General features: G+C 41.2%; 1 protein-coding gene across 2 annotated transcripts; it reads left to right on the forward strand.

Annotated features, from left to right (window-relative positions):
* Window positions 1-6,820: 6,820 nt before the first annotated feature.
* Window positions 6,821-35,497, forward strand: HDAC11 (histone deacetylase 11). Of its 2 annotated transcripts, none has more exons than XM_030458720.1 (10): window positions 6,821-6,905; window positions 8,536-8,684; window positions 11,725-11,825; window positions 17,919-18,035; window positions 21,924-21,966; window positions 23,214-23,290; window positions 25,069-25,131; window positions 27,270-27,366; window positions 30,326-30,504; window positions 33,532-35,497. In XM_030458720.1, coding segments are annotated over exons 1-10 (1,071 nt in total). In that variant the 5' UTR covers window positions 6,821-6,903; the 3' UTR covers window positions 33,775-35,497. The 2 variants fall into 2 exon arrangements, with proteins under 2 accessions (XP_030314580.1, XP_030314581.1); XM_030458721.1 differs by having other exon boundaries at window positions 6,839-6,905; window positions 11,728-11,825.
* Window positions 35,498-71,844: the final 36,347 nt, after the last annotated feature.

Genomic DNA, 71,844 nt, shown 5'->3' on the forward strand with positions numbered 1-71,844 from the left:
CCTCATTCAAGCGCGTTTTACCACGTCTGTCTTCTTGTGGTCATTACATCATTGGCATTCAGCAACTGAAAGGGCCATCTGGTAACACCTGACATAAGGAGCTGCCTGTTTGCTGAAACAAGTGGTTCAAAATGTTGATATTAATTCATAATGCTTAATGCAATCTGAGTGCCAGTTATCCGATAATTTGCCTCGAAGTTGGGCCGTGATATTTGAGAACAAATAAAACATCAGGTCTGGTCCTTACATTACACCCCTATCTAAATGTGTAAACATCTCAGGGGGCCAGTGAGGAATTTCAGCTGAAGGCCTTTGACTCAAGGAGAGTTTCTGAGAATTTTGGAGCTTCTCAAGCCTACCAGCCTGGAATGAAGATGGGCTGGTCAGTGATGGTTCATACTGCTGTAGTTCCTTTGCTTTTCTTGTCTGTGCTCAGGTGGTTACTGACAGTGCAGTGCCTTCAGGATATCTGGAGGCATTGTTACATTACAATTCATGACTCTAAAACAAGTACAGAAACATGAAAATATCGTAAAGGGATAATGGATTTGGAAGCATTTCAATCTGTTTTGTGTCATGATAATTTTCCCACAAGCCACACCTCACTTCTTTCGCTGAACCCCTGACTTCCCTTGGGGCAGTAGAAGTGTTCCTCAGCCTGGCAAATGCTAATTATGCTGCTGGTAGCAGAAAATTTATGCTCCTTGTTATGCTTCATGGAATTGGCTGCAACCTGTACCAAAGCAATAGTCAAATATAAATGTCTTGTATATTTAAACCAGATTTCTATATTAACTTCTTTTTTAAGAGAAGATTTTTTTCAGGGGAGCTTGAACTTTCTGATTTGTTTGTTTTCCAGCACAAGCTTGAATGTCTTTACCTCCTGTACAGTACCTTTTTCTAATGAATAGTATAATGCCAAGAAATGTGTATTGTGTACATAAAGGACAGATCAATGATTCTGAGTAGTCTTTTCTCATAAGAATGTTGGACTGGACATTTTAGTCCCTTCCTAGAGCTTATTCCAGTGAGAATTCTCTTTAATACTTATTGATATCTTTAGAAATATTCTGTAAAATTGTGTTTCTTTTCCCACTCTTCCACCTTCAGTTTGATTAAGTACCAATTAAGTACTCAGAAATTATTACAATTTTTACATTGAAAATTATAGCTTGTTGTTTCTTTCTTAATGGGAAAGGTGCCACCACCTGAGTACCAGATTTCTGAATGTATTTCTATTGAATTCACTTGAATAGTGCAGGACAGGAATTTGTGCTTTTTTTGCTGTTTTGTTGCACGCTATAAACAGACTAAATATCACTTCTATTATCAAAAATCAAACAAATATCAACTAAACGTGGTTTGTCGACTATTAATATTAGAACAATTAGAATCATCTGGGTTGGAAGGGACCTCAGAGATCATGAAGTCCTTGATCCACTACCGCTGCAGTTCCCAGCCCATGGCACTCAGTGCCACATCCAGTCTCTTTTGAAATATCTCCAGACACGGAGAATCCACTACTTCCCTGGGCAGCCCATTCCAATGTCTGATCACCCTCTCCGTAAAGAAATTCTTTCTAATATCTAACCTAAACCTCCCCTGGCACAACTTGAGACCCTGCCCTCTTGTCTTGCTGAGAGTTGCCTGGGAAAAGAGCCCAACCCCCCCCTGGCTCCAACCTCCTTTCAGGGAGTTGTAGAGAGTGATGAGGTCTCCCCTGAGCCTCCTCTTCTCCAGACTGAACACCCCCACCTCCCTCAGCCCTTCCTCACAGGACTTATGCTGAATCCCTTCACAGCCTCCTTGCTCTGCTCTGGACCTGCTCCAGCACCTCAATCTCCTTCCTAAGCTGAGGGGCCCAGAACTGGACACAGGACTCAAGGTGAAGTTGTCTGTGTAATTGGCAATGAAATTACAAAATTATATACCATATATTTATACATATATTTATAAATATGCTCTGGGAGAATAGATTGATAGCTATAGAATAGATAATAGAAATTAATTTGGAGACAAATCTGAGGCAATAGAGGAGTTATTAATTAACTTAATTGTGTTTCTCTCTTGTGCTCATGTTCATCCAGTTAAGTAACTAGCTGAGCTTCTGAAGGGACCTGCAGATAAGATACTTGTTTGAGAACTTTTCTTTCTTTGGAAATCATCTCATTGTACTAAACAAGATTTTTTCCATTTTGGTACTGACTCGTAGATGCTTACTCTGTCTGAGAGTAAATCAAGTCTTACAGCTTCCTCCACTGGTTGTTGGCTCAAGGCATTACACTGAGTCCCTCTAGTGAATCTGAAGAGGTTATTTGAAGTCTGTTTTGGATAAACCCCTGCTAGGATTTGTATAATCTCAATTCTGTTGCAATATCCTGCATCTCTTGTTTTGAGAACCACATGGCACTGAAGGCACAAAGTGGTGGTGAGTGGTATCATGCTCTTGTTTTAGAAACTGAGGGTTTCAGTTAGATGTTATTCAGCAAGGGAGAAGGACGTAGGCTAATAAGAGTGAAGATAGGACTGTGAAGAGAATAGTGATATCTTTAAGGAGTATTCAGGCCTTGTATTCCCATCTGCTCTGAGTAACACACAGGAAAGGAAGAATACTGTATCAGTTTCTGAGCTAGAAAAAGCACAGACTTTTTTCTGCTCTGCTGGATTAGAGAAATCAATCATTTCATATTTTCTAAACACCATGGAAGCAAATGTCTGATCTCAGTCGTGTCACCACATGGCAGATCAGACCTCTTAGGATCAAAGAGATGAATGTAGCACATGCTTTCAAAATATTATTTTCTGATTGAAAAGCAATAATTAAAAATTTCTGTAGAAATTCATATGAGTTACTATTATAATTTTTATACATGAAAAGTCAGTCCTGATATAAGTTAAAAATCTCTTTCTATATGTTCCTTTAAAAGTGTTTCATCCCTGATTTTATTTGTAGCTCATTTCTTCTCATTTCTTCACGCTACCTGCTTCAAAACCTTCAACTCAGACTTGTTTGACAGCAAACTATTTGTGATGTGGCTCTTATTTCAGTCCTGAGGGTCTTTTGCCCTTTGAGAAATAATACTTTGCATCCCACAACTGAAACAAAATGAAGTGACTTGCACATTGCTGTTTTTTTCTGCAGAGGACAGGCTGTGGTGACAAGAGCTGGGGTTGAGACATAGGAGGTAGCTCAGGTGTCCTGGTATAGAGGAGGGGGGTGACTGCAGAGCTCAGGCCTCATAAAATCTACTCAGATTATTTCAGTTCTTGGATTATTTCAGCTCCAGGCAGTAACTGCAAAGTTTCTGGGAGGTTAAAACAATACTGTAAGTTGCATCAACTCTTCATTTGGCATCATGCTGCTTCACTTGTAAGACAGGTGACCCAAAGGTTACACCACTAATGACTTTGCTACCACTGACTTTCATTTTTAACTTCACTGTTTCTTGATATGGAAAAACCCTTATCATGTTTCACCATCATGTTTAAAGAATTTCACTATCATGCAACATCAGATCTAAGAAGTCATTTGCATCTTTTTTATGTGGGACATTTGTTTTTCTGCTTGCTGAAAGCACCTGTTTTTTCTAGCAATTCAGGCTCTGGGACCCATAATCAAACATATCCACACAAGTGGATCCCTGAGCTTTAAAGAGACCAATCCCATGAATATCCTGAAAAGAGTTCTCCAGAAGGACAAAGCCATTTCCTGAATCAATTCCAAACTGGAGCCACGTTATAAACAAGTATTTCTTTTAGAAGGCAGCCTGTCCTCCCAGAGGTGCTTTCTATGATTCTCATCTTGAAGGATGACAAAGATCACACCAAACAAGCCAGACCTTGAGAGTTAACAGGCTGCTGGTTATTTATTATAAGTCATATGCCTGTGCTCTCAGGGATGCAGTAATTAATAAACTCCCTTACCACAAGACCCTGGTGTTATCCATAATGCTGTCAAAGCCATTCGAGTTTGTCTCACGAGAAGCAAAATGGTATAAGGAGAAAACATTTCCATTGCCTTGGGAAAACAGAGCTATCATCTGAGAAACAGCATCCACACACTGCAGAAGATGGGTTGTAATTGATATATTTTGTCACTTCTGTGTTGTACTTGGGGCCTAATTTCGAAGGATTCCAAGAACTTTAGAGACTCATAGCTTGTTATGAGTATGTGGTTTTATTCTAAGAGACATAGGTCATCTTCTTGTCTTTGCTGCTGACTTTTTCTTCTTGCCTGGCTTTTCTAATTTCAAAGAGAAGACTATTCCACAGAGAATTCCACAGAACTTTTAAAAGAAATCTCTTCCATCCAAAAGTATGAATGAGCTATTGCAGTACATTTTGTGAATGTGTATTAATTTAAGTGTATTGTTTGGTTTTTATTTTTTTAAATTAAAATATTTCACTTATATGTATTTAAAATACAAATTCATGACAGAATATTTTTTTGGAAAGGTCACTTTGTTTTAAATCCTACAATGCTGTAAAAAGATAATGTGAACCCCAACTTTTCTTCAGAAAGTTTCTCTTAAGAGTGACTAGTGAATGAAAAATGTCATTATTTGCTCAGCTCTGTTTCTCTCACTGTGCTGTAAGGTTTCCTAATCTATTTGCCTTGACAAGTGTGCTGGCAGAAAACTGGAGCTTGGAGAACGTCCAGAATCCAACACAAGTCATTCTCTTGCATATCTTGGGCCTAATTTATGAGGAAGTAGTTACCTTCTACCCAAAAAAAAAAAAAAGAAAAGAAAAAAAAATACTAGACAACAATATTATGCCCTATATGGTTTGTTTAAAAAACTGTTAAAACCTCATTATGATGATGAAACTAACTTCTGATGTTTCCTCAGCAGGGCTGTACCTCCTCTGGGGTGAGAACTGATGGATTGTTGGGTCTTCAGTGTACAGCTCCTTGGAACCACAGCAGCATCAAGAACAGTCACAGAGTGCCCAAATGGTAAATAATAAACTATATTTCCTGATTTATAGTCTTTAAAATGATGCATGCTGCATGGAAAGAACTCCATGTCTTGGTTGTCTCTCTTTTACTGGAGACAAAAAGAGTGACCAGACCTTAGCCTAAATCTGTGCAGCACTTCCTCAGGGTGCCTCCGAGGGAACATGTCCCTGCTGCTGGCACAGAAAGTAGAAGGCATTATTAGGTGGCCTGGTGGGAATCAGCATGCAGGTAAGAGCATGACTTACTGTGGCATCAAATGAGGAGAATGAAAGCAGAAGATGTCATGGGTAGCCCAACACAAGTAGTGGGCACATCCCAACACCACAAGGAGACAGAGCTGTTGGAGCCAGTCCAGAGGGGGGCCTGCATATGATCTGAAAGCTGGAGCAGCTCTGCTCTGGAGACAGGCTGAGAAAGCTGGGGTTGTTCAGCCTGGAGAAAGTTCCAGGGAGATATTAGAGCACCTTCCAGTACTCTGGAAGAGGTATCCAGAGGGATTCTGGAAATCTGGGGAGCTGGGATTCTATGATGTTTGATTTTTGGGGGTGAGAAAAGGAATGACTAACCACGTTTTCCAGTGGAAGAAGTGTTGGTGTCATAGTTTAGATGTGAATGATTATTGGGAAAGGGCAGACAAAAAACAACTTACAAGATTCAACAAATAGTTTATCTTTAATTTCAGTTTAATAGTAAACAAATTAAAATTAAATAACGTGCTCTATTTGTGTCTAGTTAACCAAACAATCCAACACCAAATTGTAATTAAGCACCAAGCTTTAAGCAGTCCATTACAAGGAATAAAAGGCAGATATGCTGAATACTGAGGCAAGTGCACAAAAGGCCAGAACAACAAGAAATGTTAATTAAAAGATAATGTCAAAGGGATAGAATGTTTTCTTGGGATAACAGTCTCATGCTGCTAAATAAATACCAAGGTGAAGTCCAGGCATCCATCAAAACTGAATGCCAAGTCAAAGCCAGCATAATTTATGAAGAAAGACATTTATCTGGAACTCTCATAAAGAGATATTAGTCCTCATGAGAAAAGAGTGATTGTGTGCATTTATCCTTGGTTTGATAGATATTGCTTGTATTGATGGACCATTTTTCATGGTGGCATTATTGATTTAGCTGTACAACTGTGGAAGAAATACTTTTTGTATATATTCAAGCAGGGTAGCAAAGCACACTTGAAGCTAACTTCTTTTTCTTGTGTGCCTGAATGTAGAGATGGTGTTCCTGAGGTGAGTCTTGACCTGATAACATCAGTGGGAGTTCTGCTGCTTGGTTAGATGATATTCCTACTTCACTTTTGTTCTCTTCATTATCCTGCTAAGCTGCTATGTCTCTTCGTCTACTGGTATCTTGTAAATTTTACTTTATACTGATAACCATATTTTCCTTTCCAAAGATATCATTTCTGTGGAATCACTTTGAGGCCCTTGATATAAAATCGCGGCAGCAGCTGAGGTAAAATATAAATATTGGGGTGAGTTTTTCTAAGTCTCACAGCACACCACCTGCTTTTCCTGGGACCTGGCGTTTCCCTTTACCCGATTCCTTCTGCATCTCATCCCGCACCACCCCGTCCGCCTCGCAGATCCCCCAGACACCCCCATTAAACGTTAAAGACGTTTTCCCCGGAGCCGTGGTTCCTCTACGCGTGACCGCTGTCCCTCCAAAGCTTTGCAGGAGTCCTCTCCTTCTCTGCCCCCTGCTCGGACCCTCCTTACGCTGCTACCGGTCACCCCACGGGGATCCGCGCTGAGCCACCCCCGTTCCCGTCCGGCCCGCTCCGGCCTCTGCCCGTCCCGCTGCTCCCCGATCCCGCCCGGCCCCGCCGTGTCTCCGCCCGCCGAGAGGCGGGGCCGTGGGGCTGCCGGTGCCGGTGCCGCTCCCGCGTACCCTGCGCCGCCTGCCCAGCGCCCGCGGACGGCGGGGGGATGTGAGTACCGCGGGGAGCCGGACCAGGGGCCGTTGCGGAGCTGCTGGGCCGGGTGGGAGGCGGCCTCCCGGGGCGGCAGGAAGGCCCGGGCCCAGCGGAGGAGGGAGAGTAGGAGGGGGAGGAGGAGACGGAGGCCTGCCCGGCCTGGGGGCCCGTCCTTCCCGGCCTGGGGACTCGCCCTGCCCGGGGGCAGGCCCGCCAGGTGCGCCCGGGAAGCTGCCCGGAGCAGTGCTGCTTCTGCCCCCCGAGACTGGCCGCCCCTGCCCGCCTCACTCCACCCCGGCCGCCTGAAACCCGCCCCGGAGCCACCTGCACCGGTCCCGGCCCGGCCAGGTGGGGCCTGAGGTGTCCTGGGGTAAGGGAGGGAGCGCCCAGGGAAGCATCTCCTGGGCTCAGCCCTCCCGGTGGCACAAGGCGCTGTGCTGCACCCCCTTTTACTGCCGGGGGGGGCGAGGGAAGGCTCCGGGGAGCCCTGGCGCCTTGTGTGGGTGATGTGTGGGCTGCAGGCGCTGGTGAAAAACCTTCATTGTCTTCCTGTTTGGGTTTGTTTTGTTTTATGGGAGACTTTTGAATTTAGGGGGACTTCAAGGGGCTTTTTCTGTGCGTTATTTAGGCTGGAAATAAGAGGTTTTCTGTTCGTATTGTTCACCTGACAAAGGACCCTTCTGTCTTGCTCAGCGACTTGTGAAGCACTTTGCAAACCCGAATTAAATTTCGGGGCCCAAAAGCAGTCTCAAAATAACTCAATACTACCGGGCTTGGGGTAGAGGAGGAAGGCCAGAGCTGGTGGAACAGGCTGGGTATTAACGCAGCCCCACTCTGGGGTTTGGCTGGCCTGGTGACCCCTGTGTGCAAACTGGTGTCACCCAAATCCTCCAGCTGAACACTGCAGTGCTTGGCTGGGCTGGGAAGGAGGGCTCCGAGCTGACTGTTCTGTTGAGTTGAGGAGAACACAGGTATTTGGAAGAGGGCTAAAGGAAAAGTGTTGGTTGAGGGTTATAGGCATGAGATCTGGTTGTATGTATACAAAACCACACCTGTTTTGCTGAGCTGCTCGCAAAATAATCTGCTGCTCCTTTGGAAAGGATCCCAGAAATCTTTCTAACCTTGTGCTGTTAGAAGAATCATGTAAAGGAGCAGTGTGGTTTGTTTCTTTCAGTTATCTTTACATACAGACTTTAAAATGTGAGTCTAGTCATGTATTTGTTGAAGGTTGCAGTGTCTGTAAAACCGGGTGCAACTTCTTAAGCTAGAGGCAATGCTTGATAAGCTTGGAAAGATGAGGGGAGTGAAGCAAACATTTCCATTAATTAATGTCTGCAATGAGCTACCTCTGCCTAATTCATTAATATGCATTCTTCAGTTATTTTTTTTGCCCACCCCTGGTTAGCTCAAGAGTTTAGCTGTACAGGTTGAAGTGAGGGATGTTGCTGTACCTGACCCTACTGCTGAAAAGCCATTAAATAAAAGTTTTCCCTTTTAGTGACAGTGGGAAATAGCACCTCCAGGAATCATTCTTAATGTGAAGTTAGTGTTTAAAAGGACTATTAAATTGTAGTTTTTGTGAAAAACATTCAACATTGTAAATAGTTGCTAAAAATGGTGACAGGGCTGTTTTTTGCTTTTCAAGGCCTCACAGAACTGAGCTGTATGAGGATCCTCCATCAACATGCTGGCCTATCGTTTATTCTCCAGACTACAACATCACATTTGTGGGACTTGAGAAACTGCATCCATTTGATGCAGGGAAATGGGGAAAAGTAATCAATTTTTTGAAAGGTAAATTAACAGAAGGTGCCTCTTAGACCAACGTTTACACAAGAGCTAAGAGAAATTATGTGGTTAGTGCAGACTTATGTTAATAATTGCCAGTATAATAGTGACTGTACATCTTCATTGCTCATTGTGTGGATATAAGCTATACTAATCAGTCATATTTGGAGCACTTAAATATTTTTTTTCTTTTTCTGGATTTAAATCAGGATTTAATTTAAATCTGGATTTAAATTAATTTAACTTAAATGAATTGTGAGATTTCTGAGGTGTTGGATGTCATATATTGTTTAAGATGTTGCTTATAAAATATTTAAAAGATGAAACTGTAGTGTTAGAACAAACATCTTGCACGAGGGCATGAGGTTAAAATACTTTTTAACCTAAAAAGGTGTGTTGCACAGTCCTTTGAAAATATATGTATCTGCTCACTCCACTAAGTCAGTCATGGTGTCTGTGCAGTGTGAAACTCATGAAATGGGATTGAAAATTCAAGCTCATGAAATGCTTTGCTCTCTGCAGAGGTGTGAATAATGCTGGTCAGAGTAGCTACTTTGGTTCATTTTGTTGTAGCCCAGAGCATTACAAGACTGAGTGAAAAGGAGTGAGGAGGAACATGAGCTTAGCAATGCCTTAGACCATATCAAGTATTTCTGGTCTTTGCAATTTGAATGAATGCATGAAGTGAGCAGAATTTCATTGCATGGCCTTTATGAGAAATGTTCTTGTGGGATGTTTGAGAACTGTTTCCACATCTGAAGCAGGCACCAGATTCTTGACTTTCCAAGTTAGGTGCAGACTGCTGAAGCCTTGTGGATGTCACTCAGCATGCCACGTTTGGATGCTCAACAGGGTGTCAAAGATTTGAACACTTTCAGTTCTAGATGAGTGCTGGAGAGAGCAGTGTTTCCTCTTGAGGACAGCTCCTGTTGGCAGTTCTGGTTTCTTCATTCTTTTAAGGACCAAGATGCACCTAAACCAGAATACAGACTTCAGTTTTATAGCACTGAATGGAAATCCTTCTTGTGTTAGCTGCAAGATTACAAAGTTTGGCTTGCAAAACCTGAGTTGTAGTTTGGGAGTACTGTGTCTGCTTACCTATAGCTTTGTGCTTCTCTTGCTTTACACCAGGTGTAACAGGAACTGGGGCATTCCTTGTGGCTTGTGAAACTACAGGTGTTAATGACCAGCTTGCTGGGAGGTATAATTTACTCTTCTTAGATTGCAGGCAGTCTACTGGCAAATGGTGCTTCTCAGGCTGAGAGATCAGTGCATCTTGTATGAATCTGTTCTTTATCAACCTCATGATATTCTAATAATGTTTAGGAAGAGCTTTGAGGTGACAGGCAGGACTTGTGATGGTGCTCATTATTGCTGTTTGAACAAAACTGGAAGATACAGGCAGAAATACATCAAGGAAATATAAATGTAAGAACCAAGCTTAGGCTCAGGACCTAGAAAATCTTTATAATCTTTATTGAAAAAAGCAACCTTTTTCTTTTGCCAAGACAAAGGTTACTGGAGAGCCAGGCTGCCTCCATTTTTGTGATCTCAATGACCCCTTCAATTAATGGAGACAACTCTTTTCCAGTTGACTATTGCCATTCCAACTTTAGGCTGCCTTGTATTTGTATTTAATTGAGCTTAAATTCTACAACTCCATTTAGTAGCTGAGTTCTGGATCTTCCCTCAAACAACCTTTCCATAACTATTTTCTGAATTCATTCAAAACCTCTGCCTTTCTGCTCCTTCTCTATATGAAGTCTTTTCATCTAGCTCTTTTTTGAGTGAAATATCTGCTCTAGTCTCAAATAGTCTCAAATTTTCACAGAAAATCAGTTTTCCCTGATCAATTTATTCACCTTGCTTTGTAAAGGAGAAAGAAGCCACAGGATACCTTCTGGTTGTCTGTGGCTCTGTAGCAATTCCTGGCAACATCTGATCTTCCTCTTTATTTCAGAAAATCACCAGTGAAAATCTCTCTGTGCTTACCTTCTTCTTCCTCAGAATGAAAGTTTTAGCAGTTTGTCTTTCTGTTTGATACCAGTGTGTGAATGAAATGTTCCCCAAGCCAGGAGAGACATAAGCTTGCCAGAACAAATATTGTTGCAGGTGCTGTTCTTGTGTAACAACAAAATCTCACATTTGTGAGTTAAACTCCTCCAAGTATAAATTGGAAAGATACACTGTTAGAATACTGTAGCCACCCAGCAATTAAATAAAAATATTTCTCTGGGAATATCGGCATGGTGCCTTGCATTTGTTGTTTGTAGTGATCATCTGCAAAGCAACATTATTTTTCTGCACTGCTTGGGTTTTTTAGTTGACTGGAACTTGTACTTTCTGGCAAGTTTATCCAGATGCATGCATTCAAAGGTATTATCTTTGATCACATTCGGAAATCTTGCAGGGGCATTTTGTAACTTGCTCTAGTAAAACTAGATTTTAAAATAAACTATTGGTCTCTAGGGGGAAGAATTAATAGTTGGTCAAAGGTGTTTCTTGAAATGAATTGCAGGTAGGGATGTGACAGACATATCCTAATAATGTGTAAGCATTTGCTTCATGAACATCCAAGCAATTATTTTGTATTGCATGTTGGTATTTTTTTTATTTCCATCATATTGAGGGAATTAAATACTAGTATCAAATATGCATTTTTTTTAAAGTGTGTTAAAGAATGGTGGAGACTTGATGGTACAAGCACTAAGGTTTTCCCAGTGGATTAAGCCCTAGACTGTAAGGATTCTTTTGTGTCTGTCCATCCTCTGCTGTCTGTCTTGTCTTTTAGTTTAAACAAGAAGTTACTGTGGTTGCACTCTGAAAACTTCAGGTAAACAATACTTATCATTTACACAATAAGTAGCTTACTTATATAACAGGTATGGATTTGAAAGGTTTGTAAACACTGAGTAAGCAAATGTTATTTTGATGATTTATAGGTGAAGTTTCTTCATCAAGGTTAGAGTTGGTTCTTTGGCAGGGTGGAATATGGGAAGTTAAGTGATGGTGTACAATGCCAACTGTTATTTCTCTTCTATTTCAGAAGAAAAACTAATTTCAGATGACTTGATAGTGCAGGCACGGGAAGCTACTGATGAAGATCTCTTGGTGGTTCACACAAGGCGCTACCTTAATAAATTAAAGGTGCTGTACTTATTTATGTTTTTCAATCAAGTTGCCTGGAATTAGTGTCAAGGCCAACAGATATGCTACTGCTTTCATTATAGAATCAACTTTTACAGATTATGGAATTGTGTGTTTTTAATTAAACATTGTAATCGAGAATGCTGAAAGAAAAACATAAAAATAGCACGGAATTCACATTATAGAGGGGTGGAAGAGAAAGAGGATCTATTGTGCTAAATAGGAGACCTGAAATGATATTTCAAAATTAAAGCACCTAAGTATAAATTAAATGTTTGAGATGCAAATAATATTGTCTTTAGCACTGGGATTTTAGTCTTCAAAAGTGTAAGTTTTGATTTAGTTATTAAAATACAGTCTGAAATTGAAAATATGTTGAAGAGCTCCAAAATGGATTACTTTTCTGAATGTTTTTTTTACTCAAGGTTTGAATTATGGCTTTGAGGTTTATGTAGTTTCAAAAGAGTATCCATATAGGGATTCTGTTGGCAGTCAGTTGTAGTGGGAAATGCTGGTTTCTTACTTAGACACTCCCTGTAACAGCGGAATATGGAAGGAGTTGAAAGACCATTGCAGGGGCCTAACTTGAATGTTATCTGTGGGTGAAGGTTTCCAGTACCAGCTCATACAGGACTACAGATTCACAGGGGTTAAAGAGCATTTATTGGGTATTTATAAATGAAACATCCATTTATTAAACTTCTCTGTAACTTTAAAATGTGAACACGAGTTTTATTTCTGAATATATTCAGTAATCTGTAGATGGAACATGAGCACAGGTGGTACTGCTTTTATTTTACAACTCTCTACTTGGAGAGCAGAGAAGAGATTTGCATTAGAAATCATCTTCTATTTCATAATTTGAAAAGTCATTTTGAGTCATCTTTGCCCTTCCACAGTGAAAGAGTCCTTGTATTGCTATTTCTGGAATATTTTATTTTTCTGGGTAAGAGGTCTGTTATTTGTTTGAACTTTTCAGTCTTACTTCTTTTGTTAGTTCTCTTACGCTGCTTCATTTTGTGCTGTAAAGTTACATGCAATGTCATACATCATTAGTTTTGGTCTTATTGCAGCTATTCTTGATACCAATCTCTGAATTCCATGGAACCACCTACCTCTTTTTACTGAATCACTTTTTTGAAGCTGGTTGTAATGTGCATAGCTCTGTTTGGAATAGCATAATAATATTAGTACCTTCAGGATGGCTTCACAGGGAACTGCCTGTACAGCTTGGTGTTCAAAACCAGTACTGTTGTTTGCATTCAGATGTGATTAACTCTGTATCTCTTGTGCCTCTTTTCTTGAGAGAATATTTCCTACAGTTGTAGAAACTGGAAGACATTGTACTGGTCATACCAGTAAATTCCTGCCAAGCAGTGAACATAGAACTGCTTAGTTGCAAATTCAGAATAACATAGGGCCTAGGGTATCCTGTGTATTGCCTTAACCATAGTCTGCTGTTCTATTTTATTTATTTTTTTTTAGCCCAGACAAATACAGATCTACCAATAAATGACATAATTTTATGTTAGATCAGCTATGAAGTCCACAAAGGTCTTGTGTTTCTGAGGATGCCCAGGTGTCTTACAGTAACAGATCATTTGCATGTTTGTTTAAAATTTGGGCATGAATTTAGCAGGAAATTCCATAGACTTGTGAGAAGAGATGGTGGCTGGTATCTTAGCAGTAGCTGAAGAAGCTGGCTGGAGGTTGGTTGAAGAGAAATAAAGTATGGTGTGGACAAAGAAAATTAAACAGTACTCAACAGAAATCAGTTCTGGGTTGGAAGGAAGGCTCTCCCTGTTTCCCTGCATGACTGGTCCTTACAACAGAATTTGGCATTTTGAACTGAGCTGATTCCCCCTCAGTAATTCCTTTGAAGAATTCAATTCTCTAAGGTAACAACTGGACTTTGGATCCTTTGCTTGCAGTACTTTCCTGCTTACTGCCTTTTTCTAGTGTTACGTAAAGTATTAATTTCCTATATATCAGCATTTTGAAATGTAGCAAGGAGATGTAGGTTAAAGCCAGTTTCAGACCAAGTCTTGCCCTTGAACCATTTTTACCTCTGAGAGGTTCTATGGTAACGTGAGTGAACTCTGAAATGCAAGTGATTTAAAAATGAAAAGTTGATCTCTTTATTAGAGAAGTAAATTTTTACATTTAGTGAAAACTGGATTGAGAGTGTCCCACAGTGCTGTGGGCAGTGTGCCTGAGGAAGGCAGCAAGACCTGTGGGAATGAAGGCAGCAGGAGCAGGCTCAGAAATAATCAGTTCAGCCTGTGATAGTTGTTGATATTTTAGGTGTCCAGCTAAACCAGCACAGAGCACATCCTGGGCATGCATGGCATTAGTGACCAAAAGAGATGTGGCAGCTGAAAACCTGTGGGTTTGGTTTGGGAAAATCAGGTCCCTTCAGAAGTATATAAAGTTCTCCTGTCCAGTTCCTCAGCTCATGCAGTCCTTGGGCTGTCCATCATGTTTTTGCCTTGCTCAGTTTTTTCAGTCTTCATTGGTGAAAAGTTTGTGAAGGTGAGTGGTGGTTTGCTGTGCTATGTTGATTTAGAAGTCGTGAGGATCAGCTTCATTTACCTGCTCTTTTCATCTAACTTTTCATATAATGTGTTAGGTAAAGGTCTGTAGAAATGCAAAATACAAAAATGTTTTTTTAAAGGTAATGAGATTTGAGTATGCTTGGAGAGTAATGAAAAATACAAAAGTGTCTTCACAGGGGATAAGGTCTGACAGGTTTCAGTTTTCATACCACTGTTTGTATGCATTCTTGGCAGCAAAACCAACTACTAAGCCTCTTGAGGATGAAGTAACATTTGGTTAACAGTGATTTATTTTTCCTTCAATATTTCCAAGTCTTCAGTTGAGAAACTGATGCACCAGACTGTTTTACTGGCTGGTTGGTTTCCTTGGTTGTATCACCTGGCTGTCATTGGTTTCTATCAGCTCAGTGTCTTCTTCCTAATGAAAATAGTGCATTGGTACCTTGACCTAGGAATTTTTGTGAAAATTGCAAGCTTCCTGTTCTCCTTTATGATTTTATCTTACATTAATTCAAGTTAAGACATACTTTCTGTATCTATTGAGGGTACACCCAAATAGCTTTGTCCCTAGCAAGCTTCTAAATATAAAACCATGGTAGTTGCTTGGTGTTGGATTTGCAAGTCTGTGAATTTTTCCTTGAAGCTAGGACTAACTCCAAAAACTTATCAAGGATTTAAATGCAATTTAAATTTAGATATTAAAGAACAAAATTGCCCATTTTCTAAAATTTTATGTGTAGTTGGCTATTTTAAAATGCTGGAATACCATGAATGCACAACATAAAAGGCACTACATCAGAGACTGGTTTTTGATCACTAAAGTGCAGTTTGTATTAATCCAGGATGTATCAGCATGAAAGTGACTACTTTAGCTTCCTAGTGTTACCTTTTCACCATTAGTCCTTGAAAACTACTGATTTGAATTATTGCATATTGAACCTTACTAAGAGTGGAGTTTTTATAACTAGAGGATTCTAGGTTAATAGTAATTATACTGTATAAGTGCTCAAGTGCTTTATAAGTTGCTTGTCTCAAGCAATGAAAATTAGGAACTCAAAGGTTTTTTTTTTTTCTTTTGTTTTGTTTTTAATATCTTGATACAGTGCTCTTAAACAAATTTGATGATACTGCCTACCAGTTAATTTGGTTGAAGGCATGTAGTAAAGTAAAATATACCTGGTTACAGGTTAACCTGACATTTTTATTCTCTTTAAGAAAACAGGGAGTGACTTATTTATTTTTAATTTAGACTTAAAATCATAAATTGAATTATTTACCTGAAACACAGGGAGGTAAATAATCTTAAATCTTATACTAGCAATAGAAATGAAAAGATAAATGGAGTCTCTAACTAAAAAGAAAAGAATAAGGTATGTTACTGAGTACTGTTTATTTATAATTGTTACCCTTGAATCCAGACCAGGTTTTAATTTCTACTTTGTAACATGTCTACAGAACTTTATTAGAGAATCAGTAATTTGATGATGGCTGAGTGAGGTAAAGTAACTACCAGAAGAAACACTAACTGATATACTGATACTCTTCTGTGATACAGGCAATTTGAATGAAAAGTAAGGATTAAAAAAAAAATAATAAAAATTGAAGTGCTTGTTGTGTGTCAAAGGGAACTAAAAAGTGTATATCTAGTGTTATGGCAGCCAGATCACAGCCTGGAGAACATAATTAATGTGATCCCTTTCTAATAAAAATAATTTTTTATTTTTACAATACAAAAAGTATTGTAAATATAAACTTGTAAGTATACAAGTATACAAGTATATGAAACCAATTCCTTCTGATTACTTTTCCAAGTATGTATGTAGATGTTCTGAGCATTTATTGCAGGAAATGTTGGATGACAAAATTAAAACATTGAGGAAAAGAAGTGCATGGAGCTGTCCACAGTTGGAGGTGTTACTACAGTGGGGTTTCTTTTAAGAAGCATTTTCATTAGGCTATAGTTGTATTCTTAATATTTAAGATTTTCCTCTCAGGAACTGCTTAAGCACAGCAAAGGGCTAAGGCTGAAGCAGTGGATGTCTGTGGCTTTGGCACTGTTCTGGGGGTGTCCTCAGCTGGAAAGGAGTTTTGCTCACTCTTTACTCATACCACAGTTGCATTTCTTGAATTTATTTAAGAACCTGCAGCAGCATCCTGTTGATTTGAGTCTTCATTGCTCCCATTGCTTGCTCTTGAGATTAATTTTGTTTTTTAAACTGTGTAAAAACTTTCTCAAGTGTTGTGATCATTGTTCACAATGAAAGTTTATTTTATCCATATGTGCACTCTTCAGTTTTAGAACAACATGACTGAACCTTACATCATGCTTGTTTAAAAGCTAAAATAATCTTGCAGAAGGACTTTATCATGATTGGCTGTGTTACAAAATAATTAAACCATTTTGATACAGGGTTGGTAGTATGGTAACAATAATATCTTACAAAAATAAAAGCAGTAAGAGCTTAAAATCAACTTGGCAAAATATTGTTAGTACTTGACTTTATAAATAATGCCACCCTCCCACCCCACCCAAGAGTACTTTGTAGTTGAATCACTGGTACATGTGAAGCCAAAGTTGGTTTTTCTTCAAGTACCAGAGCACCCTGAGGTTGGTTTGTGGTTGGTTTTGGTTAAAACTGACCACTTGGATGTCCTGTCAGTTGTAAATAAACAACCAACAGTAATCAGGCAGCCAAGTACTGAATTTTGTTCAATTCTCTGTTCAGAATCTTTCTACAGGGTGTCAAATCCCTAATTCTTGGTACCTGGACATTTTAGTATTGCAGGTAGAGGTATATTCTTGCTTGTGACTTAGGCTTTGAAATATATTTGGGGTTGTTATCGCTGGTAGCAACATTAGCAGAAGTTCTTTGAAGTAACCTATATGTGTTTGCAAAAAAAAAGCATTTACATATTGCATATATTTTGTGTTCTAACCTTCAAGTCGTGTACTTGGTGATAGGACTTCTTAACAAAATGCTTCCTTGAAGCATTTTCCAAAAGTGTTTAATATGCTATGTAAAATTTAATCAGTTTTCCATGGTGAAATTTGCAATGTATTCATTTAAGTATTTGAACTTCTGAGTTGAGTTGTTTGTTTGTTTTTTTTCCTTTCTCCTTGGTGTATCCTTTTGATTTGAATAGGAAAAGTTATTTTAGGTTTGAACAATATGTCAAGCATAGCTTGCTGCTAATGCTACTGAAGGACATCCTAGAATTCTTCCTCCTAATCCCAGGGATATTAGATTTTCTGAAATACTAGCTTGCTGAAAAGTTGCTGATGTATTACAATTTGATACTAGAACCTGAAAAGCCTAGTGCTGGTGGTTGAAAATGATGATTCTCATTGTTAATCACTTGAGGATAAACCTTGAGGAGGTTACTAATAAGGACTGTTAAGGTCATCTCCATCTAAAAATATTCAGAATCTTGCTAAGAACTTATGAGCTCCATTTTTGTTAAATAGCTACGCATGAGAGCTCTAAATGCTGCCATTAAGACAGGATATTAATTGAAACTTATTTTCCTCTCTTTGTAGTGGTCATTTGTGGTGGCTGCAATCACAGAAATCCCACCAGTTGCCTTTCTTCCCAATTTCCTTGTTCAGAGAAAAGTTCTGAAACCTCTGCGAACCCAGACAGGAGGGACCATAATGGTAAGGTGCTCTTGGGTCATTTTTACCATATTCAGAATTGTGTATATAAATGCTATAAACCTGGGAGTTGTAATATTTTGTAGAACTCGAAGGCTTGAGCCCTGATGTCCTGCAGAGAGCAGTGAGTTAGTGGTACAGCCCAAACCATGAGCAAAGTTTGCTTGTTAGAGACTGCCAAGGTGAAGGACACACCAGATTTTATTCTCCCTAATTTGCAGAAGTAAAGGGAGTTGGTACAGGACAGCCTGAGCAAGCAGTGATAGGGCAGGATTTATGACACATACAGGAACTGATTTAGTTTTGAACAAGGTTCAAATACAGGTGAATTGTAGGAAGGAGAGGTTTCAAAACTGATAATATAAAAAGTATTTTTAGAGCACATATTTTCTGAATGGCTCTGGTACTGCAAGGGAAGAGGTGCATGGTTTGGTTGCTCTTGAGACTAGGTAAGTGTTTAAATTTAAAAATGGTATTGCCTAGCTCATTTTAATAATAAAAGTTGGTTTATCTGCTCCTGCTGTAAATACTGTCTGAGCAGCTCAGCTGAACTCGAGCAAGAGGTAGCTGCTTTTGCTTTAGCAGAATTGTTTTCTAATCAGTTAAATGAGTGCTGTGGTCAGGAGAGCTGTGTGTTGCCAGACATTGAATTTTGCCTGAGAACTGCCAGTTGAGGTGTTGAGGAAGTAGGAGGAAAGACAACAGTGAAGAGCTGGAGCCAGGAATGGGCTACTTAAACCATGCATTGAGAGAAAGATGCCTTCTTAATTGTATATCAGTAACTCATGGAACCTTTTTTGCCCTTTTTATTATTCCTTGTCATACTAGAGCCAGATGTTTATACACTGTACAGCATGGTGCTGGGAGAAGATGGTAGCAATCCTGAACTCTCTTTGCAGGCACTGAGCTGTAGCAGTTTTATAAATAGAAGATAAATAATCCTCTCTGAAGTCATTAATATTATGGTATAAATGGATCTTTGCATTTTAGCTGCTGTTCCTGAAGGCAGCTGTTACAGTGGGTGCATGTGAAAAGCAAAGAAACCCATATTGCTTTTTTTTTCTATGTGAAGCCAGTTACTGAAGAACATTATTCTGTGGGTTAGCAAACCTTCCAGGGCACATTTGTGCCAAATATGAGAATATTGCAGCCACTAGATACTGAGTGAGGGAGACTGGAAAGCCAAAAATGAATGATAAATTAAGGACATTATTTCAAGAAATAAGCTAAGAGGTAGTTTTCCATTTCTGTGAACAGGAATGTAGGTACTTAGTAATCTGTGCACTGAAATCAAGGTTTCTTCTTTTTGGAGATCATAGAGGGAAGGATCAAAACTTCCCCTCCCTGATAATGAAATTGTCTGTGTGAAGCAAGTTAATACTGCTTATTGCTCTGAGCTGTTAAATAAAAATGGACAGTTGTTTCTTTCTAAATCATTAGGTTAATAGCAAGTCCTGTGACATTTATCATGTGTAAGTATGCTTTCAGGCTGCTCAGTCTGGTTTTAATTCAGGTTTGTGTGTGATAAATGTCACTTTATTTCAAAATAAAAGCTGTATGTATCTTGCCTGCCTTGGCCTCTGTTTCTACAACTATTGTTCTCACCTCTGAAATCCCATTTCCTAACTCTAGTCTAATTTTCTTGTGTTGTCCTGTCCCCTGGATGTACATGTTATTCAAAATCAAAGAACAGTGAGGTAAGGAAACAGGTGAAAGTGTTTGTACAGTGCGATGTCTGATGATTTTGTTGAAGCCTGAAATTCTGACAAAACATGAGAAAACCAGATAAACTATTGAAAGCCTTTAAGGACAACTTAAGAGTATGAGCTGGGAAAGAACATGGGTAGGTTCTGCCAAATCATTAGGCTTGTTGGATTATGGTAATAAGGTGTCTACCAAAAGTGCTGTCTCCTACAGAAAGTGCTAACTGGCAAAGGTGGAGATAATAGTGAAACACCCTGCACCTCCCTAATGCAAACAGGCATAAACTACTGGGAATATTTGCTTCTGGCAGATTACCAGCAGGAGCTGGAAGTAACACTAAACTGGTTTTCATGATAACTGCATTCTCATCTTGCTTTTAGTGGACTGCTGGGAAGGTTGGGGGTACTTCCACTTTTTTCTGGTTTTGTGGTGGTTCATATAGCTCAAGGGGCTTAAAAATGTTTTGCTTGTTGCTCACAAAGTAGCAGCTCCATTCTGCTGCTTCTGAGTCCTTCAGCATCACTTCAGACTCCTGCTCAGTTCTCACTTCTGCCATGTTTCTGCCTGCACTCACTTGGTTGTTTTGGTCTGCAAAGTTCTCTCTGAACAGGAGAGGCAGGGTCTTCTCCTGCTGTAGCTGTGCTGCCCTTCTGTACAGTAGTAATGAGGGATGAAGGAAGTGGCAGAAAGGAAAAATAACTAGGAGGAGTCTAAAGGCTCCTAATATTCTACCTTAGGTATTTCTTAAGGGTTTTGACAGTTCACATATGTAAAATCTGCTTCAAGTTGTTTCTAACTAGTTGGTACTTTTATGTGATTTGTGATGATTTTCACTGATGCTTGTGTTATCTTTATTTCATAAGTGTGCTTTCACTAGTTATAACCAGGGTGATGGAAAAGAGAGAGCCACTAGCTGTCAGTTCTGTCTTGGTATCATGTGTCCTGAAATACAAATGACATCACTGGTCACTCTTGGGTTGATCTTGATGCCACATGTGATTATTTTCACCTTTTAAAATCTTTCATTATGGGCAAATAGGTATATCCTTTGAAAGTAGTTTTGATTCATCAGACAATAACATTTGTAGTGTACAAGTCAGAAGTACAATCTTCTATTCCTGATGGTCCTCTTTGTTGTAAAAATTCCAGTTGAGTTTCTGTACTTTTAAATTTTTTTTAAAGCAACATAGGAAGATTGTGCCTTGGTGAGGAATCCCTGGAAGGTATGCTGAAGCACACATAATGTGCTTTCCCTATGACTTAATGGGTTTTATACTTCAGAAACTGCAGTCCTTTCTCAAGATGTAATTTGTATAAGTTAGTGTGTTCATAACAAGATGATGTTTTCTTAATAGTAAATTATGCCTTTTCAAATATAAACATTGGTGCTGAAAGATTCTCAACTGCCCAAACTTCCTTTTGTGTATGGTGTACACTGTGTTCTTTTCATGATTATGGAAAGGAATAATGAGGTTTTACTTTTTTATTTTTTATTTATAGCTAGTAATATCTTCTATTTTGACCATGACATTTAATATTAACTAAAATTTTATCATTTAAACCCTGTGTATCCCCTGTCTATCAGGATTCCCTTCCCTGAGTACTATTTGCATTTGAAGTAGAGATACAGGCACAGTTTTCTCTGTATTGGAAGGAAAAAGTTTAGAAGTATTCTATACTATGCATGTTTCATAATTTTAAAAACAAAAGAAGTGCCAGGACTTTTCTTTTGCATTTTTCTGTCCCCACCCCTAGATGAAACTAATCTCTATTAATCTCTATTTTCAGAATTTTGAGCTTGCTTGTCTCCTGTTTTTACATAAAGAGGAAGTGTATTAGGAGGCTCTTGCTCATTTTTTTGCTGTTACCAACAGTGGTACATTCCCTATTTCATTTGCTTGGAGAGGGTCAGTATTCATCTCCGTAAAGGACATTTTAGTTTTAGATCTGTTGGACTGCCAGGGAATGAAATACAGATGAGAGAGCAAATGTTTTAAATCAGGTAATTATGCTGAGGATAGTTTTGTGTGGGCTGTATTCAGAGGTATGATTCAGAATGACCTGCAGTACTAAAGCATCTGATGATAATTCAGTGGATGTGTCTGAACACCAAGGGTTTCATTTGGGGGTGGAATGCTGAACAGTTGCCTTGTTCATTCATGAAGTTCTCATTGTAATTTTCTTAAGGCAGGAAAACTTGCTGTTGATAGAGGCTGGGCAATCAATGTGGGTAAGTACAGATGGAGTGCATTTAATGATACAAAATGCAAAGCAGTACTAGATTTGTTTTCTCATCTACTTTTACCCTTATTGTACTATTATAATTAAATAATATTTTTTTGGAAAAAAAAAACCAAAACAAATAGCCATATATGATATATGTAATGAAAGGTGTTTGGATTGAAAAAAAAAAGAATATTTGGAGTAAATGATTTAAAAATCTTTGATTCCATTAAATTATAAAATAATTTCATAGGTGCTCTCATCAGCTGATTTATGTATTTTGCGAGCCAAAGGGTCTGGTTGTTGTGCTGCAGGGCAGGGCTGTGCCAGTTAGTGTCTATTTTTGACTGTGCAGTTTTTGAGAAGAATGTAGTGAGTATAGAGCTGCTCTCCTCATAGCAAATAGCAATGTCAAACCAGTAAACTATTGAAACACTATTTTGTGTCATGTAAGATGTAGCTTGTTTTCATAAAGCTTGTCAATTCTGAGACTTTTCTGTTATTTCTTGTACACATCTTCTGCAAAGTGAATATCCAATATTAAAAATTAATGTCTGCTTAAAAACAAACCCCTGTCATATTTACTGATACATAAAGTGAGCCTGTTCAGTTTCTTTCTTGTATATTTGTAGTGGGTTTTACAGTAAATTGTTGTGGTTTATTATACAAAAAATAAGTTTGGGGAGGGGCGAGATGTCCAAGTTCTTTTTTCATGTAAGGAGTGAATCTGTTTGTGTGTTAAAGAGGAGTTCTTAAAGTGTCTCCTGGTCTGGGTGTTTGCAGAAGGCAATGTCATGTGCAAATAATAACATCATAGTTCTCAGTGTGGTGTTTTTCTGACCCTGTAGATCTTTCCACATGTCCTTTCCACCTTGACCTGCAGTGTTAACAATGCAGCTCCAACCTGCATGGGGGAGCTGAACTTCCCAAGCCCTGTGCTCTACCATGGAGGCACTGTGTGTGACAATGTTCATTACTCAGTTCAGAGGGTGGCTGCTAGATGACAGGGACACTCCCCTTTAATTTGGGCACCTGCAGAGGTCCTTTGCCTAATGGTCTAGTAGGCCACACATAAGGTATGTGCAGAAGCCCTGTGAGATACTTTCTGTTGCCAGCTTGGGGTTTAACAGCTCTAGGCACAGTATTCTTAAAGAAAAAAAGTTCTTGACATGTAAGTGACCTCTGTCTCTTTGCAAAATCCACCCTTGTTCCTTAGTATCTGGCTTTTCACCTTTTCAACATCTTTATGTTTAGGAGGTGGTTTCCATCACTGTTCCAGTGATAAAGGTGGAGGATTTTGTGCATACGCTGATATCACACTGGCTATAAAGGTAAGAAGTGCCCTAAAGCCAGGATTTTCTACAATTTTCCAAATGGAAAAAAAAAATTTACAAATTCATAAGGACTAATTTGCATCTCAATAGGAGAAAATAAAGCCATCTGTACATGGGTAGGAATGGGGAAATGGTGTGGCACTTGATGCTGTAAAACATCATGTGTATACAGTTTTGTTAAGTAGAAGGGAAGAGTTGCAGGAGTCAGAATGATGAATATAAATATGCACCACTGGAGTGCATTAATAATGTCTTCCTTCAAAAAAAATCCTCAAAATCACACCAGATTGTCTTTTAATACCCTCAGTGGCAATTATCCTAGCCTTGCAGTTAAACCTGAAAATTCCACATGTGTTTCAGTGGTTACAATCAGGACTGATACAGAGACAGAAATGCTCTCTCTGAATCAAGCTGCACTATACAGTGCTCAGAGTGGTTCAAATTCATGAATAAAAACGTGAATGTCTCAAAAATAATCACTGAATGTGAATGAATACATTTGGTATTTAGCTGCTGAGAGGCTGAAGTAAGAGCTTTCTGCAATTAGGGCTTATTTTTATCAAATGTACTATGGTATATTTGTACACTAGAGTATTTATAAAGTATCAGCAATCAAACAGAAAAGAGCTCTAATGATTGCAGCACACTGTATGACATAACATCATAATTTATGTACATGGTAATTTACAGAAAAGTAATCTACAGTGGTGTATTTTCCCTGTCATTAAAATACAGATCGAGATATTAGAGTGGGTTACAGTTAGTACACAACCTTTGGGTTTTACCATGTCTGTGTTGCAGATGGTAACTCAAAGAATTAGAAGATAGTTATTTTTTACAGACATGGAATAAAAAATTAATTCTGATACTAGAAGGGACTTTAATGCATACATTCCCTACTGCAGCTTTTCCTAAATGGTGGGTTTGATGCTCGTACAGTGGGATGCTCTCACAGGGGAGTGTTTCTCCCTTCCTGCTTATAAACCTCACTTGTGCTACTGCTTGTCTCTCCTCAGTGATGGCTGGGGAGCACCTTTTGCTTCACCCTGTCCCAGCCCACAGTTTCTGGGCTGTCCTTGGTCCCACTCCAGCCTCTGACAGCACCAGTGCCTCCAAGAGCTTTACAGTCCCTCACTGGGCCTGTCCCTTGGCTGCTGCAGGATGCAGAGATGTGCCAGCTCACCTGAAAGAGCTGGCGTCACTACCACAGGGTTTATTACCTTGGACTCCAGTACATTATTCAGTGCCACTCCTGGGGCCTGCTGGGCAAGTTAGTGTGGGATGCTTTAACCATGGGTTGTGTCTGGTACTTTGGGGGAGAATGAGGAGATGAGTAGAAATTCTTCCTTCTTCACCAACTCTCTCTACTGGTAGGTACAGATGACTCTGGAAAGCACATCTCATGCATGTCATCTGATGGGATTGTGTAAGTTTTTTACTGGATGATCACAAGCATATTTTGTATGAAATAACTAGAGCTTTTGTCATTAAGTTCATTGGTGAATGAAATGAACAGACACATGCTACACTGAGATCAGAACAGTAATGTACTGTGCAAGGGTCAAGCCTTCAGATTATTGTTAACTTCATCTAGCTTGAATGAGGCCTTGAACAACCTTGAGGGCTGTCCCTGCCTATGGCATGTCCCCTCCCTCCATGGCAGGGAGGTTGGAGTAGATGATCTCTAAGGTCCCTACTTACCTAGACCACTCTATGATTAATTTGCCACCTAACTTGGTAATTTTCACCATCTTTTTCTTTGTTTGTATGTCCAGTTCTTATTTGAAAGAGTACAAGGGGTGTCTAAAGCCACAATTATTGATCTGGATGCTCATCAGGTGAGTAGCTTACCCATATTCAGTGCTGCAGATACTTTTCTTGAAATACAAATGCCTGGTAAATCCTCCTTTTTCTAGCTGTCAACTTTCTCTAAACCACCAAATAACAGAATACAAAGTTCATCAAAATGATGGAAACTGGGAACAGTTTAGTTGCTTAATTATTTTACAGTCCAAAGTGCTGTTAACAGCAGTTAAATAAAATTAAACTGAACTGTAGCCCCATCATGTGGTTAGATTTAAAATAAGTTTGTTACACACTGATTCAAGGCAGAAGTGTCCAGAGCAGATCAGTATCTCAGAAGAAACAAGACTCTTAAAACAGAATTACAGTTAGTTCGGCATGTGTGATCATTGTAGCAGCCTTTGCAGGGGAAGAATTTGTCCTTCAGTGTTTTAATGGCAGCCTGACTTCAGGCTAATGAAGTGAAGAATCCATTAGTTTTTACCTGGTGAAGTGATTTACTGTGGGCACTGAGAACAAATCTCATCTCTAGTGGGATTTCCACAAGAATTCCTGAAAGAAGGGAAATGGATTTTTAGAGAAGCAGTTAATGCAAAAAAATAATGTCCAGTCTGAAGCATTGAAGAGAATTCATTATGTGTAAATAGACCCTTTTTAAGTAGCCTCATGGCAACGAGGAAGCCTAATGGCTGCCAGTCTTCCATCTTCTATAATTTTTCTTATCTGCAAGTTAGACATCAAAAAATTACCATGAAATAAGGATACAGATTATGCAATGGAAAAATGTTTTGTTTTCATGATTCTCTTGAACCGTCTCTGTTAGGGCGTGGGGGTTTTGTGTGTGTGCTTTTTAGGGGTGTTTTTTGTTTTGATTGCCAAAAACTTCTTGGAATGTATTTTTATTTTCAGGTATCATGCTGGTAATCTCACTCTGCACACTAAGTCACGCTTTTGTTTCCTTTCTTTGGGGAATGAGAGTGGTCTGAAGTAGTAGCTCAGTAGATCCTTTTTAAGTCAGCAGATAGTCTCATCTTGTAAGAGTTCCAGTTCTTGGTGCATTGGGGAGTTTCACCTCAAAGTAGCTCACCCAGAGGCTCAGATTCTTATATTTCTGATCAGGAACTGTTTATCTATGGATGAAAAGTTCTGAAAAAGTAGGAATTGCTGTAGTTTAGCATAAAGAAATGCAAGTCTCATGATTCCCATTCCCTTTTTCACCCACACTGACTAGCTTTAGCCCAGTGATTCTTTTTTGGTTTTTCTATTTGTTTGTTTCTAGTAGAAATTGGAGAAGAAACAGCTTAGCTGTCCAGGGATGTAAATTACATCTTCTGTAATTAAGTTACCCATCTTAACTTAACATCTTAATTAAGTTACCCATCCCCAACAGGGAAAGCCTGTTTCTGTAGTTGAAATTAAATTCTGGGAAAATATGGTCAGGGTTCTTGAATGATACACTGATTTCAACAGGATAATCTTAGTGATTGATATGAAAAGATAATTCTTATACTAGTAGAACAGAGTCTAAATGAGAGTGAAAAGGAAACCATTAAATTCAGAGATGGAGGAGAGTAAAATATTCAGAATCTGAGTTTTCTCTTGATCATCAGTTTTTACACCCAATATTGGGTTGAATATATAAATATATAAATTTTTTGTAAGAAATCTCTGGTGTTAAATTTTTGGGTCTTTAGTCTTTGTGAACTTTCCAGGGATTACTTAATTCACCGAGATTTGAATTATTAGAGGAGCTATAATCTGCTGTATATTTATTAATCCTTGTGTAAAACCATGAGTATTCCTGCAGCAGTTGAAAGTGACTTTTTTTACACAAATGGAAGATGAGATATTTGGTCCTGATGGTCGCTCTTTGTCATTAAACAATTAGCTTCTAGTTTTCATTTATTTTTCTTAGATGGACAATGAGAAGTGTGATAATTACCTTCCCAGAGATATAAAGATGTTGATTTTGATAATACCTGCAGTCTTCAGACTGGTCCTGTCAAAGCCCTCAAAGCTCTACACCTCAAAAATAACCTTCAGGACTATAAATAAGAGAACGACACAGGAATTTTAAATATTGGGTCTTTTTAGTCTTAACTGTTTTAGATCTTGCAGATTGTTTAGTTCTATGTCAGTGTGCTAGGAGTAGCTAACTGTAAATTTCTTTCAGGGAAATGGCCATGAGAGGGACTTTATGGATGACCAGCGGGTGTATATTATGGATGCATACAACAGATACATTTACCCAGGGGATGGGTTTGCTAAACGTATGTATCATTGAAATTCATATTCCAAAATATAAAAGACCTACTATGTTGCTGAATAACTTCATTTACTACTAACTTTCCTTGCAACAATGTTAACTAGCTATTTTTTTTTAATTTCACACTGAACATACAAGTTTCAATGATCACAGTAATATGTTATAATAATGCTAATACTGTAGTGTTTTCCCTCACTTTTGGAATGAATCTGGAATGCAGGGTGTGGTATTAGGTGGCCTTTGTCAGCAGCCCATTCAGAAGCTCATGCCATTCTTAGAGCAGTGAGTTAAATAACCCTTTTAATTTGAAGTTAACTGTTAGAATTTAATCTTTCCCTTATACTAAATTTATAAAATAATTGACTAAGACAATACCATGTAGAAAAACATGCTATTTTGAAAGTTATACTTTATAACATACCTACGTGTTATCTTTCCAATAAAACTTGTTTGGTAAGCCTCTGGAAAACAAGATGTGTAACAAGTCATACAAATGTCTGGTGGCTGGGTTTTTTGTTCTTGTTGTTTGTTTTTCCCTGCTGTGCCTATTGTCTGGTGACCTGTCACAATTAATTAATGGGCTTTTGAAAATGGTTGAATTGGAATGCAAAAGCCCAAAGCTTATTTGATCTTTGATTCTGTTACACTGTCATTTATTATGGGCTTAATTTATTAACTGAATGATGGGGAAGATGTTTTGCTGTTGAATTCCTTCACTGGTGCTGTCATTTTGAAAAGCCTACTTATTTTGGATTCTTGGCAAGAATTAGGTTCTTTGTACTTCTGTTTATGTAGGAAAGATTTTGAAAGTCATAGTGTATGTATGTCATAGTATTAAGCTAGAAAATGGAGCATTTAAAGCAGGGTATGTCTGAAAGCAGAAGAATTGTAAGAAAATGAAGGAGTTTATTTTTTTTCCTAAGATAAATATCCCTTTATTTGTATATCAAATAACTTTTTGAACAGATGAATTAAGACCAAAGCAGAGTAAGCCCTTTTTAGCAAATATGAAATAGTGACCTCTCCCCTCTCCTGGGAAGCTGGGAGTACTGCTCTTCCCTTGCTACAGGTGAAGCAGAAGGTGCAGAAAGCCATGACCAAAGGCATGTGAAGATGTAATTTTCCTAAGGGTGTCTAAGCAGGACTTCAGTGACTAAATTCTTTCTACTTTGTAGTGCTAGGGGACCAGACAAAGAGGAGATCAGAGGGGACATCTTTTTGAAGGGAGGTAAAAGCTTGAACCTGATAGTTTGAATCTTTAGAGTAAATTCTAACTGATCACTGTTTCCCTGGACGTCTTACTCATTTTGTCCATGCTTCATTACAGGAGTCTCTTCTGTACATTTTTTTGCCCTTCATCAGGAAAAAAAAAAAAAAAGACAGACTTTGCTAACTTTAGCTAGTACTTAGCCACAAGCACATTGAGTTCCTGGGGGGAAGCAGTTTGGAATTACACAGAAGCTTAGGAAGGGAAAGTACAAGATGGATGGGTAAAAGAACTAGTTCCTGAAGGGTAAGCATGAGAAGCTGACAGCTGAAACTCAAAGTTCAGGCCTTATAAAAATATGTTTTGCTGTTGGTCTGAGTGTCATCTTGTCTGTTTTAAAAGCTGGAGAGGTATGTTCACTCATTAGCAAGAGACAGACAAAAGGCCATCATCAGGTGTGTCCCTGCACCGTTACTACCAGCTGCAACTCTGTTTTTTTTAGAGTTGAAGACAAAAGACCTGCAGAGGCATGGAGTTTTATTCATGATCATCTTGACTTTTTTTATGGCTTCATCAGAAGAATACTTATTTGTTCCCCATGCTGTTGTGTTTACCTCCCTCCCTAAAGTTCTCTCCAGCTAGCAGATTCTTTACCCTGAAGGGGCTCTGAGTGGTGTTCAGAAGACCACAGCTGTGCAGACCTACATGAACATTTATATAACGATAAAAGAATTCCAGAAAGATATAATAAGCAGATATCTTTGCAAGTATTCATGCAATAAAATGGGGGAAAGAAAAAGAACACTAATGTTGAGCAAGGATGAAGGCAGAAAAAAAGTGTCCATCTAAGTATTGTCTTGTGTTGAATGCACTCATGCACACGTGGTGGGTGCTGAATCCACACTTGAGATTTAAGCCTCCAAGTCATTGAAGACCTAGGGTATGGTGAGGTAGAAGTCATACCTAGCAACAACCTCTGACACTGATTTTAATAATTCAGGTTTAGAGTTAGACATACCTGTGCAAAAGCACCCAAAGCTAAGCTGCATAACCTTGGCTTTCTTCCCTCTGTCTTCTCAATCTTCCTTTTCTACTTCTAATGCTTTATTACAAGCATTAGAAATAATTTGATTTAAATTAAGAATAGATATTTGTTCTTCTGGTTGGATTACAGGGTAAGAACATTACATTGAAAATGCTTGGGGCAAAGCTGAATCTTGTTATACATTCATAAAGCAGTTCACATAAATTCATGATCCCTTGCTGTTAAGTTTGGAGCACAGTGATAAAAATAAAACATCTTAATAGTCTGTCTCAATGATATTTATCTTGGTTTTTTGTTTTTTTTCCCCAAAGTGTTTCTCTGCAATAGAAATTCAGTGTTTTCTTCTCCTTATGCTTTATTAAGTTACTTTAAAGTTAATAATTTTCTTTGATTTCTTCAGTTGATAAATAGATATGTATGTAGATCAGCTGCTTTTCAGTAACATTTTCTGCTCATTTTATTCCCCCACTTCCCAGCCCTGCATCCAGTTTTCTCTCTTTGATGGAATTTTTTCCAAGGTCATTTTGCTTATGTTTGCTGAGAAAGCAAGTAGTTGAATAATTTTCTTTAATTCAAGGATCTGTGAAAATGTAGCACATTTACAACATTTTCAGAAATGTTATCTCTTTCTCTTGCTTACCTAAGTCCTGCATTTTCTTTTAAAGCAATGCTTTCTTTATTCAGTACCATTGAAACATTTTCTCTTTTTAGGTGCCATAAAACGCAAGGTGGAATTAGAGTGGGGTACAGAGGACACAGAATATCTTCAGAAGGTTCATACTCAGGTGGAAGGAGCATTAAATGAGTTAAAACCTGACATCATTGTTTATAATGCTGGGACAGATATTCTGGATGGTGATCCATTGGGAGGACTTGCTATTTCTCCTCAGGTTTGTATGATACCAAAATACCTACAGACTTGCACTGCTCAATGTGGCAGTTTGTTAGGTGAATAGAAGGTGAATGCTTTCCACTGAAGCAGAGCACTTTCCTATTACATGCAGCTCCCTTTCTCTCTCACCATCTATTTTTTTTAATTTTTTCTCTTCTTGACTCTATAAATATTTTTGGGTTTTGGGTGCCTGTTCCAGTATCATTCATCTTCTTGTGAAATGACACAGATTTTGAGCATCCAAACAGAGGTGACACAGAGGTGTGTATTTTCACACTTCACCTGACTCCTATTTTCCCTGTTTGGTTCATTCTTTCTTTGCTTCTTTTACCCTCACAACCTATTTGGTTATATATTTCTTTTGTCACCTGCTCCCAGTATGTATCTTATACTTAATTTCCTCTGTAGCACTCCCAGCTGTTTAAAACTGATCTTCTCTTCCAGTTCTAGCAATTTTGTGCAGTCTGGCTCTGTATTCTTAGCAAATGAATGGATTTTCCCTTTACATTCTCTTCTCTGCAAATACCATTACCCTTTTTCAGTTCAGGTTATCTTCTCTCCCTAGTTTAGCGCCAGCTTTAAATTTTGATATAGCTGTATAGCTTCATGGAAGTCTTCACCTCCCACTTTCTCAAAATAAGGAAAAATTTACAGATCTGGTTTTTCCTCTGGTAATGGTTCCTTCTCTAATAGTTCCTTGGTTCTGTCTCTCCTGTTTTCACATTTGGTTCTCTCTGAGTGTCCACCAGTTCAATTAGAAAAAATACTTTCTTGATTTGTAAGCTCTTGGTTTCCCTTCTAGATGACCCATCACTCAGTCTGTTCAGGTTTAATTCTGTGTAGTGGTATTTTAGATCACAGATGCCTCCTCTTACACAGCGCTGTAGTTCCTTGCTGGGTTTTGTTGGCTCTCTTATGTATTTCCTCATTCTTACTGTCTCTGAGTCCCCTTTTTGCTGCTGACTGTCTGAAAATTCCCTGACAGACTCAAGGTGTCATGGCTCAGGAGCTCCTTTGAATCTCCAGATTTTGTTTCCTTGGCTGTGGAAAAGCCTCTGTGGAGACAGGAAGAGCTGAAGGGCTTGGACTAGTTTGGATTTGGCTTTGGAGAGGATATGCTCTGAAGTGTGAGATCTCATTTAGGGAAAAGCAGCCACCACCAAGAGAAATAGAAGCTAGTGGCAGATGCGGAATACTTTAAGATGTCTCCTTTCAAAATGTTTTCTGCCGTTAGAGAAGCAGTGTTAACTGGCAAGGAAAATTAGTTGCAATACCCTGTTGGGTGCTGTATAGGCAAAGAGACACAAAGTGGGGGAAAGAGAGGTAAAATAGAGAGGTGAAATGATTCTTCTGCTCACAGGTAGAGATGAAAAGCAGAGAGTGCCATTTCTCTGTGCAACCAGTGCTCAGGTGCCTGATGGAGAACAGGTTTCTGGAGCTCCTGCATTTTTTTTCTGCAGCATTTCTTGTCTCTCTGATCTGAATGGCGTGTTTAACCAAGCATAAAATCCCAGGCTACTGAGCAGACTGAAACTGAAGGCACTGAGCCTGGATAATTAACCTCTTCAAGGTTCATTAATCCAATCTTCAATCCTTCATTCATGTTTTAAAATCTTTAAAATTCTACTCAAAGTTAGGCCTTCTCTGAGTGCCCTAAGTGATGGTTTCTTAGTGCTTGAGGGTACAGCCAGAATACTCAGGATGTAGCAGAGAAGTCCCTCTCACCTGTGTGTGTAGGTGGGGACTGTTGTATCAGGCTGTTATTTTCATCTGAGTTTTCTTCCTTGGTAACACACAAATGCTGGCACAAGCCCTTGGTTTTTCCTCTTTAGTTCTTCCAGGCTGAACCACTAGAGGTGCTGGAGCAGGGATGAGGCAGTTGGGCTGCTATGAGCATGGGGACTGCTTCCAGTTCTTGGGTGGTAGAATGTTTGCTGCATCCAACTGGGAACTGTGGTTCCCAAGGGATGTACAGCTCATTCTGTGATCCTGTTATTTCCACTAAGGGTCTGTTCCTAATATAATTCTTAAGTTTCCCTTGCCTTATTTTTCAGTTATTGTTCCTTATTCCCATTGTTCTTTTAGAGAGCTGTGTCAAACTATACATTAGCTATTTACTGTTGCATTATTTTACAAAATATTTATTCAGCTGCATTTAGATTTTGTTCTTTCCCTTTACCATTTATTTGTGGTCTGACTTTTCTGATGGCATGGTATTATTTTTGTATTTAGTCTCCCTCTAACCAATCTGAGTAGTGCATATTTGTTTTGTTGTGATGGTTTTGCTGCTGCTTAATAAATTTTTGTACTTGGTTGCATTTTAATCCCTTTTCCCTTCTCCAGCTCTTGCAGTTACTTAAATTGTGAGCTGTCTTTTGTAAGCTGTTAACTATTATGTTGTTAGTGTTGGGGTTTTTTATTGGATTTTATTTTTTGAGGACTCATAATGGATTATTTATGCCTCCTACATACCTCTGGAACTCTGCTTTTGCTTTTCCCACAAAAGTAGATTTTAATTCTATTCTCATTTATTTCTGCATTATCTCCTTTCTCCCACATGTACTTATTTGAAAATAGAGACTTGAATTCTTCTGTTGTCCAACTTCTGCTGTCACTCAGTGACAGTGTTCAGTGACAGTACTGCACCTCTTGGTCAGCACTATCATTTTTTTACTTTCATATCCTTGTTCTATTAGTAAGAAATTATTTATAATTTATTTTCCTTTTTATAGATTTGCCATTACTTATTTTCTGCAGCTTCCCCTTCAGCCATACATCATTTTAGTTTGATTGCAGACTTTTACGCTGTGTCCTCTAAAATCAAGTCAAGGATTTTTTGCTATTTTTCTTTTTCTTTTTTTTAACAATAATGCTAGCAGGACTTTTAAGTTCTTTTTTTTTATTCCTGTTGTAAAATGAAAAGCCTGATTCCCGATAAAGCATCCAACACTTCAAACACATTAACCATAGGCTAGAACTAAGCTATATTAATACCACTTTTGGGGTAACTGTTGTAAACCTGCAGGGAATTGTGAAGAGGGATGAAGTTGTGTTCAAGGCTGCCAGAAGCCGCAGAATCCCAATCCTGATGGTGACATCTGGAGGCTACCAGAAGAGGACAGCACGGATTATTGCTGACTCCATCCTCAATTTGCACAGCCTGGGGCTCATTGACAAGGAGCAGGCAACCTGTGGAGCTGGAAATCCCAAGGTAGAACAGATGATTAGAGACTCTGCTAAAGACTTATGCAACTTGTCACTGCAATGACAAGTTACTGACTTGAGGAAACAGCTTCCTGGTTTGGGAGCAGGAAGATCTCCGTGTTACCAGGGTTAATACAGAATATTTTAAAAAAGACTCATCTGTAAAGTAACACAGTAGAGATTATATGTTGTTACAGAATAACTGTGTCTACTGAAACTATCTTGAGCAAAGGCAACAAATCCTTTTAAGCTAATTGAGACGTGCTCAAGGGTACTGCCTTTCAGTTTATATTACTGTAGAAAGCTATAATTGCTTCTCTTATTGTCATGGGTGGTGTATTATGTGTAATGAACTATGCAGTTGGTATCCAAAGACCATCCCAGGCCTATTTCAGATGATGCAGTTTGGACAGTGGTGGGAGAAATGTGCACTAAATCTATTGTAGGCTTTTCCTTTTTTAGATCCTGTGTTTTATTTATTGCTTTTTTATTGAAATTTTATTAAAAACAAGTTCTGCACAGGCTTCACCTGTCAGCTTAATACTAAAGTTATGTGCAATACTATTAAAAACAGTTCAGTTGGTAGGCTTTTAAGCCATAGTCTGTTAGAATGAAGACTCATTAACTATTATTCCTGTGGTTGATGGTGACTAAAATCCTACTTATAAACACCTTGAGAAATAGAATATGAAATGCCTTTGACTTCACATGCAAACAAACCATAAGAGATGAGGATTAACAGTCTGATTTTCCTCTCAAAATGAGGCCTGCACATAAAAGGCTGTAGTTACTGTGCCTCATAAGTCAGAGTACAGAAACTACAATAACATTAAAACCAATTTTAGAGTTCTGAGAATTTTTGCAGAAAATATTACATAAAAACAAAAGGTATCTTTCATTATTGCCAGGTTGTCATGTATAAAGCAGTAAAGAGTAGATTTTGATTTTTAAATTTTTTAAAAATTTTATTTCCAATTAGTGCTGTGTGTTTCACTTGCTTGAAGGGTAACTGTACAGTCAGAGTCTGTAACCTAATTGTTCATACAGTTAAAAACAGAGTAAAATTTCTACATTAAGTTAATGTGTAAAACTTATATGGGAGCTTCCAGGAAAATTTGGGAATGAAAACGTGTATTCAAAAGCAAATTTGGTGCACTAACTGTGAAGTTTGGTTTTGTTTAAGTTGGTGTCTTTTGCAATAGGTACTGCTTATAGTAGTAGGGGGTCACAGATGTATTACACTGTATGTTTTGCATGAGCTTTTTTAACTTTGATGTTTTCACTGATAGTACAAGTTTCATGCCATGGTTAAGTCTGAGCCTTTCTGTGAAGGAACACTGGTGTGTTCCATGTAGTAGAACTGGTGTGTAAGCTATTTAAGGAATGTTTAATTCCAGTCAGAATACTTACCTCACTTAGTGTTAATATTTAGATTGATGGGATTTGCTAATTGTAAGAACTTGCACATTTGCGATAAATATCTGCTTCCAACCAGATTTGACACATTGCACTAATCTTGAGTTGCAACACTGTTACTAAAAAGCACTTTTAAATTTCTTACTAGAAGGACCATCAGAGTACAACTAATGTTGAGATTTATTTTTTCTATGCTGTCTGATGTTACTGAGATGTTATTCTTTCATGTAATTTTTATAAAACTATAAATGATATTTCTATAAACTCAACCCCTGTCATAGTACCATATGGTCTCTTCCAAAACATTTTCTGTTTGTGTTAACATGTTTGTTATTTTCCCTCAGTGAAGATTAAAATTATGTTGAACAATGCTGACTGGCTTTTCACTTCACATGTATCTTGACAGTCAATGTTTTTGAACAGAAGGTTTTACTGAAAGGACAAGATGTGTTTTTCATACTTAAAATTTAACTGGAACTGCAGTGAGTCATATGGTTTGTCAACAGTGGGTGAATTCTCTGAGACTGAATGTGTGCACTTGAACTGATCTGGGAAGTTTTGTAGCCAAATGGTTTCAAAGATGTCATTGTAAGGGGGTGAAAGTCACTTTTTAATTTCAAGTTGCATTCTACTACCTATATTGTATCTCCCATTTTAAGTATTTTATCATTACAGTTATCAAGCTGTAAACTAATCTAATTCTAACTAATAAGTTAGAATTAGCAGAACAGCTCCTGCTTCATACTAATTTTTGTATAGTATTTGCCTTGGTTCTTAGAACCAGTGAATTTGTTCTGTTTTTTCAAGAGGTGGAAGTAAAACTAGTGCCATCATTAAGAAAGGTTTGATGAAAATTTCATCATGGAAACTTCCCCTTCACCTACCACTAACTTAATTTTTAGCTGTGACTAGAAATTTTGCAGCATACAAACACCTGTGTAAGTTTGCTAGGAGGATGCCAAGTAGTCATAAATTTTAGGGGGAAAAAATGTGGGGCTTTTGGCTATTTTTAATTGCAGTTGCAGCTATAAAGCCGTCCCCTAATAGGAAGAAATGTGTCAGGACTGGTGCCCTAACTTACAACCTAAAAAAATGTCTTAAAGATTAAGACCAAGCAGGTCTTTTGTTATGAAAGACATTATTTTTCCCTCATATTACTCAAGTAAAACAATAGTGAGGCATGTTCAGTAGCTTATTGTTAGTGTACATGTGTGTCTTGTTAGTCATCCATATGTGAAATACATTTTAAAGCTGAAAACACTAACTCTTCAGTTTTTCTGTTTGATTTGACAGTTGGACCAGTCAACTCCAGCCCCTCTTGCCTCTGGCAGTTGATACACAGTACAGAACTCAGCACTGAAAACACTGAGTGTTGTGGTCATGGTCTTACACTAAATTTTAGCTTTACATGGTAACATCAGTCTCTTTCAAACTCAAGGTATGGTGGGGTTTTTGTTTGACTTTGATGGTTTTTTTTTTAAACACCCTACATTGTCTCATGAATACCAGGAAGAATTTGAGAAATGCTGTAGACAGCTTATTGGGGGGGGACCAGGTAGTGCTTGTTTGGTGAACAATAAATGTTTGTGCTCTCAGTTTCTCTACTCCATGCTGCTCCTCACACCTTTAGGAACCCAATGACCCTTAAAGCATTCCCTGGTACCTTCTGGTCCTGCTGCCAGAGTGCAGCTGTTCAGCAGTGTTTCTGCCTCCTCTTGCACATAGAACAAGGCACATAATTCTCTTCAGTGCTGGCCACGCGTGGTTTTTGTGGTCTGTGAAGTGACACTCAGGTATTTCTTGTACTTTACAGATTATACTATTGTATCCTGCATTCAACAGAGCCACTTTTTGGAGAACACTGACAAATCCAGGTTATGAAGTCAGGAATCTTGGATCTGGACTTTGCTCACACTGTGCTGCCAGGAGCTAAAGGAGCTTGTGGAGTTCAGAAAGCTGCAGGCTTGAGGATCTTGGTGCTGTGTACTATGCCAGTTTTTGAACTGAATAACTGAAAACATTCTTCTTTCAAGAAAATTGCAATCCCTTGGTGAAAAAGCTCACTTGCTATCTTTGATGGAAGATGATCTTGCTTATATCCCCTGGCTGACTCAGAAATACAGAGCCATATCCAAAGCATTAAAAAAGGGTCTAAATGCCAAGTGATGCTCTGTCCTGAACTTGCCTTGAATTTGGCTTGTGTTGTGTATTCCCCAGCCATTCTAGAGGCAAGCTTGCAAATTGTCCAGTATGTGCCATCCCTTAGCTTACACTTTAAATAAGTGTGAGTTTCAGGTTTTTAGTGTTTCCTTGATCCTGACACTTTAAGTAATTTTTGATTAGAGCTCATTTAATTTTGCCTTCCTTATATTAGCCTTTTTGCAGGTCATTTTGCTACATCCAGACACTTTTTACTAGAGGTCAATAGAATTAATGCTTTCTAAAAAAAGGTGGTGTTTTAACAAATTGCAGGAAGAAATAGTTTCTCTTACTGGATTTGATTTTTCTCCTGGGCCTGCCATAGCGGTGAGAGCAGGAGGTTTGTGCTGTTCAGGGCCTGACTCTATGCCAGGACAGTACCAACCTGTAGATGATCCTGAGGACAAAGCAAATAACTCCTACTCTGCTTTCCTACAGCATTTTGAGTGTGCAAGAATGCTGCACACAGCACTGACTTCCTGCAACTATATTCAGAATATTGGGGTAAGGCAAAAATGTCCATTTTGTTTGAAGAGGTTGAATAGGTATAGGAAAGCATTGTGGTGGGGCTGTGGTTCTGACTTACCAGCCTGATGGATTCTGATCTCCCTCATTACAGCTTACATGGTGTTATCTCTGGTTGGAGGTGAATTAAGTACAAAAATTGTGAATAGACTGTTAATGAAATTACCAGTCTTGCAATATTGTAGTTATAGTGCAGTGGTCTGTGGAGCCATGCCACACTTCTAGAAATCATTTCAACTGCTTCTCAACTTTGAAAGAAGAACTATATTTCTTTTCAGATATAAGGCTAGGAGTACATTTCACTGGTAAGATCCAAAATCATGTTATTTTGCAGTTTAGAGCAGACATCCTTTGAGCTTTCCTGTAAGTGGTTATCTTTATTCTAGAAATGCATGTTTTCAAGGCCAAGCTGAAGTAGTGCATCTTTTCTTTAGAGAATCTTATATTTAGTAGATTTAAATTAAGTAAATTAAATAAATTTTAAAAACTAATTTAAAAATAATAACTAAATTTAAAAGCTAAATTTAATTAAATTTAGTAAATTAAGTCCTTAATAGAGTTATAGTAGATTCTCATAGTTTGTAAGACCAAAGAGATGTTTCCTTTTTTTCTCTCATGACACCTAAGAAAGATTGTAATTAATCTTGCTAGCCAAAAGCTTCTCATTTGTTCTGGGTTTGTTTTGATTTTTTTTTTTTTTTTTTGCCTTAGTATTTGCTAAAGGTACTAAAGAGAGAAAGTAAACTTAAGGTCCATATAGGTCTGTAGCACAGATGACACAAGGAAAGTGAAAATTTTCTAAACAAGAAGCTGCACCCTGCTCTCTGCTTTCCCTGCGTGTGACATGGGAGGTGCAGCCAGCAAGAACCTCTCTGCTCTTTGTAAGGACCACGTAGAATCTTTCCTGGCGTATGCAGGTATCAGCATATTTATTTGTTTCTTTCACATATTGTACTACCTTCTATCTCTTTTCATTCTTTGTTCATTTTCCCCGTGACAACCACCCACCAGAAGTGTCACATAGATCATGGGCTTTTTTGTGCTGGTGACCAGGAACTGCTCTGTGTGGGAATTGTTCTCTAGCTGCAGTAGAGCTTCACTCTGGCTTATTTTCACTTTATAGAGGCCTCCAGCTACTGAAAAACTTCTCAGCATAAGGGTTTAGAGGAATTTGGACTTAATTTGCTTTGGTCTGCAGCTATGGGAGCCTGGCTCTTGTTTGGAGTAAAGTTTTTGGAAATGGATGTGTCAAGGCAGGACCTGAGGATCTGAGTATGTGGCAGGTATACCCAGTAACCTCTGTTGATGGCAATTGTTTGTGTTTTAGGGTAAACAGCTCAGTAGGGTCCCAGATCAGGAAGAGAGGTTTGATTGCTGCCTGAGTAGAAGTAATTCATAATAGCTTGTTCAGGAATGAAAAGAGAATCAGATTTTAATTCCAGTCCTTTACAAATCACAACAAGTTGACAAATATCAGAAGGAGATGGGGGTCAGGAGGGGGAATTGTGTGGGATATCCAAAGACTGGTTTGTCTTATATTCATAATGTCAAGATACTGTGATTGTCTTGGAGTACTATTGCAAATTAGATGAGTTAGTCTTTGCCAAGACTGCATCCTGTGATAATCATGGAAGTGCAGACTAATGGAAAGCAGAAGGGAAAAGGCATAACTGCAGGGGACAGGATGCAAGTACTGTAATCATTCTGTTTCATGATAGCACTCTTCTGGCTTAGCAGGGCAAGTAATGGCACCATTAGATGCAGCCCTGCTTCTTTCTCTGTAGTGTTAACAAGAGGGTGAAGTTCTGAAGCAGGTAAGTGCTTCAAAAGATTCTAATTCCTATTTGTTTAGTTTTCCAGAACAGGTAAAATGTAATTGTTTGAACATGGTGACATTTTTTTTTAAAAAAGTGTTGATTCATACAGATTCTATAAGAAGAGTTTTTAAATTGGCCATAACCAATGGTTACAGCTCAGCTCCAGTCCAACAGAGAGCTGGAGCACAGGCTATGGCTCAGGGGGACCAAGGTGGGAACTCTGCTAGGCTGCAAAAGGCTGCTTAGTAACCTCTCTGAACACCAGGCACCCAGTTCTGATCTCAGGAATATCTTGTGCCTGTTCTCTGTACCCCTGTGAGATTGTACAATGTGCCATCCATACCTTTTCATTGAGTTTATTAGAGTTTCCTAAAATACCAGTAAAAGAAGTGCTTAGACTATTGCAGGTTGCAAAAAGAAATATTTATGAAATCAGTCATGGTATGCTGTCTCTGAAATTTATTCTGAGATAAATTATCATTACCTTGGCTACTGTTTCTCGAAGTGACCTTTTGTTAATTAAATAAGAACAAAACAAAACAACAACAACAAAAAAATCCCCCAAACTTCTGGGCAGCAGGATCTAAGAGAAAACACTTCAAGGATTTTTCACTTATGTATGCAGTTAGATAGTACACTTAAAGCTATTGGTACCATGCTCAGATCAGAGAACAAAATTCTACAAAAAGAAATAAGATACACTCACAGCTTGAAGAAATATCCTGTGATGAAATTATAAGACCAGACTTTCTCCTTCTTTCTTTTTCTTTTTCTTTCTCTTTCTTTCATTTCTTTTCCTTTCCCCTTTTTCCCCCTTTTTCCCCCTTTTTCCCCCTTTTTCCCCCTTTTTCCCCCTTTTTCCCCCTTTTTCCCCCTTTTTCCCCCTTTTTCCCCCTTTTTCCCCCTTTTTCCCCCTTTTTCCCCCAAATCACCCTGGAGTTTCTTCCCAGGTGATTCCCTCCAATTCCATTGTGTCTTTTTTATTCTGATTTTTAAATACATCAAGCTGTAAGATAATTCTGCACTGTAACTCAACTAAATAATAATAGAACCAACTAATGTACTTCAAGCCAACTTCCCTTGTTATTTCTTCTTTTTACTGTTGATATTATTAGAAAGTTTTTAGAATCCCACTTCAGAGTTACATTTTTAGTCCTATTAGCAAGGTGGAATCACTTGGAGTGCTTCAGTATGAGCTCTTTCACTGATTTGGTGGATTTTTTTACTCAATCCTTAATTAAGCACAAGCTTTACAATTAACAGTGAAAACTATAGCATGACAGAAAAGTGAGTACACAGGGCAGTGCCTACCTTAAAAGGCAAGATAAGCCTTTTGTATTTTCTCTAGCCTGCATTCATTTATTCTTTAGGGAACAGGATTTTGAAACAAAACCAGTGAGTGATAGAGCTTTTCCACGGTCCATCAAGATTTCACACTGTTTGTTGTGGTTGGATACAAAAACATACGCTGTTAAATTAATCTGAAAACTGTATCTAACTGCAGCTATGAGGACAACTTTGTGTAACTCACGGTGCTTCATCAGCCACATCTGCTGCTAGGGATAGTTTTCCCTCTATCATAAAAATCCAGGAAGTTATTAAAGGCTCTGGTTTCATTTGATTAATAAAAATCTGAACTGTATTTTTGTCCTAGTTAACTAGGAAGAAACTGTTCAAAGAAAGAGATGCTGTGGGGGTAAAAAAAACCTGAAATAAAACTTCTTTAAAATGAGAAAATAAAACTTCTTTAAAGCTGATATTTTTCTGAATGCATGGTTTGCTAAGGATGAAAAGGGAAACTTGATTTACTGCTCTTTGTAAACTCTTCCCAGACTCCCTGTTTGCTCCCAGTAGTTGTGTGTCAGTAGCAATTAGAGCTTGCTGTGTGTAGGTGTAGAGGATGTGTGTGGGGCTCCACAAGGAGCAGTTGATCATTAATGAAGTTACAGGATGACATCTAAAGTGCTGGAGCAGGAAATAACTTCTGCTGAGTTTGACATGGCAAACAATGTAAGGCCCACATCTCTACTCTCTATGCAAAGAAGCTTTGGGAAATAGTCACAAAAGCAGGCTATTTGGTATGGTCCAGTGTTCCTCTGTATCCATTTGTGCCATGGAATTTGAGTTCTGTGATACTTTTAATAGCTGCCAGAATGGAGTAGCAGCCCTAAAGATGAGTCTTCTGCTGTACTGCTACCTCAGACCACCTTACCACATAATTGTGAATTAATCTGGTTTTATACAGTATTTCTAGACATTTTCTTACAACCCAGCAAGCAGTGTAGCAAATGCTACAGCTCATTGAATAATGTTGAGTGTAGTGAGGTTGGAATCTCATATGTTAGTGGAAATGGAAAATTGAGTACACTGCAGTATGAAACTAATGATGGTTATTAACAACTGTTCAAGCAGTAACAGTACTTTAAGAAGTAGTGAACTGACTGAACTAGCAATTAAGGTGTTTTATTGGACTTGCAAAAAGAAGGGCTGGGTAGCCTCATTTCATAGAGATTCTTGGTTTATAGGGGAAGTTGTAGCACAAATAATCCTGTTGGCCTTTTCATTTTGGTGCTGCTTGCTTAATATGTGCAAATTGTTGTTCATCCTGTCTGCTCACAAAAATGTTGTTTTCACAGACTGATAGCAGCCACAAGGCAGGAATGTGAAAGGTGAGGGCTGCAGTACAACTGTGGAGCCTTCCATGCCAGCACACTGATTGAATTACAGGGTTGTGCAAAGTGTGGCAGCTGCAGCACTGATGAACTGCAGAGCTGGCTGTTTAGGGCTGACTGCATTTTCCTGAGAACAATACTAAGAATCCAAAAAAGTTTACCTCATTTTGACCCCAGAAAAGTAAGTACTTATGTCTGAAAGTTAACAAGCTGTAAGAAATCTGTTCTTCATGTGTAGTTGCAGTAATTCTATCTTATTTTTGAATACCTGAGGCTCTTGATGTAATGGGTCTACACAGCTTGGGAAATAAAGCTGAGTCACCAAATGAAGAATGCAATAAACTGCATTCAAAACAATTGCCATCTGTTTTTTTATATTCTTCCTCATTAAAAACGGAAGGCTGATTTTCCCAAATGCTGCAATGAAAATCAGACATTCTTGTGTTGCAGCGTGGCCATTTTTGTGTTGTTCACAACTAGAGAATTGTGTGCTGTCTCCATTTCATGCTCTTTAGGCAAATATTTTGAGGAAATTTAAATGACACATTTTCAAGGTCCAGGTAAAACCCAAGACTACACCTTTTCCATAGAGATGACCAATCCTTACCTAGGCTCTACCTAGTGCCATGTAAAACAAATAGTATGGTAAGCTACCATCTGAGTGAGGTGTTGTTAAGGTAAACTTTATTTAAAAAAAAAAAGAAAAAAGATGGGATGAGGCAAGCGATGATTGTGGTTGTTAAGAAATGCAGTCTGTAACCTTTACTTCACATACAAGTACTTCCCCAGGTATGGCCCAGGAATATTTCAACTTAGATGTCAACAATATAAACTGTCAAGGTCAGTACAAACAAAATTGGGCCAGATTTATTGTGCATTTCTACAACAAGGCCAGTTCAGAGGGTTAGATTTGATGTGGTTTTCAGCACTGAGGGGAAAAACCTCAACCAATTACCATGCTGTGGATGTGTTGAAATCAACAGTGATGACACGAGTTATGCTTCTTGTTTCTTTTTTTTTTTTTTTTTTCCAGGCGTGCTCTAAGACCTTGAAATTTTACAGAGTGGGGGAAATCAAGTCTCTCAGCATGTCTCAGTAAAACACTCTGAGGTGGGCAATGCTTCCACCCCAGGCCAAGTGTCACTCCTTGTGTTCGGGAGCCAGGTCAGGAAGTTTGGAATTTTGGAGCTGAAATTGGCTGGAATGGGAGAGCAACCAAGGGGACAAATGTTTGAGGTTTTAGGTGGTAAAGCAGACCCAGAGCCCAATTGTTGGTGGTGCTGTGGGTAAGGTTCCATGGGAGGGTGAGGGCCAGAAGGAGTTTTCAGTGGTCACTCTTTGTGTTTGGGAGCATTGGTTGCTCTCCCATTTGGGCCAATTTTGGCACCGGAATTCCATAAATCCTGACCTGGCCCCCAACCTGTCTAGAGGGGGAAAGCATACAGTCCTCCTTGTAGGGAAGACCCAGAGACTGGCTGCTGGTGAAGGTGATCCCAGATTTGAAGCTGATCATTCAAATGTTTAAAAATATTCTAATTCTTTTTGTTTGTTTGTTTCTAATCCTTCCCTTCCATTGTTGGCAGCATCTTGGGTTTGGCAAATGGGACTCCAGGTATATCTAATCCTAGGGCTCTGGTTGTATTTCATTACTTCCTTCCTTTGCTGTAGCAGTTTTGCAATTCATCTGCTTAAAAGAGGGTGGAAAATATTTTGCAAATCAAAGGGCTGGCTCTGTTCTTTGAATATATGGAAGAATTCCATTAAGAAGAAAATTGTAGATCTGAAAAAAATATGCTGCTCTTGTAATGGTACTTCCCCTGCTCCTGTTAAAATGGTTTGCTTGTCTTTTACACTCTTCATGATGGTTTTCAAGCTCCTCTTCAGTGGGGAAGGGAAGGATGCATCTATGATCTCAAAAGTCAAGTCATTTTTGATGTCTTAATGCATAAATGGGAGTGTGGATGTTTCTGTTTGGAAGTTCCTGTGTGTTAACAGTTTGTTATTTTCAATTGGGTTCCTCTACTAGATATAATCTGTATGTTTTCTGAACATACCTGTACATAATTCTTTCAAAAGATGTAATTTAATCTTAAGCATTTATAAAGAGAGTGAAAATGACTAGTAATATAGAATATTGCAAAAAAATACAGAATGTAGAAACTGCAGGGGCTGATGAGTAGAGTCTGACAGCTGGTGAGGTTTTGCCCTATCAATAAATAGCTCGTCAAGGGAGAGTCAAGCCACAAATCCTAGAAGTTTATTTTTTGCCAGAGGTGTATCCAGAGGAAAATGGGTCTGACCTAGGTATATAATGTTCAAATTTAAACAAACCATTTCGGTGTTAAAAGAAATTTCATCTATTTGCACTTACTTTGGCTGTTTTCTCATTAAGTGCAAAGCTGTGTAGCAGATTACTAAGATGCACAAGTCTATTGGAGTATTTCTTTATGAATGTAAGTAGAGGTAGCAAGAATCTAGTTAAATTTTGCATGGAAGTTAAGGAGGTAATTACTGCTGGGATATGTGATGATTTACAAATTTTGGTGGCAGCAGAAACTTGTTATAACTCTTTCTCTCTTGCAAAGAGAGGCTGGCAAGGCAACTCTTGAGCTGGCCTTTTCATCACCAAGATGACTGAATGTAGTGGAAAATACAGGGGTTTTTCTCCACCAGATTTCAAGAGCTCAGCTTGGTACTTCCTGTTCAAAGCCCTGTGATGGAAAACAATAGTCATTATGTCATGAAGATAAAATCTCTGAGAAAATGTCTGATAGGAGAAGGGCACCTAATTAAGCATGTGATGGTTGAGTTGTGGCTAATTATCTTTTCCATCTGTTACCTTATAGAATTCTATAACACTGGGATTTAAGGTTTGTCAATTTTTGCTGTCTTTCATTCTAAACCTGGACATCTCTGCCAAGGCCAACAACAAAATGAGCACATTAAGGTAATGAATCTCCAGTGAACAGACCAAACTATTTATTTTGGATGAATGAGGCTACATGTAAAACTGGGGTGTGTTTTGGGTTGACTGGTTACTGGAGGTGGGAGTGCTGTAAGAGTTGAATGCTTTTATAATAAGCTTCAGTTGTGGGAACATTTCAGCCTGAAACATGAAAGAATGCAGACCTTTCAAAATATGGTATGTGAGAAAAATGTATGATTTAGTGTTTCCATTTCCATAAAGGAAATAGCAAAGCTTTGCTTCAACCAAATGATAAATTTCCTTTCAACATAGTCACATGATGATCAGGGAGATAAATTCCCCCTAAGGTTTTGTCAAAGCAGCTGAGGGGAAAATTTGGTGTCTTAAAGCAACCTGCTGTCTGCAGGGATGTGGTTGTATTTGTTAATGGGCAGAGGATCCCAGTTCCCCTCATTTTAAAAATGTTTCATAATAGCCCTAGAAGAAGAAATAGAAGTGTGTATCAGAATCTGACCTGGGTCTGTGGTCACTCCACTGCCAGACCAATTGTAAATCTTATTTAATCTTTGAAGAAACCGCACTTGTTTCCTCAAGTCATGGTGATAACTGGGGGGCAGTGCTGTCCCATCACTGTTCTTGCACTTGAGCTTTTTGACAGGGTATGGCTTTTGAAATATATGTTCTTCAGTGTGTAATAATACACCTTTCTAGCTTGTGGCAGGAAAATGCCTGCACTGCATCCTGGTATGTCTGTTACTATAAAATCCACCTTGAGTTCTCTGTGTAGCACTGAACACTGATATAAACAGGAAGAGATTTTGCTGTGTCGTGGAGGTGCTGTAGGGATTTGTCCCTGGCAGTGCACAAAGGGATCAAAATCAATGTACAGTTTGATTTTGAATTTGGGAGACTCAGTTACCTCATGTTGAAACAAATATACTAGTTCCACAAATTTACTATTTACTATTACTAATTTACTAAACCCCTGTCCCACTGAAGTGTTCCTTGTTCCTCAGCAGGGTGGGATGGTTGGTGTGTTGAGAGTCAAAATCTCTTTGTACTTTGCCTGGCAGGAGCAGTCAGGAGTGACAGGATGGAGCCTGCCAGAGGTGGGCAGTCCTGGATTAGCACCACTTCATCACAGAGACATTGCAGGTCTGTTGAGGAGGTAAAATGACACAAGTGGGGTAATATTAAAATGTAGTTATTTAAACTTTTATTGCATTTACAACAAATTAGTGCTCTGCAGTTAAAAAAACCAAAAGCACACAGTTTCATGAGTGTTGAGCTACTGTGTAAAGCTTTTTTTGAGCACTTTCTTGGTCCAAGTCATTATGTAACCTAATTGCATGGCCCAGCTGGCTTCCAGTCAATGGTCTCTGTGGCCCTGTGGCAACTCACCACCATCCTTTATTCAGCCTCTCTCCACAGGGAAGGGGCTGCAAAGCCATAGTGATGGGAAAGATGACCAGCATTTACAATAAGCTGATGGGAAATCCAGCTGGTTTGGTAGGAGGTTAGGAAAATCCAGTGCCTTGAAGAGACATCAGTACCAATGATCCTCGTTAGGGTAACACTCTTAGAAGATGTGTATTCCTCTGTGCACATGGTCAGATTTAAATCCTCTGGTCTATCTTTTCTAAGTTACTTGCTTATTGCAGAAGGGCCCAGTGGTTTTATATTTTAACTTGAGGAAATCTCTCTTGAATGTATGTTGAATTTGGATGTCTGATTTGGCTCAATTAAAATGTGATTAGGCTTTCTGTCTCCATTGTAGAGGCTGTAAGTGCTCTGGAGAAACATTTAATGTTGAAGGCTGGCCTGCTGGTTTTGGCTGCAATGTAGATAGAAATATGCAATGCTCTGAGAAATTCCAGGACTCCCACTAGGTCAAAAAATATTCTCTCAACTGTAGCATTTCATCAAGTTCCTTAGAAACATGTCTCCGTGTATCACAATCATCATTGCTTGGAAATCCACCAACTTTGCAATGAGCTGAGAGTATTTATTATATGTGCTGAATGGCATTCTGTTAACAGAGAGGTCTGATTAAAATAATTTCCATCCCTTCTGGTTTCAGGCTGCATTTTGTAGTACACTGCTGGTTTACTGTATGTTACGTGCTTTGGATGAGATTTAGTTACTAGCATTTATCTAGTTAATTCTATGAATTACTGCATTTTTTAAAATGACCTCACCTGGTATAATCTGTTCAGAATCCAGTCATTTAAATATGGACTAAAGCAGAAGTCAGCTGTACTTTCAGAAGTGTACTTGGCATGATTCAGAACACTACATACAGGAGATCTTAAAAATCCCTGAGCAAGTTGCCTTGTTGCAACTAAACTAATTGGGTGCTCTATTGTAATGGCTCACCTTGCTGTATCTAATCCTTAAATCTTTCTAAGAACTGTATCTAGCTGACCTTTTTGGGGAATATAATTTCTCTGGATGAAAATACAGAAAGCTTCACTTAATCACAGTTAAGATTTGGAGTGCACTTGTTCTTTGGGCTAAAACTGGCTGACAGCATAGTTGAAGTATCATAGTGGTCTTTCTTGCTTTTGGCACAGTATTTCAACCAAGTTGTTAAAAGGTAGTCCAACAAATTATTTAATGACTCATTTTCAACTAAAAGAATGGTGTGATTTGCATACAGAACAAAAATACCCTCTCCCTTTGTTCCCACTCCAGTCTGAAGATGTTGATAATACAGTAATTTTATGTTGCAACAGAGCACTGATGTTCCCTGGAATCTCAGTGTATTCATTGTTTTTTTGATCCTATGGTGTGCTGGGTTCCCCAGACCCTCTTTTTCCAGGGTGTGACTGATTCAAGCTGATCTCATGAGTTTTCACAGTGAGTGGCTTCGTGTCCATTTTTTTTTTAGATGAGAAATTTGGGAAATGGAACTAGAATATTCCACACTGTGGGCCTCCCAGCAGCCTCTCTGTGTAGTCCCATGTGGGAAAGGGTTGTCCATGCCTTTCTCACTATCTTGCCTGTTCTGTGCTTATAGAAGAGCTGTGCTAGTGTTGGGTGTCTTTGTGTCCTCATGACTGCTTAAAGAAATAAAAGGTCCTTAACAGTCCTGATATTGCAAGTAGAGCATTGTTAAGTGTTGGCTGGGACCCACATCTCTGACAATATTTGGGCACTCAGGGCTCATTAATTGAATCACAGGTGTGTTGAGCACCTCAGAGGCTTTATGGAACTCACCTGACATCAGTTCCCAAGGGCTCCACAGAAGTTCCCTGCAGAGCAAGGAGTGACTTGTGGGGCTCCTAACTCCATGTCTGGTGCTTTAACCACTAGAGGACACTGCCTCATTATTATTAGGGAAATTAATCATTACAAGTTTAAAAGGCCAGATTATAGGGGTTCTCCTTCCTTTGCCTCAGCTTAATCTCAGGTAGGATTTTTGTAGTTTTCATTGTGCACTGTAACTATCCACAATGCTGCTGTCTGCTCAGGTTCCACCTTGAGACGAATCAGTGCCCAAAGACAGCTCTGCTACCCTTCCCCTGATGAAAGCAAAGACCTGACCTTATTGCTGGCTGCCTCCAAGGAAGCAGAGCAGCACTCAGACCCTGCAGGATGAAGAGCTGTGCATCACCTGAGTGACCTTCTCTGTGGGGGACTGGACAGTCTCCTGCTTCTTGTTGGCTTGGTAAGCTTTGGCCTTTGCTCTAAAGAATTGTCATGAAGGCAGATCCCAGACCTGTCCCAGAGGCAGATCCTCCACAGGGAGGCAGAGGGAGCATGGAGTGTGCCATTCTCCCAGTTTGGGACTCTCCCAAAAGGGCAGGCTAGTGAAGGCACAGTTGGTGTGCAGGCCTGGCAGGTGAGGGCATTGGTGGCACAAGTTGGCTTCCACTGGCAAGGGAAGGAGGAAGGTCCAATTCTTTCTCTGGCTTCGTCTCAGAAGAGCTTCAAAAGTTGGCTGTCCACCAAAAAGACTTTTTTTGCCCTGTAGGTGGATCCAAATAGAAATACAGAGATACTTCAGGGTACCTTGATAGAATTTGCTTTTGCCAATCATAGCATTTAATTGTAACCTTAGTCCCACAGTAGTAGCAAGAATGTATCTAAATTTTGAAGTCTTGTGATGCCATTCACAGAGCTGCCATAACCATGAGGAATACCTGAGTATGGTACTAAGTATTCTTGTGTTGAATCCCACAACTCATTTCCATTGCATCATGAACTTAGTGAGCTGGGAATGAATCAGATAAGTGCCTCTCCTCCAAGAGCTGCTTATTTTCTTGTGCCTTCTGCATCACATACCCTGCAGATTGGAAAGAGGTAATTTGCTGGGTTAAGTTACAGAATGGGCTCTGTTAAGTTGCTGTGAATCACTGAGGTGTCTGGGAGTGAATTCAGCTTTGATAAAGTAGTGTAATAACTCTGCAGAGATGCAATAGGCTCGGAGTGTTCATCAGTCAATTCTGGGCAGTGTCAGTACTGGTGTGCTCTGTATAAAAACTGCTTTTATCTGCAACACATCTTGCTGGTGTTCAGCAGCTCCCTTCCATGATGAATATTTACACCAGTGTCCACCCCTGTGAATGCAAGCTATCCCAAATACCCCTTTTCTGTGGAAAAGCTGGGGTTGTTTTGTTAATAATGGGGATGGAAAAAACCTTGGGGAAATGAAAAAGGAGTGAAAAATAGCAGAATCTTCTAAAGGTCAATTAATGTTGCAGTCCAGATGTATAAAGCCCAGTAAACACTAGGGGCAGGAGCTGTATCTGGAAGGTGAACTGGCCCATTTTTCACTTCCTAGAAAGCATTTCTGTGCCTTAGTCAGACAGTATGCAGATTTCCTTGCCAAATGCTGCCAGCTAGCACTATTACAAGTACATGATAGCTTTATTAATTTCCCGTGATATAATTGCAGTGAATTCTTTTTCTTGCACACTGAACAGCTTTTCTCTTGTTTTGAGAATCGTTTTAGTGCAAAGGTCTCTTGAGGTTTGAGTCTGACTGACAGGCAGCCAGATGGGAAACAGATTTTTGACTGACAGATGCCCTAAGGCTTCTGGTAAAAATGAGAGGGGAGCTCAACACAATTCTTCCTGGAAGAAAAGGTGAAGAATTGGCAGCTAATAATTGTCTGTGTATGGAAATGTTTAGAACTTGATTGTTTTATACAGCTGGAGACCCAACTCAATTTCATAAGCAGTGATAACTGTAAATTATTTTCTCTTCATGTCATTAGGATAGCATTTGTGCCTCTCTTTAAAACTCCCTGTAGGACTGCATCAAACTCTCTTCTGTGTCAGACTGGATCAGAGGTGATTTTTGGTGAGGTTTGCAGGTTTCTCTCCAGTTTTACCTCCAGGCCTGTCTGCACATGCGAATAGTTATTTGTGTGTTTGAACAGGAGCTGGCTCCTCTTCCTGGGGATGCTGCTCACAGCCTGGGTGAGTGTGGCTCCCCAGCTGCTGTTGCAATCTCACTGCAGTCTGAACAATATTTAGTTCTGTATCTGCTCTCTTTTAAGTGTGGCTAATGAAAAGAGAGTTAACTTGAGCACAGCAAACTTGAGTTAAATCTGTGATGAAACCAGCCTGAAATGGGGATGTTTAATAGATTCTGCATATGTTCACCAAATTAAAAGAAAAACGATAAAATCGCCCTGCAAACAGAAATGGGCATTTCTCCCAGATCAGCAGTGGTTAATGGATGAGCTGTAAAGCCCCAGCTCCCCCTCCTGAAGCAGTACAAAGGACAGGACGGATGGAGCTGCTCAGGGGGGACATGGGGCCTGGAGACCATTGGCACAGCCCTGGGTGCCTGGGTGGGTGCTGTGGTGGGACAGGCTCTGTCCCTGTGTGCTCTCCTCAAAGCCATTTCTTTATAGTGATAAATTTTCTGTGTAAACAAACGTGTTCTGGGTCCCTCTGTGTGTCCAGGAATGTGTAATTCTCTTAACCAAGGTGCCTGGCTTCTCTCTTCTTCATTTTGCCAAGGGGTGCCTTACTGCAACAGACCAACAAGCCTGGGGGTGTGACCCTCCTCTGCCACATGTGACAAAAACTTAATTTAATAATTTAATTTAATAATTAAAAAATTTAATAATTAAAAATTAATTAATTAATTTAATAATTAATTTAATAATTAAAAATTTAATAATTTGATTGTTTAAAAGCAGTGGTATTTGTAACTGAATTTATACTGAAGCTGTAGACTGTTTTGTGATTTGGGGATTTTTCAAGGATAGTGCCATTATAAAGTGTTTTAATAATTGGATATATGAGTGTTAAGGTTCACCAAAGCCTTATCATCTGTTTCTGTTCTTTCAATAGACACCATCATGGAGTCTGGGATTAATAGGTCCAGGACTGTCATGTTAGCTGTCTTGTAATCAAGATCTGTTCTCACAGATGATAAAAAAATTGATTATAGGTATGTCAAAGTTCAGTTGTGGGGTTTTTAGCAGAGAAACAGCCACTAGTTTGTTTGCCATTCTGCCAACAAGAGAGGTCTCAGGCACACCTCAGTAGCTGGTATAATTAGGTACCCTGAGAGCCAAATTGAGGAGGGTCTTCAGGGCTCTGATCTGTGCATTTTTTTCCATGGGATATTTTGCCTGCATTGCTGTGATGGGGGATGGCTGAGCAGCACCAGGGCCAAGGTTTCTGGCAGAAAACACCACAGCAGTGTCACCACGTGTGCTCTGTCACCTCCTGCATGGGCAGGCTTTGTCCTGGCTACAAAAAAAGCCAAATTCTTCTCCCATTGGTTGCTGTGAACAGGGTTCATCTCCATCACAGCTTCATTTGAGTTAGATGCAATTCGTAGCAGAAGGTGGCACAAGTTCAGCAGTTCCTCTGTTGGTGTTTTCAGATGTTGTCTGATGGAGCTCAGCTTTCTACCAGCTCTCAGGTCCCTTTGGAGATCAGCAGTAGAAGGACTGCCTGTTGGAAATCTTCAGACTACAATTCCACCCCACAGACAGCAGATACAGGGATCCCACCACCTGAAGGTGTTTGAGAAACAGAGGTAGGGAACAGGGAGGGCAGACAAGGAAGAGCTCTTGGGGACTGAGTCTTGGCAAGAGCTGCCAGAGAACATTTGTTCTGGACAACTTCATAACTAGAGCCAGAGTTTAGCAGTGACATAACCTCTGATGCCAAGAATTTTTGTCCTGTCTGGTTGGGAGTACAGGAGTAGTTCAAAGTAGATGGGGACAGAGAGAGAAAAAAGCTTAAATGAGTTTCACAATTTTTTTCAATGAAATTCTGCATCATTTTCTGTTATATGCAGTGTCTCCCTTGAATTCCACCCTGTTGCAGATTCAGATTATCTAGGGGAATTAAATGCTGTTTAAATTCCCTGTTAAAATGAGTAACATATTGGGGTCTTTTAGCACTGGATCACAGTGATTTTATATTAGACACTGAAAAGGTGGTCAAAAAAGTATTCATTTAGTAACACTTGAAATTATTTTAGGTGCCTGCTTCTTAATGTCTTCTGACGTGTACTTTTAAAAGTGATTTATCCATGCATTTATAAATTTCTCTTTTGCTTGGAGTATAGGAGAACTAGGTCTTTGATATTTAGATCCTCATAATGGTTCTTGGAATTTTTCTTTGGATGAAGATTCTGGCATAGATGATACTTTGTGAAACAGCCCTGTGTCTGGATCTCATTCATCACAGATCTTGAAAAGAAATGTCTCTTGGCTTTCAGATGGGGCCATGGAATTTTTCAAAGGATGAATTTCAATTATAAAGTGTATCTACATTTAAATATAGGTTCCTTAAATATGCAGGGCTAATGTAAGGATCAAATTTTTATGCATTCCATTAATGGGAAGTGTAAATTTTAAATGTTACAGTCACTGGAATATGTGCCTTTCTATTAATCTGGGTTTAAATATGACAGTATTTGCCAAATACATTATTTCCCTGAATTAAATATGTTCTGATCAGGTATCATGAATGGAAACAAAAGTTATTCCTGGTTATTCACTGGTTTTGTCAGCTTGCATGTGCTATTTCTCCTTGCAGTGTTTTTCACCAGGGTGCTCAGCAGCTGCCCCGCAGAGTGGATGGAGCTGGGTCCTGGCTTCTGGGTTGCATAGCACAGACTGTGCCAGCTCATCAATTACCCCAAAGTGCAGCAAAAAGAAAGGAAAACAAAAAAGGAATGGGGGGGGTGGGGAGGCTGGAGCAGAGAGGGATCCTGGACTACATAGTGTCATAGGTTTTTGCTCTCTCGATGCCTCCAGTGCTGGGAAGTTGTTTATGAACTGGGGTCTGCCAGGCTGCACTTTGACAGAACTACTCCTAATGTCTAAAATTAAGCTCATACATCTATCAAGTCAGGTTCAATGCTTATCAATTTAACTGGAGTGTGGTTTTTGGAGACAGTATTTGCTTCAGATGGGTTGCTGGATTTATAAATTAGGGCATTGGGTCGTATTAAAGCGACTGTGCCCATATTAGCAGAGCCTGGCAGTTCTGACATGGAGCCTCTGGATTTACATAGTCTCCTGTCTTGTGCCTGACCTAAATCACTACCCTTTAGGGACAAGAAGTGAATTAAGTCTTGTCTCTGTACAGAATAAATCCCTGGCCAACAGTGGTCATGTCTTTCCTTGAAACTATCATAAATTGCATTTATAAATGGCAGATACTATAAGCTTCAGCCAAGTCTTTATCAGCACTCAGGCCAGACAGCAGATAAACAGTTGGCTGAAATTCTGCCCTCTAATAAAATTGTACATAAAACTTGAACTCAGTTTTGTGGTTTGAACACTCTTAAGAAGTGAGCTGGTTCTCAGCAGTGCACACTGGTGATGTTACCTAGAGCTACAGCAGCTACATCTGCTGAGGATCCAGCTCCCTTCTCTTGGTGTGAGAGTTCTGGTTCCTGCCTGGATCAGGATGAGCACTGCTGGAGTTCAGCCTGGAGAAAAAAGGCTCCACCTGGAGCTTGAAGCACCCTCCAGGAAAGCTGGGAAGGGACTTTTTTTACAAGGGCAGGGAGTGATAGAACAGGGGATGATGGCTTTAAACTGGAAGAGGGTTAGGTTAGGTTAAGTTAGGTTAGACATGAGAAAGAAATTCTTTGGTGTGAAGGTGCTGAGCCCCTGTCCCAGATTGCCCCAAGAAGCTGTGGCTGCCCCATCCCTGGCAGTGTTGAAGGCCAGGTGGATGGGTCTTGGAGCAACCTCGGCTGGTGGGAGGTGTCCCTGCCCATGGCAGAGGGGTTGGAACTGGCTTCAATTTGAGGTTCCTCACAGCTCCAGACATTCCTTGATTCTGTGGAGAGGCTGCCTGAGGCTGTGTGCAGGGCAGCAGAACCCATCCCTGCAGCTCAGTGTGCAGATCTCTAGGGCCTGGCTGTGCCTATCCTTTGAGATGAGTTTCCCTCCACATCTGGCCTGCAATTTCCCCTGGAAGGACAGGGTCTTTGCTGGCAGTTGCACCACAGGAAATCCCCTGCTGCTGGGAAATTCTTCCCTGCTCCTGATGTTTGGATGCTGTGGGAGGGGTGGGTGAGCACAGACTGCATGTGAGCACCTGGGGACCCTGCTCAGCAAAGTGACAATACATGCCAACAACATGCCACAGGACAGCATGTCAGTGTTTGTAAAGGTGACCAGAGCAGCTCCAGCACAGTTGTCCACTGTAGCCTCTCAGCTTGTTTTTTTCTAAGGTTTTTTCAAGTTTTTAAAATACTTTTTGACATCTGCTCTTCATTACAGAACAATGTAGCTGTCTTGTGAAGAAAAGAGACATTTTTCATTATTCATTTCAAAGTTAAACACATTTTAAAGTGCCCACAGTAACCTCCTTTCAGGTGATTTGACTGCACATCTGAGCCCAACTACAACACCGTTTTCTGTTCCAAATGGGTGTTTATCTTGGGCACAGCTAAACCCAGGTTTTTATGAGAATGCCAAGTTTTATTTTTTATTAAAGGCTTTGTCTGGATGGGCAACATGAAACTCTGGCTGGAAACCCAAACCTTGCAGTGCTTCACATACCAAGTCCATTGGCAAAAGCATTTGGTCTTTGTAGGGACAGCATGGATGGGCTGGGGCTTTTCCCTTTCCCATCCAAAGGCAGGCCATGTAGCTTTCTTTTTCTACATCCAAGTGGAAAAATACATAAGCTTTGGAGGGTTTTTGAGGTAGGACAGAGGTATCCAGTATGAAAAAGTGTCCTCTGTTTCCCCTTCTCTGCCACATGGCTTTCACTTGAGAGCAGAGCAGGGTGTGAGGGTGGATGGAGGGAGAGCCCAGGGGTGCTGGCGCTGCAGGGGGGAGCTGCATGTACCTCAGCTCCTGTCTTCACTCATCCTTGCTCAGCCACCATGTTTTCATGACAGGAAAAGTGTTGTGGGTACCTTTTTTGTGGGTTTGTGACTCTCACAGGAACTTCAAGCCCCTTGGGAGTAAGAGCTGCGAAGCGTGGTGAGATGGGTTCCACTTAGTAAGGGAAGGTTGGGGGCTGTCATTTGGCTTGGGTTTGTGTGTTTTGGGAAACTGTTAAGCTTTTAGTAAGCAAGAAAGGGGAAACATTTTCTACACAAAATAGTTCTCATCTGGGCATTCCAGTTGTTACTTGCTTTCCCCAACTTCTGTTTTTGTGCATTTCAGAAGTTTTCCCATCTCTGAAACAGGCAAAGATTTTAACTTTTAAAATAATAAATCCCCCTTTAGCAGTGCTAACAGTTTATAAAGAATAAAGAAATAGATGTTTATTTGCAATAATGTAGTTTCCTAAAGCATGCAACCTCTTCTGATCAGGGAAGCTAACCTGGAGCTCTGCATGCAGATTGGTGAGGGTATAGCACAAATTTTGACACAGAATTTTCCGTATCCTGGACAACTTCTGAAAGTGTAATTCCAGGACTTCAAACCTGGTTTTCTTGGAAGAGAAAAATAAATCCAAGGAACAAATAAGAGCAGAAAAAACAGGGGTTATCTGCATAAACAAATGAAATGCAATCTGTACACAACCAACACCCTGCAAGCTTCCAAAACCTGAAGAGTAGTGAGTCTCCTATACTTGTTCTAAACTTCTCCATCTTCAGGTACATACAGAGTCCCAGCCCTGTTCTGTATTCTCAGCCCAAGAGCAGTGATTGCCCAGCTGTATCCATAATCTGTTTGTTCTGTTTCTCCTTCTGGCTGGTGCCTGGGCAAAGTGTTGGAGCTGGAGCTGGGGTTGGCTGCAGACTTTTGATGTTCTGTGACACAGGAAAAAAGCCAAGGTGAATTTTCTAAATCTTGTTGTTACTTCAAGGTACAGCAGGTGGATCATAGCTTGCTGACTTAAAATGCCTGATAAATTTGATCCCTCTTGTATTTTGTGGTGTAAAGCAAGTGTCAGAAAAAAACAGGAGCAAGGTCTTGTCCTCACAGGGCAGAGGACCTTTAGATAGAAATAACGTGGCTTCCTCATCCCCACTCAAAGTTCTTTGATAAAATGAGAGATGGTGTGTCTCTCGACTTCTGTTTTCCCCCTCAGAGCTGCAGGACTCTACTCTCTACTTATTGAAAGGTTATCTTCCTACCTCTTTGGTCTGTGCAGCTGGACTACCACTGTCTGCACACACTGAATAACTTTCTGAGAGTTTCCGTGACCATAGCCCACCAGAAAGAAAGGGAAGTGGTTTATTCTTGAATTTAGAGCACAGCTGAGACTAGGCAGGATGGTGACCAGAGCAGCAAGGCTACCAGCTAGCTCAGTTCAACTTGTTCCCAATAGTTGAACAGTGTTTGCTTTATGTTGCTGTGTTGACTGCTGCAGTTTCAGAAGGAAGCTTGAGCTCTGACCTCATTCAAACCCAGAGCAGCTTCCGGTGTGGTGGGCTTTGAAGAGCTCTGATGGTGGGGTAGCCTTTCTTGGTGGGCTCTTTCAGCTTATGCTGCACCACCTCCTTCATCCTGCCTCACACTGCCAGGTGTTGTTCCAGGTCTCCATCCAAGTTCAGTCCCAGTGCAGGGTGACAGTGTGAGTCCTGAGAGCTAGGGGTGGGTGCAGTCGCAGCCCTTCTCCTGCCCACTCTTCTTTCTTCCCCCCACTGCTTTTCCCTCCTGGTGTGCAGTGTCTGGGTGCAGCTCCCTCCAGATGTGAGGCAGGTGTGGGTATCACCTTAGGCCACATCACAGCAACTTCCATATTGCTGTGCCTGACTCCAGGTGGTGTCTGCAGGCTGCAGCCTCCTGTCGGGGACACAGCCTATTTGATAACCGGGTACAGAAATGCTTCAGATACAGGGTTGCAGTCCCAGGAAATAACACCAGGCTCTGAGTTGACATGTTTTTATTAAGTGGCTTATCCTGATAATGATAAGAACATACAGCAAATTTACTTTATTTTTCCAGATTAAAACTGGGTATTTTAGTTTCTGGGGAAAAGAACTATGTCAAACATGCTGCTCGCCAGTCATGGAGGGGTGGGAGATTTGCCCTTGACTAATTTAAGGGATATTCTAATCGGCTCCAACGTTTAAACAGGGTTTTTCATACATATATTGGGCCGTTTTCAGTACTAAATAGCTCCATTAAATGGTTTTCCAGGTTTTGTGTTGGCCAGACAGCTATTAAAGTCAATGGGAGTTTTGCCTCTGTAAGAAACAGAGCATCAGGTCTTCTGCCAGGTGACATATATCATTTAACAAAAGCTAAACTCTTGTTCAGAGAATCCAACAAGCTAATGTAAACAAAGCTATAAAGCTTCTCAAAACCTGCTGAGCTGTTATTCCAGAGGTAATGTCTTTTACAGGACTGAAATTGGTTCCACTGGAAGGCAAGCTGGGAACTGCATCACTGCTGCATCTCCAGCCGAAGGAGCAGGGACTGCCCTGGAACTGAGTGGCAGAAAGCTGGGAGACCCTCTGGTCTGGAAGACAGGGTGAGTTCTTCCAGAAACAAACCAAGCCTGTGTCTTTGAGAGCTTCTCAAAGCCTTCTATGTTTAAAGCTCATCTCCAGAGACTAACAGATTACCTTGTCAGAAATGTGGGGAGTGATTTTGCAAACTCACAAAAGAACAAAAGTCCTCAAAAAAATCTTTGAAAAGGACTTGAATTACCAAGAGGATTTGATTGGAATTAAGTATGAATCTCCAGTAAAAAAGAGCTTTTCCAGCTGGTTTGTTCTCACTTGGGTACCTTGGTGCTTCCTAGAGTAAAGATGAAGAGTTAAATGTATTTTATTTTTTCCTGCAGAAATGTCAGAGTATATTTTATTTCCCAGAACTGTGAAAATAGCTTGACAATTAAACACTGAATTTGTTGGAAAAAGGGGAAAAACATTTGTGTTTTTTTCACTATGAAAAGTTTCAGGTTTTTTTTATGTTGCCATTTATTTGAAAAACAAAACTAGGAGCTAAACCCATCTATAGAAAAGATTTTAAATTTTTTTATTCAGGGATATCTTGTTTTTGTAAATGATCTTGGAATGCCTTGCCATTAGTGAAGTTTCACACACACCCTCAGAGATCTAATTTAATTAAAAGCTACTGAGTTGTGATACTGTCCTGAAAACCAGCTGTGCAGGGGTTGAGAGGCCTGGCTCTAGCCAGGACATGTGAGTGTGAAAGGGAGGGAGAATTCCAGTCTTGGTGTGTGGCTCCTGGAAGGCAAATCCGAGGGTTACAGCCCACGGCCGGGCAGACACCGGCTGGCGCTCGCACGTTGCTTGCTTTGCTTTTACCTCTGTCAACACAGATGTAAATCTAGATATGGAAGATTATTGCTCATTACTTTTTGGAAGAGTGAAAGATGTTGCATCAGACTTCCCCAGGCAGATGGTTACTAAAGAGAAGGAAAATTAATATTCCCTCGTCAGCTAACAGCTGATGTGCACTGTCTGCTTCCCTCTGTCACATAAATACCCTGGGCTGCTGCCTGCCAGGTGTCCCCTCCTCTTCTGTGGCCCCCAAAGGGGACAGGGGCACAGCAAGGCAAATAAATGCCCTTATCTGATGCACTTACATCAGTATAGTCACCATACTGCCAGCCATACACCAATGGAGGCAGCAGGCAGGGCAACCAGGGGGGTTTGTTCCTTGCTGACTTTCTTCTGTTTGCAGGGACCAGGGGTGCTGCTGGGGACCCTCCCCTGTCATGGGCTGCCCCTCAGGGTCTGGCTGCCCGACAGACACTGGGATGCCCTGGCTCAGGAGCTGGGAGCAGCCTGGTTTGGTGGGCAGGGGCTCTGTCCTGCTCTGGAGCAGGGAGAAGTTTCACAGGGTGCCACTGCTTGGGCTCTGCCTGCTGGGACCTGGGTTCTGCTGGCCTGGCCTGCTGATGGCAGAGTCTTAGGGACAACAGATGGCCATAAAATCCTGTGGGATAATATTACAGAGAAGAGGATGAGGATCTATCCTCCTGAAACACAGATCTCCATACTCTGGCAATGAAGTCTCTTTACTTTTGCATGTGGGGTTGATAGTGAAGAAGGCAAACCACCAGTGACAGAGACAAATGTGCTGAGTAAAGGCATGAAGCTGCTCTGCCCTCCCAGGACACATACATCAAGATTGGGCTGTCTTGCTCTTTTTTTAATTTTTTCTCCTCTTGGTAGGAGGAGCCTTCAGATCTTGCTGGGGTACATAGGCAGAGCTGCTGGTTGACTGCAGTTCCATGGTGAGAGATGTCCCCTCGCTGCTGTTGCTCATGGAGGCCCCTCCACAGACCTCTGAAGCTTGCTGCAGCCCCTCTCCTGCTTTTCTGAACCTTGACAGCAGCCTGGAACCCTTGGGCCTTTTAGGAGGGCCTGTAGCAACAGGCCAAGGGGTGGTGGTGTTAAACTGAAAGTGGGGAGACTCAGACTGGATACAAGGAAGACATTTTTTACAATAAGGGTGGTGAAACACAAGGGTTGCCCAGAGAGGTGTTAGAAGCCTGGAAATATTCAAGGTCAGGTTGGATGGGGCTCTGAGCATCCTGATCTGGTTGAAGATGTCCCTGGTCACTGTGGGGGGGTTGAACTAGTTGAGCTTTAAAGGCCCCTTCCAACACAAACCATTGTGTGACCCTGTGAAACCAAAGCAGCTGCTGGTGCTCAGTCCTTACTCAGTGCAATAGCTGTCTTAGGGGGATGAGGGGTGGTTTATGGTTTATTACCAGGTTCTCAGGTAATACTTCAGAGTATTTTTTTCCCTGGCACATTTCTCTGGGATTGGGTTTGGGAGTTATGCCTAAATATAATTTATTATTGATGACAAAAAGCCCTGCTTTTCGTAGAAAAATAAGTTGTAAGGTAGTGGGATTTGTTTATGGGCAGTTGTTTTCACTGTGTGGATTGATTGGACAGCTAATACCTGCTTTTATCTGCTCTGGTATCTCTTGATACTAATTTATCCTTTCTTTCTCATCACCACTGTTCTGTAGTCAGAGAGTGATTTTGATGGTCCAGGAATTTCCTGAGGAGCAGCCTTTCAAAGAAACACAGGCTCAGGGTTTCTGCAATGCTGGTTTCACAGAATCACAGAATGTCAGGGGTTGGAAGGGACCTCTGAAGATCATCAAGTTCAACCCCCTGCCAGAGCAGGACCAAACCTGCCAAGGTTTCACCTCTTGGGGACAAAAATAACTTTGTTCCTTCTCACTGTGGGCTTGCAGGAGAGTTTCATCTGAGCCTTCCCACCCTCCCACTGTTAATCTGATCTGCTACAGTCACACAGGTGCTCACACCTTTCATGGATGAGCCAGAATGGGAATTTTAAGAATTGCAATGTGTTCTTCAAAGACTTATTTTTGAGAGCAAAAATTAGAATCTGCCTCCTTCTGCTGTTTCAGTACCTCTGTGTATGTCTTGCTGGGCATCACCTGGTGGAAGAGATGGTTAATGTGATGAGGGGTAGAAACCAACATGAATGGCAAGTGATGTACTTTGGGAAGGAATTAATCCTCTCCACATCCACCATTTCTCTCTCCAGCTTGTCTCATTTGCTGTGAACATTGATTCAGAACTGAGTCCAGAGGGCTGAAGTCAGACAAAAAGGGAATATGTCTTATCTCAACACTGGGATTCTCTCTGCCTGGGGAGGTGGTGGGGTAACCATCCCTAGAGGTATTAAAAAAAAAAGTGTAAACTTAGCTCTTGAGGACATGGTTTAGTTGGCTGGTGGTGTTGGATTGATGGTTGGTCTTGATGGTCCTACAGGTCTTTTTCAACCTTAATGATTCTGTGACCTCCAGGCCCTGGCCAGCATGTCCTGGTGATGCACAGAGCAGTGATCTGTCCTCCCAGCTGTCCCCATGTCTCCATCCTGGAGGGCTCATCTCCCAGTGGCCCCCTCTAAGGGGAAGGGGTACTGTGGAACCACAGGAAGAGCCATCAGATCTGGTAAGAACTTTTCCCAAGTGCCTGTGGGACTGAGGGTGTTGCTTGTCAGTTGCAGGGCTGAGGTTTGGGGTGAGGAGCCATGCCAATCCTCTTTGCTGGAGCTGACCTCAGCTGCTGTTGTCACTTGATTGTGTGACTGTGGCCCTGAGCTGGATGCTGTGCCAGTGGTGAGGACCTGTGTCCAGCTCTGCCCCCACCCCACCTGGATCCTCTGCCCTTTGTGCCCAAGGAGGGGCCACAAACACCCTCCCTGAGCCTTTTCCATGCTCAGCCCGTTGGAACAGACATAAAATGTTTCCAAGGATGTTTCCAGGTTGTTCCCTGTTTGGGTTACTGGAGGGATGGCTGATGGCCTCGTGCTGTGTCTCTCACACCCCTTTGCTGGCAGGCACTGCTGTGCAGGGCTGTGGGGACACCCAAAGTGACCCCCAGGCCCCCCTCACAGCCCCCCCAGGATGAGGGGCTGGCTGCTGCCCTGCACACACAGCCTCTGCTGAGGGCTCCCTGGAGCAGATGTTACTATTAGTTTACTCCTTTGCTTCAGCACTGACATTTCTATACACAAACAGCAGCTTGTGCTCCTGCTGGCCTTTTAATGGAAAGAAAACACCCTGCTCCTTGGCCCTTTGCTTTCTTTTTCTGGTGCCAGGCTGGGGTGGGATGGAGGTTCCCAGACAGCTGCTCCCAGCACCCATCCCCTCCACTGCCCTGCCTCCTGGTACCACCGGGTCAGGACAGGATGGAGCCGGGCCAGCAGCATTGCTCTTCCCAATGAAGTATCTGCTCTGGGGCTCTCTTCCTTCTGGCAGAGACCCATTTTGTGCTCTGCTGCTCCTCCTGGCCTGGCTCTCTACCCAGCACCTCGGCAGCACCCATCTGAGTGGAGCTGTGTCTCCTGAGCGACATCTGGTGCTGAGTTTGGAGCTGGGGTCCCACAGCAAAGTTCTGCACTGCTCTGGGGACCCTGCTGGCTCCAGGGCTTCTCCCAGATCTCCTCCTGGCACCTCACCCCCTGGCTCAGCCCCCAGGGACAGGAGGTGCTCAGGCTGTGGCTGGTGACTGGCAGCCAGAATGCACAGGAAAGCTGGAGCTGTGTTTCAAAGTACCTTTTGTTCAAAATACCTCTTTTGTTCCCCCTCTCACTGTGGATTTTCCATTGCTTTAGCCTTGGCCCACCAGCAGCCTGCCTGGACTCTCTCCCCAGCCCCAATGGGCCAGGTTCTCCCATTTCTATGGGATGCCCTTTGGGTCAAAGCATACCCCTTGCCCTGATTTGGAAACATGTCCTGGGGAGGAGGTTCACTGAATTCATATCAAGACATTCAGCAACAGCACGCAGAGTCCACAGGTTTGGTGCTGCTAGATGGTTGAAGGTGGGAGTGTTTCCTTGTAGGAATCCAGGGGGGCAGGAGAGCAGCCCCTGTGTCCTTGTGGGGATCCAGGGGAGCAGGAGAGCAGCCCTTGCCACCCTGCCCAGGGTGGTCCTGCATCCCCTGTGGGTGGAGCAGGAGGTGGTGGCTGGGCATGCACACACTGCATGGGTAAGTTTGCTGTTTTGTGTGTGCAATACTGTGTGTGCCTTTTTATTCAATATTACAATTTGAGAAGGCTTTGGGAAAGTGGGTTCGCTTCAAAGGCATTGGTAAAGAATTTTTAGCATGGTTTTCTTGGTTTATTAGTGATTCAAGAGCATTAGACATTATTTTTTTCTAATACCTGACACAGCCAACCTGTGTCTGTGCAGTGTCCCTTTCCCCATAAGCCTTTGCTTTTTGCTTTCCTCTTTTTGTTGTTGTTGTTGATTTGTAACGCCCCCTGGGTGACTCTTGCTCCCAATACCAGACCAGGGTGGCTCTGCCTTTCTGGCATGGCTGAGGGGCTTGAGCATGGGTACCTCTTCTGGTCTATAGCTCCTGGGGAAACCATCACACACCCATCCAGGACAGGCAAGGGGGAAGGTTTCTTGCTGCTGCTCTCAAGGATGCTGGTGCCAGATGGGGATGAAAAGAAGAAAAAAAAAGCTGCTTCTCACCATCACCCATGGATTTACCAGAAAGTAAGTTTTTCCAAGCTCAAAGGTTCTTGCTTCCCTCCAGGAAAAGTCTTAATTCAGTGCACAAGAAAGGTTTTCACTTGAAATGTTGCTGATGTTCTCACGCTGCCATTCTTTCATAGAGCTGGGCTGATTTTGTGCTGTTTATATTTGGTTTTAGTTTGGAAACAGTAGGAGAAAAGATGTGCCCACTGTGAAGATTTGTTTCATGCAGGTCAGTGTGTTATTTCAGCTGCAGAATTTGCACAGTGAATCCACTGCAGCTTTCCCAGCTGGGAGCCATCCCCAGTGTGTGTGTCACTGGAGCAGGGGATGGGCCATCCCCTGAGCTGCTTGGGTGTATTTTGTTTGGTTTCTGGTTTTTCCTGACTGGAATAAGAGCTGGGAAATCTTTTATAAATGTGTAAACCAGATTTGCTGTTCCCCTGAATCAGCCCAGCAACAACACAATGCCAGCTCTGTAAATGGAAGTGCATAGCACTTAGAGCTTTAATGTGGGGAGAGTGAAGTGCAGTTGGTGAACTTCGGGTCCAGCACACAGGATTGTGTTCTGTGGGGTTTGATCCAAGACTCAGTGTCCATCTCTGGTGGTGATGATTTTTATCCCCTCTGCTAAATAATCTTTGTGGTATTCCTGGTGAGTGGGGGGCAGATTCACCCCAGGCTCCAGGCCAGACTCATCTGAGCCACCCAGAGCATGAGCAGAGTAAGGCAGCCGTGTAATCATTCCCAGTATATTTTTGTGTTTCTTTCTCTTGCTTACGGTAAATAACTGTGATTAGATGTGGCTTGAAATATTTGGACCTTGTGATAAAAAATTAGCTCATTCTTCCCTGCGAGGGTGGTGAGACACTGACCCAGTTTGCCCAGAGAATCTGGCCCAGAGAATCAAAGGCATCACCAGCACGGGTACCAGGAACAGCACACAGGAAAATACAGCTTAATGGAGAAAACTGCCCACATACTGCTCCATGTTCCCAGCAGGTTCTGCTGCCAGTACTGTGCACAGTGGTCATGGTGATGCTGTTCCTGGACACCAACCGGATGAACTTGGGGGAACTGAGGTGCCTTTGAGCAAGGTCCAGCTGCCTCCTGGGCTGTGGAAAGTGGTGGGTGGCACAGTCCCTCCTCCCTGGTGGCAGCAGTGGGTCAGGCTGTGTGTGGGGATGCCCGATGGCCACCTGGGATAACAGGAGGCCTGAGAGCATTGGAGTTTGGATGTTGGTCCTTAGGCATCACGGAGTTCTTCCTGCTCTGCTCTAGGGCTGATATGGGGGAGGGGATATTGGCTGAGGTGGTATCAGGCAGTTGGTTTGGATGTGGCTGTTTCCCTTAGCTAGTGAGGATCTGTAGTGAGAGATCTCTGGGTTGGGAGGCTCAGGGCTATTTTGACTTTCCTGGTTACTGATGAAAAGGCAGAGGACTGGGCTAGAACTGCAGCTTGTGAGAAACAACAAAACAGAGCCAGGGGACGAGCAATGTGGCACCACCTCATTTGGGAAGAATTATGAGGCCAGCCCCAAAGCAGGATGCCAGGAAACCTCTGTGACACTAATAGCAGAGAGCTCATTCACACTGCAGAAGTTTTGCTGACCTGCTCTAGCAGAACATATTCACTGCACCTCTTCATTTAAACAACCACCGTGGGAGCACTCTGCCTGTGCCAGAAGGTCCCTCCTTCACCCGCTACTGCTCTGCAAGAAGATGCTTTCTGTCGTGCTGCTGTTTGCTGGGTCTCCTGGGTCCCCACCACTGCAGGAAAAGATATCTGTTTACGAGAAACAAACAGCTTTGCGTAAACCCCAGCTCCAAGCTGCCAGCTGCGTGTTCTTCCAGCTCAGAACCGTGTCCTTCCCCCTCCACAAAGCACAGAGCCCCGGGGCAGCTCCAGGGGTGGGTGGGTGGGTGTGAGATCATGTCACTCAGGAATAGGAAGCACCAGACTTGTGCCCTAGGTCTTGGAAATGCAGATGTATGATGATTATCTCATGGTAGCCATCAGAGTTCCTGCTGTGATGATGCTCGTAGTAATTTATCCTGCAGGAGTTTGAGGACGGGAGCGCCCTGTGCTCAGAGCCGCAGCAAAGCGCAGCGCTTGGGGTCTCTGCTGTGAAAGTCACCGAGATTCTGCTGCTGCCTGCACCGTGCAGAGAAACAGCAGGGCTGAGACCTGAGCTCCAGGGATGTGTGTGGCCAGAGTCAGGTAATGTCTAGCTGGGACAATGGATAGGAATGCTGAAACTGCTAATACTGCTACAGTCACATGAGATTAAATAAGAATGCCCGTATTGTCAACTATATGCTCTCTTTTTATTGCCAGATAATATCATACATCATTATAGTTCTTTTTATATGTTTCTTCTTTCTATATGTTCATCCCCTATGACTGCAGGAGGGCTGCCCCTGCAGCAGGGATGAAGCACACAGGGAAATGACTCATCTCCCATGGGCTGGACATGGATTTCAACCTAGCAAATCCCAGGAAAACTGACAGAGGGGTAGAACATTGTGTTATTCAGGGAACAAAATGTCACAGCAAACAACTGTGCTGGGTTCAGTCAATTTGTTGATTGACTTGTAGGCTGTGAAGTAAGTGTGAAGACAATGGACTGATTGTTTCATTACAAAAGGCCAAGTTTGCTGAACACCTTCAGCTGCAAATAATGCTGGCCCAGGCTGCTCAGAGAAACTGGAGCTGCCCCATCCCTGGCAGTGTCTTCTGGCCAGGCTGGATGGGGCTTGGAGCAACCTGGGCTGGTGGGAGGTGTCCCTGCCCATGCAGGGGGGTGGAACTGGATGAGCTTTAAGGTCCTTACCAGCCCAAACCAGTCTGTGGTTCTATGATCTGAGGGGTGCTGCAGTTACAGTCAGCCTGTGCCCTACTCTTTTCTGGCCAGGGGGCTCTAGCTCTGTAAGAAGGTCAAATACTAGAAAAAAATTCTTCACTGTGAAGATAGTAAGACACTGGAATAGGTTGCCTAGGCAGGTTGTTGATGCCCCATCCCTGGAACTGTTTAAAATTAGATGAAGCCTTGTACAGCCTGGTCTATTGGGTTGGGCCCATGGCAGGAGCTGGGGTAGAACTGGATGATCTTTAAGGTCCCTTCCAGCCTAAACCAGTTTATGATTCTAATTGAGGAGATAGGAAATGTGTCAAGTGAGAGTAAGAGGCTCACCCTCTTCCTCCAGGCTTCTTAAAACCTCTCCCCCTGTTCCCACCAAACATCCTGGACAAGCACTGTTGGATGTGGCTTCCAGATGCATCATTTCTTCTTCAGGTCCCAGTGCAGCTGTTGCAAAGCCCCTGTCAGCAGTTGGCTCTGCCCTGGATTTGCACTGTTTGGAGCCATGTCCCAGTGAAGTCCTGCTTGGATAAAAGTGTTTCTCCTCTGTTCTTTGGAGTAACATTTGGATGCATCCAAATGATCTGAAATAGAGCTTGTCTGAAGGTTGGGTTTTGTCTGCCTCAGGTCCCTGTGGGCTTCCAAGAAATCCTGCTCTGAAGTGATATCAGGGGACTGTGGTGTGTGCAGGGGAGTCTGAACTGTCTCTATACCCTCATTGTTTTAAACTGAGTTCAGAAAACCTTCACCCCTGTCCTGAGGGACCTGAGCTTCTGTGGCCAGCAAACAAGTTTCCTTTCCCCTCATGTTTCCCAGAACTGTGAGGTAGGAAGGAGAGGACCAGGCACAGCAGTGCAGGGCAGTTTCATCTCTGTCTCAGCTTCCCCACTGACCTTTCTGGAGCTCTGCAGAGCCCCAGGATTCAGGAGTAATGCAAAATCTCTTCCCCACATCTCCCCTTCCCAGAAATCAGGCTCTGTGGGTGTTTCCATGCCTGCACTTGCCAAGTTTCAGCCCAAAGGGAGTTTTTACACCTGACTTACAACCTGCTGAAATGATTTTATTGTGGAAGCAGTGACATAACCCTGCAGCAATGAAAATACCCCACGATGATGCTGGTGGTCTGTAAGGCTTTTACGAGGTGTGTCTATAGGAGATGAGGTCCCCAGTGCAGGGAGAGCTCAGGGTTACATGCTAGGACCCTCCCAGTCAGGGGGACTGCTGGTCCTAGGGCATCCTGTGGCAGCCATGGGGACAGAGGGTTTGTCATGCAGCAGAGCTGGCACCTGCTAAAGGGATGGTGACATGAGTTAAAATGACATCATTTCCAGCTCTTGGCAGGAGCTCTCCTGCATGGGTGGACAAGAGCTTCCCATGAGAGCAGGACTTGGCCCCTGAGAAGCTTGCAGTGTGATGTTCTTTGTAGCCCTGAAGTAGAGACAATAAAAAGAGCTTTGTAGGTGCTGATGTTGATCAGCTGCTGCTGAGTTCAGTGGTTTGAGCTCCTACTCCTCCACCCCTGCTGAAAAAAAATCTGACACAAAGGAAGGGATGAGCATCCCCTCTGCTGAGGCTTCTGGCCTCAGGCCCTTGCAGCAATGGTTTGCTGCCACCATGGGCCATGAAACAAAAGGTCTCCGGCTGATGCAGTCATGTTTGAGGGAACTGGGACTCATCTGAGTAGTGGGTAACTCTGGAGCATCTCTGGGAACTGCAGGTTTTAATGAAAATGTAAAACAGTGTCTGGTACCATCTTGCATTATTGGTGTTAGGAGGAGAAAATCTTTCATTAACAAATGATTTCTGAAGGTGCAGAGTCATAGCTGAGGGCAGGCTGGGGACAAGAGAGAGGGTTTGGGGCTAATTGGTCTGTAATTCATGTATGGGAGGTGTTGAGCAACCACTTTGCATTGCAGACTCTAAAGATGAGGTGCTATTTCACAGCTAAAAAACCTTTGTGTTACAGTGCTTGGTTCAGAAATTGTCCTAGAAAAGAAGCAACACACCTTTTTGGATGGATTTTGTTGTGTCTCCTGCACACATCACTGCTGTGGGAGAAGGCTGCCTGTGTGTCAGTATTTGGTCAGTCCCCTGATGTTCTGAAATGATCAATTCAGAAACCCTGATCCAAATGCCAACGGAGTCAAGCAGCAACTTCAATTCTCCCTACCCTGGTTCTGTGGGGTTTCTGTGCTCTGCAGGCTGCTCACTCCCCAAACCCACACATAAACCTGTGCCAAGTCCATCCTAAAGTAAGCATTGGATTTATTGAAAAAGATGACAAAATATAACCTGAATTAAAACCTTGGGCTTTTGTGGCACCAAAGTGATATTCATGGAGAGACTGGTGGCTCTAAGGGAACTGAATGTCCTAGGAGAGCAAGAGTTAAGGGTCAGTTTTAGAGTGTTGAGTCTATAGAGTGAGAAGAGGAAACTAAACTCAGTTTTGAAACACATAAGTATCTGTTTTTTAAAAGCCTCCTTGGATACTCTCCTCCACGAGCTCTGGTGTGCTTCTGGAGCTGGTGAAAACTAGACATGCAGCACAGCTGTGTGGGAAGTGGACACCCCCATCAGCAGTATTTATGCCTCTGTTATGAAAATTTCAATTCTTTGCTGTTTTAATATTAAAGACAAGGAACACCTGTAAACTTTGTTTAGAAGTTCCACATTAATTAGCTGAGACAGGAGTATTGTGCAAATCCAGTTTGTTATTTTCTAATTGTTACTGTTAATGAGAATTACAAGGTATGAAATTGCCTGAGCAGCTTAATGGATAATTTATTACTGTTTTTTTAATTCAATAAACTTGTTTTTCAAAGCAGAAATTAACAAAGAAGATGCAGCTATTAGGGTAGGGTGCCAACTTCAGCAAGCATTGTGATGGGTTTTTGAGGAACATAGACCTGGTTTTGCAAAGCAAAGGACCCAGGGTGTGAGACTAAGTTTTGTGAAGGGATGTTGATGCTCTTGTAGTACTTTCAGTCAAGAGTAATTAACCTTGGGCACTCCCAGTACTTCTCTTCTTGGTGTTCATGTCATGGGTTGGTAGGGCTATGCATGTGCAGAAGATGAGCAGAGGTTCCTCAAAGTGCAGGTGCTGGGCCCATGCTGCCAAAGCAACTTCTGAGCCTGGAGCTGCTCCTGTTATTTATTGCAAGTGCCAGAGCACTCTCCACTGTGTACCAGGGAGTGGAACTGCTTTTCCCATATTTTTCCAAATGCCGGTTTAGTGTAGTGGAACGAGGAGTCCAAAGGGCTGAAACAGAAACAGAAGAAAATTGTGGCAACTCTTCCAGGTTGCTGCAGGGAACTTGCATGTCATTTGCTTAGCACTTTCCTAGCAGTGCAATAGGTAATAGCAGACAAGGTAGATGACAAAGTTCAGCTTTGTAATTTCTAGTGAGATCAGAATGAAAATTATGAGGGATTATTTTGGTTTTTTAACATGAAACTAGGTGAGATTTTTAATATCCAGCATGATAAATTTACAAAAAAACCCTTAAATTAATTATACATACATACATACATAGCATTTCTTCTCCCAGATGATCATTTAACCAGATAACTATGCAAACCAACAATTATAGCACCATTTCAACTGCTCTAATAATATTCTCTGGTGTTCTCAACCCCAGCCTACTGAGGGTAGGGCTATGCGCTGGGCTATGCAGCAGCTGAGCACCCTGAACAGGGCTTCACACAGTAGTACAAAAGGATAAAGCACTGTTTGGGAAAGCCTGGAGCACCTTTGCCAAAGGAGTTTTGATTCAGAGTAAAAATTCTGGCAAACTGGTGTTTTCTCACCTCCATAACTTTTTCCTACTGACTCTTAAATAACAATTAGAGGGCGAGGTTGGTTGTGACCCTTCTTTTATTTTTAAGCTGCATGTCACTGAATGATCTGGCAAGTGAAGTCTTCAGTCTCTTTACACTCTTTAGGGTTTTTTCTCAAATATTAACCTGAGGGTTGTTTAATTACTAAGTTTTTTGCTTTCAGATAATTTAAAAGGGAAAAGGTGCTCTTCAGACTCAAACCGATGCTGCTCAGCTCCAAGATGCTCATAGACTTTTTCTGCTGAAGAATCATGCAGGAATTTGCATTTTCAAAGGGAGATTGATTTTCCTGTGGAGCCCAAGTGCACTCTCAGTGGCAGCAGCCTGTTTGTTTGGTGCTCTCTTGGCTCTCCTGAAGCTCTATTGGCTTGTCCCAAGTGTCCCCATTCATGTTGTGGCTGTTTTAAAGTTACCAGAGAAGCTGCTTGTTGTTTTCTGGGTTGCTATTTTGAATTTGCTGTTAAAAAAACAAGCAGGGGTCTCCTGTGTTGCCATTTTTGGTGAGGTTTCAAATGGCCTATTTTTGTGCTATGATGAATTTTAATAATTGCTGTAAGGATGCTATTAGTCAAAATGAAGGAGAAAGAAACCCAATTATTGAACTAGACTGCTGTGACTGGAATCTATAGCTGATATATTAAAGCCCAACTGTCATGCTTAATAATTAACTGAACCCACAGGCAATTCTGGAAAAGAAAATGAACATTAATAATGAGTTAACTGATCATTATTTCTTTTTCCCCGTATCATTAGAACAATATCCTGCAGTATATCAATTAAACAATACAATCATTTTACATCATATGCACTCTGCTTTCCCCTGTACTTTTTCTTACTTTCCCAATACCACTTTTCTGTAATTACTGCTTTTTTTTCTAAGCCTGAGTCTGCAGGTCTGGCTGGGTACTGAGGGAGCTGTTGCAGGATGAAAACGGAATTTAAATTACCTTTGTTTTCACCTGAGCCCAAGAAGGATGATCCACACACCTGTAGCTACTTGAGGGCACCTTCTGTGCAGTCAGGGTTCTCCAGTTCCCCAGGCAGCTTTAGCAGAGGGAAGGGGACAGCAGGAACACCCAAAGTGCTGAATGTATTCCAGCAAACCCCTCCTCAGGTTTCCAGTGCCACCTCTGTGCCAGGCTGGGGCAGTGGCACCTTGGTGACCACCATGGCCCAGCCCATGTCCCACAAACTGGCTGGTTCTGTGGCCAGTGGGATGGTCCAGGTGGCCACCATGCTGCCAGATGGACAGGGCAGCATCTCCCAACTCACCACAGCTCACCCAGCTCCTGGACACAAAATCTTCACTTTCAGAACAAACAAACTTTGTAGTTTTTCCTCTTTCAGCAGATTGCAGGCAGGCCTGGGCAGCAGCCTGATTTCTGGGCCCCTCAGTGCAGGATGGATGCTGAGGGGCTGGAGTGAGTCCAAAGAAGGGCAACGGAGATGGGGAAGGGTCTGGAGCCCAAGTCTGAGGAGGAGCAGCTGGGGAACATTCAGCCTGGAGAAAAGGAGGCTGAGAG

This window comes from Calypte anna, chromosome 12 (assembly GCF_003957555.1).
Source record: "Calypte anna isolate BGI_N300 chromosome 12, bCalAnn1_v1.p, whole genome shotgun sequence".
NCBI classification, from domain to species: Eukaryota; Metazoa; Chordata; class Aves; order Apodiformes; family Trochilidae; genus Calypte; species Calypte anna.

Bases quoted from the DNA above. Each gene is read 5' to 3' on its own strand.
- HDAC11 (XM_030458720.1), top strand. The intron at 21,967-23,213 runs GTAAGTACAGAT...CTTTATGTTTAG, and splicing joins AGGCTGGGCAATCAATGTGG to GAGGTGGTTTCCATCACTGT. The intron at 23,291-25,068 runs GTAAGAAGTGCC...TTGTATGTCCAG, and splicing joins ATATCACACTGGCTATAAAG to TTCTTATTTGAAAGAGTACA.